The 72,089-nt window shown below is 34.1% G+C and overlaps 2 protein-coding genes across 3 annotated transcripts; one reads left to right on the forward strand and one right to left on the reverse strand.

The window, feature by feature from the left end:
* Window positions 1-1,693: 1,693 nt before the first annotated feature.
* LOC106071399 (methylmalonyl-CoA mutase, mitochondrial-like) lies at window positions 1,694-24,875 on the forward strand. Its single transcript, XM_013231483.2, has 20 exons — window positions 1,694-1,846; window positions 10,283-10,369; window positions 10,736-10,861; window positions 13,147-13,278; window positions 13,423-13,529; window positions 14,516-14,699; window positions 15,278-15,412; window positions 15,544-15,661; window positions 16,344-16,423; window positions 16,815-16,946; window positions 19,506-19,682; window positions 20,025-20,108; window positions 20,632-20,737; window positions 21,460-21,596; window positions 21,948-22,073; window positions 22,169-22,270; window positions 22,390-22,530; window positions 23,791-23,918; window positions 24,150-24,238; window positions 24,374-24,875. Exons 2-20 carry the CDS (start codon window positions 10,313-10,315, stop codon window positions 24,460-24,462), a joined length of 2,250 nt encoding a protein of 749 aa, XP_013086937.1. The 5' UTR covers window positions 1,694-1,846; window positions 10,283-10,312; the 3' UTR covers window positions 24,463-24,875.
* A 3,133-nt stretch (window positions 24,876-28,008) lies between these two features.
* LOC106071400 (uncharacterized) lies at window positions 28,009-54,469 on the reverse strand. 2 transcript variants are annotated; one of them, XM_013231485.2, is made up of 19 exons: window positions 54,331-54,469; window positions 49,972-50,158; window positions 44,827-44,915; window positions 44,487-44,596; window positions 44,036-44,265; window positions 42,473-42,650; window positions 42,190-42,315; window positions 41,203-41,338; window positions 39,056-39,204; window positions 38,741-38,869; window positions 38,059-38,173; window positions 36,857-37,026; window positions 34,252-34,353; window positions 33,949-34,065; window positions 33,728-33,822; window positions 33,451-33,610; window positions 33,215-33,356; window positions 32,992-33,113; window positions 28,009-32,898 (listed from the first exon to the last, which is right to left on the reverse strand). In XM_013231485.2, the coding sequence occupies exons 1-19, from the start codon at window positions 54,350-54,352 to the stop codon at window positions 32,596-32,598; spliced, it is 2,682 nt and encodes an 893-aa protein (XP_013086939.2). In that variant the 5' UTR covers window positions 54,353-54,469; the 3' UTR covers window positions 28,009-32,595. The 2 variants fall into 2 exon arrangements, with proteins under 2 accessions (XP_013086939.2, XP_013086938.2); XM_013231484.2 differs by having other exon boundaries at window positions 54,135-54,465.
* Window positions 54,470-72,089: the final 17,620 nt, after the last annotated feature.

Below are 72,089 nucleotides of genomic sequence, written 5' to 3' on the forward strand. Positions count from 1 at the left end.
TCCAAGGTATTTAAAACTACTGATGTCAGCTTTTCATCTCTAATGCAGATGCCCCTTTTAAATCCCTGTTGGCTATTGGTCACAATTTGTGTTTTTCTGGCATACATTGACATACAATATATATTTCATTATCCTTTCAAGGAAGATATTGAAAAGAGTTGGTGAGAGTAGACAGCCTTGCAATACTCCAACTATGGTTTTAAACCAGTACACCGCACTAGTGGCCTCCATGTAGAGGTTACGAATTACTTTTTTTTGTTTTTATGTATTTTGTACTTTTCCATTGTCGCCCAGAGTGCCCCAAGCCATACTCTGTCGAAAGCTTTCTTGAAATCAATAATGACATGAAAAAGATTCTCTTGGTGTTGTAGATATTTCTCACAGAGTATTCTGAGGTTTAGTATTGTTCTGCTGTGCTGTGACCTAACCTACAAGACTTCCTTAATAAAGCTTGAAATAAAAAAAGCATATAACTTATTACATAATAATTTAAGTTTGAAGATCAAATTATTAAAGTACAACTGCCTTAAAGTTATTGTGATCTGTCACCTCTGCACTTTCCCCAGTGCTATTATTTGAATTTAAGATCAATGGCTGGGAGGTAACTCAATATGTATAATTAGTTTGAGAGTGGGAATGTTATTGTCCAGTTTATTCATTAATATGTTCATCAATATTTTAATCATTCCATTCTCAATTTTGGGACTCGGTTAATGTTCTAGCAACTCAAATATTTAAAGGCAGACCGAGGACGTTCTTAAAGTGTACATCTAATGTAGGCTACGTAGTATGCCTATGTCCTAATAATGTAGGCTATGTCTAATGTACATATACCTATGTGTGTCTACGTTCTAAAAGAGTAGCCTACGTAGGTCTGGAGGGGCGTTATAAAGCAGTCTTTCTAAATCAAGTCAAAAGTCTGTCGGAGAAAGTATAATGCGCAGGGTGAAAACATTAACAATTATGTGTTCCGGAAAGAGAGGCAGATAAAAAAAGTGAGAGGGACGTTAAATTTCATAGTAACAGATTCACACTTATTCAAGGGCTAAAAAGTACGTTAAAAGGGGTGGGGGGTCGTTAAAATGTAGTTGGTTTATTGAAATTTTAGGAGAGGTTCCGGCATAAAACGATTTATATTAAAAAAAAAAGCATTGGAACATCAATCATTCAATCGAGCTCATTTCACCAATCGTAAACAAACAACATTTAGTCACGTGATAATATTGATAAAACAACGGGGAAAAAAACATAGGCCTAAATAGCCAAATATTTAGGTCGATTTCGATCACGATGCCGCAGAGAGGACCAGGAAACAGTAGCCTTCTTCACATTCTCGCACTATGACGCATCTTACAGGAATGAGAAAAGGGGTCTGAGATAGGTTCATTGCCTAGCTGGGTCAGTCATATAGTCTCTTCCTTTTAAGTCCAATATCACAGTCGTCTCGTACAAAATATTTTTTTTACCAATAACAAGATATTTTCAGTTGATTGAGAGTTTTACAGCCCTAGCTAGAAAATTCGCAGTGATGACACTGCGATTCCCCCCCCCCCCCCCCAAAAAAAAAAAAAAATCAATTCCAATAATTTTTTGTTTTGACCATGATTAGACCTAGATCTATAATATAGGCCTAAAATACGTTTCGTCTTGACTAGAGTGCTGAGTTGATGTGCAAATGCAAGCGCACGTCTTTGACTAGACTAGAAGTTCTTTTTACAAGGAGTTAGTAATGAACTTGACCCATAGATGACTTGACCTCATTTCAGACCTAAAATCTAGAATCTAAATTCAGTTAGTCTTCAACTTCAAGAGTAATCAGTAATAACACTTTCGATAACTTGATAAGGTGACTAGAATATCAAAATAAATTACTAGATTTAGATGTCTAGGTCTATAGACTAGATTATCTATACTAGAATTCTATAGATCCTATTTTAAAAACTGTTTCTACTCTAGTCTAGATCTATCTAGGTCTAGATTGTTTAAATATAGATCTACTTTATTCTACTATTACTAATTACTAATAATAGTATACTAGACTTAGACCCTAGACTAGATCTATAAGTATAATATATATTACTAGATCTATATAGAAGTATATAGTATATTTAAAATTTAACTCTAAGTATATCTATATTTTAATTATTTATAATATTATTATTTATTATTATTAATATTAGATCTATATTATTTAATTATTATATAGACATAGAATAATGTCTATGACTATAATACTAATACATTAAATTAATGATTAATCATTAATACTGACTATAGACTAGTATAGTATAGTATAGTGAGTATAGTCTATTAGTGTCTTACTAGACTGTCAAGACCTAGCCTAGATATTTAATTCTAGATTTAGATCTACATTGGTAGATCTTATCTTATATAATACAGACGTTACTTCAAAAAAAGAAGATGATTATGTCCTACGCGTCATGCATTTAGCCATGCATATTAATTAACCAATGACTTAAATTCAGCCAAGTCACTGGTTTTCCTGGCTAGCTCAGGCAACCCATTCCATGCTCTAATAGCACTAGGGAAGAAGGAGTGTTTGTACAAATTTGTCCTAGCATATGGGACAAGGAATGTGCCTTTATCTTTCATTCTTTGTGTCTTTCAGAGTATTTTATTAAATTTTGTTTTTGTATTTGAAGATTATGATTCAGTGTTTTATGTATGATTGCTATTTTACTTTTGAGCCTTCTGTCCTGAAGGCTTTCTAAATTTAGTGATTTTACTAAAGGTGTTACTCTAGTCAAATGTGAATATTCGTTTGTTATGAATCTCACTACTCTATTTTGTGTCTGTTCCAGTTTTTTAATGTTTTCTTGAGTTGAGGGGTCCCAAACGGAGGATGCATATTCTATTATTGGCCTAACCAAGGTTAAATAACATTTTAGTTTTATGTTCTTATTTGATTTATAGAAATTTCTTTTAATAAATCCTAATGCTTTGTTTGATTTTTTTGTCGTTTCATCAATATGTGGATTCCATGACAGTTTTTCATTTATTATAACACCTAGGTATTTTGTGTTTTTAGTCTGTGTTACTGGTTTGCCATGAATAAGATAAGTGGAATTAATTTGTTTTAGTTTTTTTGTTACTCTTAACAACTGACATTTTTCTGGGTGGAAAGACATGCTCCAATTTGATTCCCATTTCTGTAATTCATCTAATTCTCTTTGTAAAATATCTGTGTCTTGTGTTGTTTTTATTGTTCTATATATTATGCAATCGTCTCTGCAAATAATCTGACTTTTGTTCCTGAAGTAATGCAATTTGGTAAATCATTTATGTAAATTAAAAATAGTAGTGGACCCAAGACTGTTCCTTGAGGTACACCTGAGTTTACAGTTATCGGTGTTGATTTAGAGCCATTTATTATTACAGTTTGTTCTCTCCCTATCAGAAAATCTTTAATCCACTGGTGCAGTGGACCATTAATGCCGAAATATTTTAATTTTTTAAGCAAACTATGGTGGTGAACTTTGTCAAAAGCCTTAGAAAAATCTAGTAAGATAGCATCTATTTGTTCACTATTATCTAAACCTTTTGAAAAATCATCAATTAGTCCTATTAGTTGTGTTTCACATGATCTATATTTCCTAAAGCCATGTTGGTATGGTGTGAGGACATTATGTTTGTCTAAGTGGTTTATGATGTTGCTACTTATTATGTGTTCTAGGATTTTACATGTGATGCTGGTAAGTGATACTGGTCTGTAGTTTCCTGGGTCAGATTTTTCTCCTTTTTTAAATAGGGGGGTGACATTAGCTTCTTTCCAGTCCTTTGGTACTGGGTACTCTGCCCTGGTTAAGTGAAGCCTGAAAGAGTATTTTGAACACTGGGGCTAGCTCATTGCTTAGTTCTTTGAGTAATCTAGCTGGAATACCATCAGGTCCAGACGCTTTATTTGGTTTGGTGTTGGCTAATAGTTTTTGAATTCCATTTTCTTGTACTACTATATCTTCTATGTTGTTTACTTGGTTCAAATTCAGTAATATGTCTTTGTCTCCTGGGGCTGAGAATGCTGATGCAAAGTATTTGTTTAGGATGTTTGCTTAAGTTTCATTATCATTATGTATTATGTTATGTTCATCTTTTAATGGCGTTATGCCTCTTGTTTCCATTTTCTTAGACTTAATGTATGACCATAGGTTATCTTTAGATATTACATTGTTTATGTATTCACTCTGCAGCTGTCTGCTTACTTTTTGGGTTAAGTGTTTAATTTTTATATACTTTTTGTAAACTCTTTCTGCATTAGTTTCTTTAAATTTTCTATATAGGTTTTCCTTCTGTTTACAAAGCTTCTTTAGTCTATTATTAAACCAGCATTTATTTATTTTGTTTGATGTGTATTTAGTTGGTATATGATTTTCTATAATGCTTTTAAGATGGTTTTTAATGAAATTCCAGAGGTCATCGACTGGTTGGTTAATGTCTTTTTCTAATAAGAATGTTTGTTGAAAGTTTAATGCAGCTTGGTGTAGTTGTGTTAGGTTACATTTATTCCAGAGTAAGATTTTTCTTTTGGGTTTTGTATTGGCTACTGCTTTTATCTGACTGTGTATTTTAATGATCTCTTGGTCTGATAGACCAGGGATAATTTCATAATCAACTACTAATCCAGGTCTGTTGGTTAAGAAGAGATCTAATGTGTTGTTTAATCTAGTTGGCTTTTTAATGATTTGATCTAAACTTAGGTTGTGTAAAGTTTCTATGAAAAGCTCATTTATGTCCTTAAGGTTTTGGTGTTTATCTATGGTTAGTGTTTTCCAATTTATATCAGGTAGGTTGAAATCACCCATAATCAAAAAAACTGCATTTTTATTTGTCTCTTTAAGTGTAGTAATCTGATTACATAGTTCCTGCATGTATTCTAAACTAGAATTTGGTGGTCTGTAAATACTGCCTATTATTAGGGATGTTGAGGTGGTATTAATTTTACAAAATGTTGATTCTATATTTTTTGAGTTAGGTAAGGTAATTTCTTCTGCTATAAGAGTGTTTTTTATTGCTAAAAGAACTCCTCCATGATTATCAGCCCTATCTTTTCTAAAAATTTCATAATTACTATTTCTGCATTATAAATTTCAGGATGTGTAGCCAAGTTTCTGTTCCTGCAATTATGTCTGGTTTCTCACATTCTAATAAAATTTCTAAGTCTGCTGTTTTGTTCCTAATGCTTTGAAAATTTATTACTAAGGTTTTATGGTATTTTGGTATTACTTCTTTAGTAGGTTGATCTAGATTCTCAATAATTTAATTATCATTCATGATTCACGATTCAGATTTGCACTATATGATAGTATATGATAGTATGAGTATAATTTGTGACTAATTTTAGCAATAATTATATTAATTTATCAATTAGACAATACAATTCAATGAGTCTGTAAATGAGGTCATGACATCTTTATGATCTTATACCTTTTAAGATACATACGTTACTCAAATACGTCAATATTGAATAGCATATTTTATTATATTTATCTAGTAGTAGATCTACAAATCTTTCTATCTAGCTGCAATCTAGCAATCTATCTAATCTATCTATCTGATATCTGTCTGTCTATCTATCTGTTTATCTATACAGAATGCCTGAGAAAGCAACTAAGAATACTTGAACGCTTTCTCCAAATCTGCTTGCGCTCCATCGTAGACATACAATGTCCTTGCGAACGCCAGTAGGGAGCGACATTACAGAGGGACTTCTTATGGTCTGACAGTTATGCTGTGCAGGGCACATATCCCGTATGGGGGATGAACGTATGCCAAAAGCAGTCTTTTTTTTTTTGGTGAGCTAAAAGGTTGTCAACGTAACAGAGATGCCCCATAGAAACACTTAATAAACCATCTTAGTCATCAACTTGCCTAAGCTGACAGAAGATAGCACCTGGTTGCATGCGGCTTCAGAACGAGACAGCTGTAGGTGACTCACAAAGGCCGTGGGATATACAGTAGAGACCAAAAGAAAAGCCGCTGCCAAGGACAGATGCAGATGGCGAAAAGAAAATGGTTATGCTTGTCCTGGATGTGGCATAATATGCAGGTCACAGCTGGGGCTGTGCGGCCATGGGAAAGACTGCATTCCTCATTAATCTTCAGACTCGAAGACAAGCCTTATTATTATTAATTATATTTTATATTTATATATGTATATTATATAGATTGATCTATTATAATATATCATTTATAATATAATAAACATTATGACTGTATGTAGATTCTATTTCTTTGTATATATAGTATTTTAGTAATATAGTGATCTAGACTTTTATATTATTATAATTTATATGTAGATCTTAAATGAATAGTAATCTATATAGATCTATATTCTAGTAAATAGTATTATTAAATGCATTTTTGAGGTCCTGTAAATAAACACCTTTCCTTGTTGAGACAAGATAGGATTTCCCCTGCAATGGTAAAACTTCATGTTGAACTTGAATTGAAAGATCTGAAACAAGAGCTCCGATGACGAGGATTGAGATTTATCGAAAAGAAGGAAGGAGAAGAAAATCTCTTGCAACCTAACCCTGATTTAGTAAAACTAGGATCAGGACACCTGCCAATTTGAAATAGAGCTTGATGAATATGTTGTTATCAAATCAAGGCTGCCGCTGCACAAGCAGTTATAACAGAGTTGCTTGGGGTTGTAGTGCTATCTGTGACTGTGTCATTGGCAAGAGGTACAAGTGTGGCTTTCAAAATAAGAAATGTGACAATGATTGCTGCAACAATCTTAATAAGTACTGCCTAGAAAAGAAAGAGACAATTAAGATACAAGTGAAGAGATCTATAATGTCACTGAAGTCTACTGATGTGTCCAAGCCTTAGACCTCTGTCTATCTGCTTCATGGGCATACCTTCCTGATACAGCTGAAGATGACAAGAAGATACCTGCAAACTGCATAGCAGAGGAAATACCTTCAAACTGCATGGCTACCTTCCTGTAGGACTAACTCCTTTACAAGACATCCATCGAAAAGGTCGATGCTGGCATCAGTGACATCCCCATAATTGAAGACTAGGCAACTGGAGAAGGAGAAAGTGATGCCCACAAAGAAAAGTTCAGATGGTTTCAAGGGAAATATGCTCCCTGTCATCTGTCATTCCCACCAATGGCTATCCACCTGAACTGATAATCTTGCACGCTCATGAACCTGTAAAGCAAAAAATTAAAGTTAGTACAAAGGGTTGCTCTAGCTTGTGCACTGTTTGAGACTAGACTAAGAAGGAATGTTAACATTACACAACAGTGTGCTGTCCAAGTCTAGGAGCTTAATTAAGAAGAAGTTGTGCTAATGGTGGACGTGGTTAAATATGTTTTTGTGATGTCCTGTAAATAAACAATTTTTTCGTTAAGTTGCCTTCCTTAGATTCATTATAATATATATATATATATAGATATAGATATTAGATCTATATATAGATAATAAAACATAGAATCATAGTGGAGACTATTCTTATTCTTCTAGCCAGCTTTTTGCTGCTGAGCTGTGAGCTCTTTTGCAGACTGTGCCAAGGAAAAATAGTGTGCTGTTTTCTTCAGTTGTTCAGCACTGCCATACAGGGTGTTGGTTATGTTGGGCTGAGGTGGATTAGGAAGGGGCATTCAAAGAGGATATGGTTAACGGTTTCATAAGGGTGGGCGCAGTGTCTTCAAAGTGGGAGTTGTGTGGAATTTATTTTGTTCAGATGGTAACTTAACAGAGGTGTGTGTCCTGTTCTTAGACATAATCTGGAGACTGATGAATCAATATGGAATACGACAAAATTTACCAATATCATTAAACAGTTATACGATGACTCATTATCCCAAGTAATACACGCTAAGCTGACCAACCCATTTCAAATAAAAACAGGAGTAAGACAGGGATGTATGCTTTTGCCCTTGATATTTTTGCTGGTGATTGATTGGGTCATGAGACAGACAGTTTTAGATAATAAATGCGGCATACAATGGATACTAACACAACATTTAAAGGAACCTGGATTTTGCTGATGACATCTGCCTCCTCTCCCATACACAACGAAATGCTCAGACCAAACTCACCAGACTCTCAGAAATAGCAAAAAAGACTGGACTTCTAATCAATAAAAAGAAAACAGAAGTTATGAGGATCAACAACAGACAAGAGAACCCAATCATGCTACAGGGAGAGAACATCCTTGATATGAACCACTTCACCTATCTAGGAAGTAGAGTTAATAAAGACGGCGGAGCTGATGATGATATACTAATTCAGATAAATAAAGCTAGGTTTGCCTTTTCAACTCTTCAAGCAATCTGGCACTCTAAGGCACTATCTCTACACAAGATACAAATCCATAATACAAATGTTAAGTCTGTCCTATATGGTTCAGAAACTTGGAGAGTCACTAAAACAAATATGGAAAAGCTCCAAACCTTTGTTAACAGATGCCTATGCCGGATATTAGGAATTAGGTGGCCAGAAAAGATAACTACTGTCAATTTGTGGGAGAGAACTAGACAAAAGCCCATAGCCCAAGACATCGCAAAATGAAAATAGAGCTGGATAGGACACACCCTGCGAAAACCAGCTACTGGTACCAATGTTGCAAGGCAGGCACTTGATTGGAACCCACAAGGAAAGAGGAAAGTGGGCAGACCCAAGCAAACTTGGACGAGGTCAGTCATCAGTGAAGCTGAGGGTACTGGAATGACATGGGAGCAGATGAAGAAAGCTGCTCAGAACTGAGTTCAGTGGAGAGGTGTGGTTGCAACCCTATGCTCCCCTGGGAGTGCACAGGATTAAAGGATGGAAGGTGTGTCCTGTTCTTAGTTGGAAGATTGTAGATTGCTCTATTCGGGGGAGGAAGTTAGTACTGTCCTGTTTGTTAGGCATAGTCATTTCTTTGTACATGGCTCTGCCTGTGTTTCCTGATGCCCATTGGTTGAGTGGAGACTATAAATGACTATATAATATTAGAGTCTAGATAGATCTGTTTTGTTTGTAAAATGTATGTAAACATGTTTCGAATGTTTCTACATCTTAGCACAAAAAAAACTCCTGCACTGGACATAGGACCTTGGGGGATAACAGTAGGGAGGGTTCAAACCCGGGACCTTTGATACCACCAAATGACAGTTCAGAGCGCGTATCACATGACTAAGCAGCCATCTAGATTTAACTCTTCGAGTCTAGGTTTATTATTACAGAAATGGGAATCAAATTGGAGCATGTCTTTCCACCCAGAAAAATGTCAGTTGTTAAGAGTAACAAAAAAACTAAAACAAATTAATTCCACTTATCTTATTCATGGCAAACCAGTAACACAGACTAAAAACGCAAAATACCTAGGTGTTATAATAAATGAAAAACTGTCATGGAATCCACATATTGATGAAACGACAAAAAAATCAAACAAAGCATTAGGATTTATTAAAAGAAATTTCTATAAATCAAATAATAACATAAAACTAAAATGTTATTTAACCTTGGTTAGGCCAATAATGCATCTTCCGTTTGGGACCCCTCAACTCAAGAAAACATTAAGAAACTGGAACAGACACAAAATAGAGCAGTGAGATTCATAACAAACGAATATTCACATTTGACTAGAGTAACACCTTTAGTAAAATCACTAAATTTAGAAAGCCTTCAGGACAGAAGGCTCAAAAGTAAAGTAGCAATCATACATAAAACACTGAATCATAATCTTCAAATACAAAAACAAAATTTAATAAAATACTCTGAAAGACACAAAGATAAAGGCACATTCCTCGTCCCATATGCTAGGACAAATTTGTACAAATACTCCTTCTTCCCTAGTGCTATTAGAGCATGGAATGGGTTGCCTGAGCTAGCCAGGAAAACCAGTGACTTGGCAGAATTTAAGCTATTGGTTAATATGCAAGACTAAATGCATGACGCGTAGGACATAATCATCTTCTTTTTTGAAGTAACGTCTGTATTATATAAGATAAGATAAGATATAAGTTTATAATCTAATCTAGATCTAAACTAAAAAAAAAGTAGTATATCCTATGACTATGTATACTAGATTAACAAATCTAAATCAATCATATGCTGGTATTCATAAAATCTAGATTAGATATATATATATATATATATATATATATATATATATATATATATATATATATATGTAGATCTTGAATTTTGGCTCCCATTAATTATGATTATAAGTTCGCTTGGCTTGACATTTATTTAGTAGATTCTGTGTAGACTGTTCTAGACTAGTAGATTTAAGACTTAAAATATTTTCCTTGATTATTTAGATACAAGATAGTAGATAGAACAGATCTAGAATGACATCTTGGTGCCAACTAGGCATTCGTCAAAAGCTAAACATACTAAATATCAAGGTAATTTTGATCTCTTTTGTAGGCATAAAGGTGTTGTTTTTAGTAAAAATATATTTTTTTGAATAATGAAAATTTGATAAAATTATGAATTCATTGAAATTGCTGATTACTGATTAATCCCTTATTAAATCTTTTACACTAAGCTGCTTTAAACTTGCAACATTTATTTCTAGCAGATAAAGCAGAAAATATAAAATAGCATAAACTTGTAAGCACATCTAACTCTTGGGCTCTTTTGTGATATGTATAACATAATGGTGTTTGGAGAACTTAATAGTGACAGTCATCTCATTGGTCAAAGAAAATAGAAATTAAAAAAATATCTAATGATTATATATTATTTTAATATTTTAAAAATTCTTTTAGACTCATGTTCCTGCAATTGCTAGATTAGTATCTAAAGTTCCAATTGATGAAGACTGGAAAAAAGGAGCTGCAAAGGAACTGAAAGGACATGATGTTGAAAAAACACTTATCTGGAAGACAGCTGAGGTAAGGAAAATAGAATTTAAATATCAATGATTATTGACATTCCTAGTTCTAATTTCTTTGTCCTTAATCTTCTTCAACTCCGCCATAGGACATTCTCAAGCCCAGCTGAGAAAGGAGGAGGCTTTGGCATAGAGCTAGCTACCTTCCATGTAGAAAAATCACTAGCTACAGAAACAGCAAATCAACAGAAATTACGGACCTGGGAGAAGATGGACCTCCAGCTGGAAGACTTATGACGCATGTCGGTGAAAGCCTGAGCCATCTGGAGGCTGACAGGACCACCACCATCATTGGTACATGGAATGTCCGGACCATGTATGAGACTGGGAAGACAGCTCAAGTGGCAGCTGGAGATGGATAGGTCACACCCTCCTGAAGCAGGCATCCAACATAACAAGGCAAGCACTAATCTGGAACCCCCAAGGAAAGAGGAAGAGGGGACAGCCCAGGAATACATGGTGCCGCAATTTGGAAGCAGATGAGCACGACACATGGACAGTTGAAGAGACTCTCCTAGAACCAAAATGCCTGGAGGAAGCTGATTGGTGGTCTGTGACTCAGACAAGACCACAGGCAGAGATGAGTTGAGATAATCTTCTCCACAAGTTATAAAGTTGGCTGTCTTACAAAAATAATTTGTATGTAGATTCAATAATAACCACTTAAATTTCTTCTAATAGCTGGATATGACTAAAATACTAATTAGAGTTAAAGCTACCACTTGAACACTTAGATTGATAACTTTACTGGTCTTAAAGAGGGCACAGGCGGAAATCTTGTGTCTTAAAGAGTGCACAGGCGCAAATCTTGTGTTAATTATCTTTTTTTACTTTAATAGTAATAATAATAATAATCTTTATTATCCAGATGGAAATTTGTCTTACAATTTGTGCATTACACCAAACAAAACATGATAAATATAGAAAACTATAGCATTTTCTAAAGATTTAAAATTATTATTTGTTGAAAAGTTAAATTGGGTATTCATTTTTAATAAAGATTCGAGCTAAATTATTCTTGTGAAATTAAAATAACTTTTATTGTCAATTAGAAATTTAATGTTGGGGTTAGGTTTAGGCAGAGGGCTCATAAATACTTTTAGGAAGCTAGAGTTAATTAGGGTTAAGGGAATTTTTGAAAAAGTGTTTACTAGCATTAGGAATTTAAGAATAGATTTATGCTTAAGATTAGGGATTTAGTGTATATCTTACAGGGAGAGTATATATTTATTACATTTTAATCACTATTGATCTTTTTTATGGTAGAAAATAGTTGCAATGTATTGATTATCTAAGCTTCCCTTGACTTCCCTTCTCCAACACTCTATCATCATGCTCATGAAATTGGAAAGCTCAGAGAACCAGTTCTATATTTAAGATGACTCCAGTCACCAAATAAAGCAGCTCTTCATACAGTTGGTTGTGTAAAAGGAAATTCCTGGACCAGTATCTCCATTGGGCCTCTTGATAAAGTATGCAGCTGCGAAAATTGTGATCAGCATTCTTTGCTTACATTCCATAGGCGCATGATTTCAGAAATTTTCTTTGTTAAGATCATGTGCTACTCATTCTGCTTGACCCTGACCAGATTAGAAAATTATATTTAAATACCATTTTTTGGTATTGAGCTTTGAAACGCTCTTCAGTTCCTAAAATTGGGGAATCATTTTTTTTTTACAAAGCTTATATCAACTCACTATGTCTCTCTGTATGGTAAACACATTTCTCCCATACCCAATCTCAGATCAAACAAATTTCGCACAATCATTTTTTTCACCTGACAACGAAAGAATCAATAAAAAAATAATTAAACAATGTTACTTAACTATTGGTAATTATTTATTTTGTTTGGTATCTTGAACAAGAGAAAGAAATCGAATGACACGTGGTGGTATAAGTTGAATTAGTCCCCTTGAAGACTCTTGAGCACTGAGTGAAATTTTTTTAAGCCTTTAAAAAATGATCACATAAACATTCACCAAGATACCACCTTCTTCCCTCCCCCTTTCCCAACTGGTCCAGACAAGTAATTGAGAAAGCTAAAAGCTGAACAAAAATGATTGGTAAATATATTTCTAATCGCACAGATTCATTATGTCTAGTTAGTTTATACATATAATTACACAACTGATCCAAACTAATTGATACAATTACACCTAATATGAGTTGTTGTTTTTTTTTAACATAATTTTTTGTTTTCTTGTTTTAAATTATTCACTAAATGTTGGTGTTATCTTTCATAGACATTAATGTAAATTGGGTTCACATAATTAAATGTATTTGTAGGGTATAAATATCAAACCAGTCTATACAAAAGCTGACACTGTAAATGTTGCTCATGAAATCCCAGGGAAATTTCCCTACACACGAGGAGTGTATTCAACCATGTACACTCACAGACCCTGGACCATTAGGCAGGTATGTTAACAGACTAGCTAAAGCTTTCATTTTTAAGCCAATGAATTTCATAAACTAACTCATTCAAACATACATAATGTGTTTCTTAAGATTGTTTGTACTCCATTGTAACTGAATCCTTTCTTGCTTTTTTGTGTTCAAAAGTACGCAGGATTTAGTACTGTGGAGGAAAGTAACAAATTTTATCGAGACAATATTAAAGCTGGACAGCAAGGATTGAGTGTTGCCTTTGACTTGCCCACACATAGAGGGTCAGTTGTCTCACAGAATGAATAAGTAACTTAAGTAAATTTAAAAAAATTGTTTAGTAACAATATTTGTATGTTTGAAGCAGTATACAATCATAATGTTTGTAAAATTTTAAAATCTATCTAAAAAGAGATCTGAGCGCAGTGGCTGAGTGGTTAAGCACTCGGCTTCTGAACCTGAGGTCCTGGGTTCAAATCTTGGTGAAGACTGGAATTTAGAATTTCTGGATTTTTAGGGCATCCCCTAGTCCACCCAACTCAAATGGGTATCTGACTTTAGTGAGGGAAAGTAAAGGCGATTGGTCGTTGTTCTGGCCACATGACACCCAGCTTGTTAACCGTTGGCCATAGAAACAGATGAACTTAACATCATCTGCCCCATAGCTTGCAAGGTCTGAAAGGGAAACTTTACTTTTTTTAAAAAAAAGAGATCATTATTGAATGTATGGTGTAACCTTTATTGTCACTATAAAGTTTGAAGTAAAAGAAAGTAAAGTTATCTGTTGAAACCTAATGATTTAAAGGGCAGATAGTGAAAAGCTCATCTGTTTCTATGGCCTGTAATCAAAGGGGTGTCACATAGTCAGTTGAATGACCAGCTGGCTTGACTTCACCCAACTAAGTTCAGAGACCCATCAGAGTTGACTGGACTAGAGATTTTTTTTTAAAGAAATGTTTTTATAAGCTTAAATTTGGTGCAGCATTATTCATATTTTGTAATGATAAAATTTAAAAAATCATAATGATGGGAGAATGAATGATTTCAAAATGTTTGTTCATTTAATGTTAGTGTTTATAAATATATATAATTTTAATCTATAACATGTATGTTTCATTAATTGGACACACTACTTATGTTTATGCCTTATGTTTATACACTATTACACTATACACTATATACACTATACACTATTAATCAAGTTTGCATAGACTAAATTAAAGTACCCAAATGAAATAGCACTAAGGCTATATTTATTTTAAATCTCTAGGTATGATTCTGATAACCCACGTGTGGTGGGGGATGTTGGGATGGCAGGAGTTGCCATTGACTCAGTAGAGGATACCAAACTGTTATTTGATGGTATTCCTCTCAAAGATATCTCCACATCAATGACTATGAATGGTGCAGTACTTCCAATATTAGCCATGTATATTGTCACTGGAGAAGAACAGGTCTGTATGATGTCACAATGTGACAATTAGTCTCTAATAAATTATTTGTTAAATGTACTGTACTTAAACAATAGGGAAAGTCATATTGTTACTCTTAGAGATTAAGTACAAGACTTACCACTAATTAATAAATTATCAATAATCATTATTATCCTGGAGGAAATTTGTTTGACACTAGTGTTTTACACATAACAAAATATTACATTGTTGCAAATAAAATATTTATTCATGCAACTTACTGGAACATTACAATTGGAGTCAAGTTGACTTTCAAGCAATAATTTAATTACCTCAAGAATAAAAGAGTTTTGCTGTCTGTTTTGTGGGCAGTGTCTTGTATTTCTCTTCAGAATGTTTGTCTCTGAGGTCAAAGTGGATCTAGCTTGATGGCAATGATGTTACTAGCAGCATTTAGATGTTTATTTAATGCATATTAATTTTTTAATCTATAAGAACTAATACTAATTGAATGGACTCATTTATCATTCTTTATAAGTTAAATTACCAAATATGACAATCTAATATGATAGTACAACAGATGTAAGGTACTTGACTTTTTCAAACATCTTTTATTTTAGGGTGCCAAACAATCAGAGTTGGCAGGAACAATTCAAAATGATATTTTAAAGGAGTTCATGGTCAGAAACACTTACATCTATCCACCAGAACCCTCAATGAGAATCATTGGAGATATTTTTGAGTACACTTCGAAAGTAAGTGAAGAAAAACTATGTCAGATAACTTCCAAGTTTAGATACTGAATGTAGTTTGATACTCATGAAATGCACTGCTAGAAACATATGTTGAACTACATTGATGACCCTTGCTCTGTGTTTCTGAACAGTTCATGCCAAAGTTTAATTCTATCTCAATCTCTGGTTACCACATCCAAGAAGCTGGAGCTGATGCTATTTTAGAGTTAGCCTTTACATTGGCAGATGGCTTAGAATATGTGAGACAAGGTTTGTATTACATAAATGTTACTGATCATATTGTCTTCACAAAGCATTGAGAAAATATTCCTTAGTATTCAACAAATTTCTCAACTGACTTTATATCTGCACTTAAGTAAAACTCATAGAGATATAAAATCAGGATGATTGATGGGAAAGTTCCTAAAATTTAACCAGAGTCATTTTTGCTTGAAAATTAGAAACAACTTTTATTATGCATTTTGAGAGAGATGTTGCCATGCCAAGAAAGCACAATTCTAACACCTGCCTTGACCATTTACAAAGCTACAAGTGCAAAAAGAAAAAAAGCAGTCTTCAAGTACTTTCTTTAAATTTGCAATATAAATGTCCTTGCATGCATATTTTTATGTTTGCAGAATAGCATAAATACTATGATTTTCAACATTTTTGTTTTCAAATACTTAGTACAACTGTGTTCTATAACAATATTCAATTTAAAATAATAGATAATTTAATATATAATTTAAAGATATTCAGTGACTCTTAATTTGGGTTACAGCACACTTGTGCAGAATATTTCCTAAAATTGTTTTAATGTCTATTCACATATTTGCAGGAATTAGTATTGCCTGTGAAAATGCACACACCCCATCCCCATCTACTTACCTACCTGCCTACCTATGAGCACACAGTTAATCAACAGATAATTTGAATTTATTTGTATGCATAGGTGTGAACAGAGGTTTGAATGTTGATGCATTTGCTCCAAGGCTCTCTTTCTTTTGGGGCGTAGGCATGAACTTTTACATGGTAAGTAGATACACTTAGCCAAAAAGAAAATGTTTTTTTCTCGTGTAAACCTTGTTGTAGATCAGTTGAACTCTTTTGACTTTTATTTTGTAGATACTGAATTTGATAATAGTGTTGGTTATAGTACTGATGTTAACATTGATAATGATTCTATTGTTTTTGTTAGTTTTTTTACTAGTTATTCTAATGTGGATTTTAGTGTCAATTTATTGTTGATGTTAGTTTTTTACTGGTGATGCTAATGTGGATTTAGTGTCAATGTATTACAGTATTGTTGATGTTAGTTTTTAACTGGTGATGCTAATGTGGATTATAGTGTCGATCTCAATGTTAGAATTAATGTTAAAGTTAGTGTTGCTCCTTAATAAGTTGATGCCATTTGTATCCTCAGGAAATAGCCAAGATGAGAGCTGGCAGAAAATTGTGGGCTACACTCATCAAAGAGAAATTCAATGCTAAAAATTCTAAATCTTTATTGCTCAGGGCTCACTCTCAGACTTCTGGGTGGTCACTGACAGAACAGGTAAATCGTTTTTTCTAGATAATTATTTTCCTTGTAAAACTGGGGGAAAAAAATGAATTTTGTTATAAAAAAATAAAATTAAAAATGTCTATTTAATAAGACATTCAATTTTCATCATATTTTATGTATGTAACCCAAGACCTCTGTTTCAATCCAGTATTATAAAGATATTTTTAAAAAATATTTTGCTAGCCTTTTATTATTTCCTATAGAGGCAATACAGTTATTGTCATAATAGAGATCTATCTGTATCTCTTTATGATCTAGTCATTAGCTAAGGGTTGAAGTTCAAAAGTCTAGTTAATACTTTTTTTTTAACAAGTTGTAACTAATAGATTCAAATTAGAGTTGCTTGTAATGAGTGATTTAAATTATGATTGATGCAAACAAAAACCATACAAATCTGTGAAGATGTAAAAGGTTTTTGATAATTACTATTTGGTCTGAATACTTTGCGCTCTCACACTTGTGGGTAAAGACATCAAAGAATCGATGACATTTGAAAGGCATTTTAGTTTTTAATTTATAAACGCATATTACTAGTTACATTTCCATAACATTTTGTAAGCATCAGTAGCTGAAAAATACAGATTTTGCACTGAGGATTCTTGCATTTTTAAATAACATTGTACTTGGAAGCTGTTTTCAAGAAACAACTTTTAAATAAATACAATTAAAACTGAATCATTTGAAATTTGTTTTGTGAAAAGTTGTCAAAGATGATGCATTCTTTTCTTTAAAACTGGCCTTTTTTGTTATGCTCACTAAACAGAGTATATCAGACTTAGCCAGAGTTGCTATAAAAGTACATTGATCTTCAGCATCCTTTGAACTTAGTATGATAAAAACCACTAGGGACATTCTATGTTTCAAATGTGGGTTCAAACCATCAGAGGTCAAGTCATCACACTCTGATCTCATTGAAATTTGATTAGTGACAGATTCTACAATAAAAATCTGAAGAGGCAAAAAAAGTGAGGGAACTGAGAATATTAATTTTAGAGCTGATTAACACCCTTACAGATTTTACTTTTGAATTGTCCATCATTTCACCTTTACACTACTCTATTTAAACATCTATCATGTCTTGATCCACTACTCTGTTAAACATCCATCATGTCTTGATCCACTACTCTGTTAAACATCCATCATGTCTTGATCCACTACTCTGTTAAACATCTATCATGTCTTGATCCACTACTCTGTTAAACATCAATCATGTCTTGATCCACTACTCTGTTAAACATCTATCTTGTCTTGATCCACTACTCTGTTAAACATCAATCATGTCTTGATCCACTACTCTGTTAAACATCCATCATGTCTTGATCCACTACTCTGTTAAACATCTATCATGTCTGGCTCCTTCCTTCATCATCCATATCAAGTGTTGTCAAATTATTTGTAACAATTCTACAACTCTTGGTCGACATAAGCTCTGCATTGTGACAGTTTCAGCTGAATTCTAATTGGCCAACTTCACTAGGCCTCTTCTTTTTCTAAAGAAATAGATAAGCTTGATATGTTTCATTATGTACAACTCTAGCAAATGGTTTTACTTTCTCAAGGAAAAACATGAAGGGAAAGTGTTTTTTTTCTATTAAAAACAGTATAATGGCAGAGAAAACACTGCTCCTCAAAGAAATGAAGACAACTTTAGGCTATTTTCAAATCTGAGTGATTTTGTTACGCTGAACATACATACATGCACAAGGTAAAATCACTCTGTGAAGATATGCTTTGTATTGAGATAAGCAAATAAAGAAATCTGAGAAAGAGAGAGGTTCAGAGAAAAGTGGTAGAGGATGTGATAGAAACAAACAAATAAGGCACTAATGTATGACCTTAAAAGCTCTACTTTCATCTGCCAACGAAGATGATTTTAACCAATCAATCAGCATATTATATTTTTGTAAAGTCAATTAAATATCTTTCATTATCTATTATACTTTGGCTTTGGGCCTCAAGTTATGTGATTTTAAGGGGATGTTCTTTGTATGTGTATATTTGTTTTCAATCCCTCTATCATGCAATGCTATACTTTGAAATTCTTAATTATGAACTTAAAAACCATGATAAATTTGAAAAAAAAAACAATCTTGAGATTGGCCATAAGTCCTGTTTTCAAGTGATGATATTAACAAAAAGTTTGATTCACTAAATACAAGTATCTGTTGGAACAGCTTGTTATAAGTTTGTAGCTCATTGATTTCTGTTAAGATACGCATTAAGTTCCATTAAAAGAATTCAGAGACATTACAAGTTTATAAAAAAAAAATTAAAAATTCATGTTATATAATAGACTGTCAAACCAGGATATATATTTAAATCTCTGGTATTTTGAGAATACTCAAAAGAAATATCATCCATGAGACACAGAACTCTGAGTGTTCAATGGTACACTTTTTAAAGAGTTAAAAGATGCTCTATATAAATCAATTTAAAAAAAAAGGGGGCTTAAAAAAATGAAAGAAAAGTTTGAAAATACTGATGTTGGCTTTTTTTAAAGACAGCATAGTGAAAGCTAGATAAAACTCTCTGATTATCTCATTGTATTAGGATCCCTACAACAATATTGTGAGGACAACCATTGAGGCCATGGCAGCTGTTTTTGGAGGTACTCAGTCACTACACACCAACTCTTTTGATGAAGCTCTAGCTTTACCCACAGTATTCAGTGCACGTATTGCTAGAAACACTCAGATTATCCTTCAGGAGGAGTCAGGAATACCAAAGGTCAGTTTTCAGTTATTTAATCATCTTAAAATTACTAGAAAAATTTATCTGAATCTTTTTTCTCTATGTAGAAACTGGATACAACAATATTTTGTTAAAATAAGTTGTGATTTTGATTGGCAAATTAGTTGATAGTCAAATTAGGATAATAATCAGAAACTTGCTCAAGAGGTTATCTTTTATGTTTACCATCTAAGGAGTTGTAATATCAACAACACTTACCACTCTCTTCTTTCTATTCAATCTGTAATTCTAAAACAAACCAACTTTGTTAGTGAGAGCATTAACAAATATCTTTTCCTAAATGACTTTGAAAACAATCAACTTTGTTCTTGAGAACAGGTGGCTGATCCTTGGGGAGGCTCCTACATGATGGAAAGTTTGACTGATGAGATCTATGAAGGAGCTTTGGCTGTCATCAATGAAGTAAGACATTCAATGCACTTTGAAATTTTGCTCAGTCTTGTTCTGATTATAGGACATGGGTTTGTTATTCTTTTAGTGATCTAATTACATAAGGGATATTAATATCTTCTAAAGAACAAAAAAACTCCTATTTATGTTTGTACAGATTCTCTTGAGTAACCACTAAATATGCCAACAATATGAAGTATTTTCATCAAATAAAACAATATTTTTTTTTTGCTTAATTCTGTATAGAAAATAATTATTTCATATGCTTTAATGTAGAAAATTATGACTTTCAGATAAAAAATAAAATAATGACTTTCAGATACAAAATGATGCCTAAGTATATGGAAAGTATCTAAAAACTATGTCAAGACCTTATATTAAGTCATCACTTCTGTTATTCTTCAAGTACTTTGGAGCTCTAAAGAGATTCTTTTCCTTAACAATTTTTTAATGCACACATTTATAGGTGTTTTTAGTCTGCTTTATGTTCCTACTACTTTCAAGAAAGAGAATGTTAAACTTGTTTTATCCTCAGATAGAGCAGATGGGAGGAATGGCTAAAGCTGTTGCTTCTGGTATGCCCAAGTTGAAAATTGAAGAGTGTGCAGCAAGAAGACAGGCTAAAATTGATACTGGAGCGGGTAAGTGTTTGAATTCAAGTTATATCTGGTGAGGTGCAGTGGCTGAGTGGTAAAGCGCTTGGCTTCCAGAGGGGTCCTCTGTTCGAATCCTGGTGAAGACTAGGATTTTTAATTTCTGGATCTTTAGGGCACCTCTAAGTCCACTCAGCCCTAATGGGTACTTAACATTAATTGGGAAATGTAAAGGTCGTTGTGCTGGCCACATGACATTGTTGTTAAACATGGGCCTCAGAAACAAATGACCTTTACATCATCTGCCCTGCAAGGTCTGAAAGGGAAACTATATAATATGTGACTTGTGAATGGAATATTAGTTCCCACTGTTGTTCCTTAAAAGGACTTACTAATAAACATTAAAGAATATTCAAAACAGTTCTTTATATAATAACAATGGTTTATTCTCAAAAGCAAAAGTTGTCCTGTTTTTGTAGTAGGAAATTCATCTCTAACATGTTTACAATCCTAAGGTCGCTTCCTCAAACAGTTGAATCATCAATTTCTGGCTTATACACAACATCTGGATCTACTGGCTTTTAAATAGCCTAATCTATTTGGTATCGTTACCTTACAATAAAACAAAAATTTAGAAAATTTGAATTATTTTCTTATTAGGTAACAGTTTTTTTCAACACTTCAATGTAATGTTATTATCCTGTGTTATTATCCTGTGATAGTATCATAAGTACAAATGTAAATAATGAGTATCTGTCCTTGTGTTGTAGAGGTTATTGTGGGTGTCAACAAGTACAAGTTACCCACGCAAGAGAAATTGGATGTGCTCAGTATAGACAACTCAGTTGTTAGAGAAAAGCAGTGTGCCAGACTGGCCAAGGTCAAGGCTAGCAGAGATTCTCAGAAGGTGCCATTTCCTTATATATATATATATATATATATATATATATATATATATATATATATATATATATATATATATATATATATATATATATATATATATATATATATATATATATATATATATATATATATATATATATAGTTTCCTTATAAATATAGTTCTTTTATTCAACATTTAAATTTAAAAAGTCAAGAGAATTGTGGTGTAAAAAAAAAAAAAAAAAATTTTGAATAGAATTTTAATTCTTTAAAATAATGACCAAATTATCTTTATCCATCCACAGTGAGATTAAGACAAAATACATTTTTAAAGTGAGTTATTATTGAACATTGATTGTGAAACTCCCTTTAGGTGAAGGCGGCATTAGATGCCATAACAAAGTGCTGTGAGAGTCATCAGGGCAATTTGCTGGCTCTAAGTATTGATGCAGCAAGGAGTCGTGCCACAGTTGGTGAAATTTCTGATGCTATGGAAAAAGTAAATCCTTTTTTTTTTATAATTCATATAATTGAGTTTATCTTAAAATTTCAATATGCTATGATATTATTATTTTTTTTATTGATGTTCTGCAGGTATTTGGCAGGCATGTGGCCAGTGGTCATATGGTGAGCGGAGCTTACAAGAGTGAGTTTTCTGAAACTCAGGAGCTACAGGCAGTAGCTGATAGAGTAAAGGTGAATGTCACTTATGTATACAGATCTACATATATTTAGAGAAATACTATACTTCTGTTGTCTTTTGGTTTAAAAAAATAAAAGCTTTTCATTGAATGAAGTTCTATATACACTTTCAGAATTTTATTGATCTTGAAGGCCGTCGACCCCGTATTCTGGTAGCAAAAGTAGGACAAGATGGGCATGATAGAGGAGGCAAAGTGATAGCGACGGGATTTGCAGATTTAGGATTTGATGTGGACATTGGTCCTCTGTTTTCAGTAAGTAGTAGGTTATGAGGTTCAGTGGTCCCTGGTTTGAATCCTTGTGAAAACTGGGTGCCTCTGAGTCCAACCAGTTCTAATGTGTACTTGACATGAGTTGGGGAAAAGTAAAGGCAGTTGGTTGTTGTGGCAACATGACACCCTCATTAAATGTGTGCCATAGAAACAGATGACTTTTATAAAATCTGGCCCATAGATCGCAAGGTCTGGATTTTATTAGTAGGCTATGTCAACTTATAATTTAAGCAACTCTTTGAGGTTAGTGGACTGTGATTGAATCATGTTTTGAATTTCAAACAAGTTTGGTGGCAAATTGGATTTGAGATGTGAATTACATCAACTACAAAAAAAAGTATAAATCAATGGGAGACAAGAAAATGGGGTGGCAATAAAGGCTAGCTTCAGAATTGCTTATAATGAGTAGAGAAGTGATTTTCCCTCAGACTTGATTCTCCAAGCCTTTTGCTTTCTGAATCTAAACCTCCCCTGCCCTGTAGCTAAACCCAAACATGTCTGAATAGAATACAATAATTTTCTAGCTAGACAATGAGATGCTGAAATGTAGACAGAACCCTGTCACAGTCTTGGTTGACATTGCCTGTTATATGTTCATCTCAGGTTAAGAGGGTGAAGAGACACGTGAAACTCCTGATATAGAAACAGGATGTAAAAATGACTTAATTGACTTTTAGTTCAGTTGGTAGTATCTTTGGGTCCGGTGCGGACAGTAGTAACTTAGAGAGTCGAGTAGTAACTTTGAGTTAAGTAGTATCTTTTGAGCAGTTGAAGCCAGTAGTCTTTTGAGAGTACACATATTTTGATAGTTTTTCTCTGGACCTAGAGAGTCAAGTAGTAACTTTGAAGTTTATTGTTACCTGCTGTGATGCTGATGTGATTTAATTAGATTAAGTATATTGAATATGTTTAATACTGCTGTTATTCAGACGTAACTATATTTCTATGAATTGGATCATTTTTGTAACATGAAGTGTGCAACATATCGTTTTATTAAATAATTGTTATATCTTGTCTGCCAAAATTGGATTCATTCAATCTATACCATTTGTGTTGGTTACCTGTCAAGTGGGACTCCAGGAAGCACAAACCCAGCATTCCACAACAATCACATTCTTCAACATTACACTATTTGGCCTTTTAACATAACATTCTTAAGAAAGTTTTTTTTTTACATATTGATCCAGTTCTTTTTGTTGACTTGCTCCCAGCATAAACTCTCTTTGTTTTTTGTGTCTTTAGACTCCTAAAGAAGCTGCACAGCAAGCTATTGATGCTGATGTTCATGTGGTTGGAGTTAGTACCCTTGCTGCTGGCCACAAAACTTTAATTCCACAACTTATTGTAGAACTGAAACAAATGGGCAGGCCGTAAGTCTTCTTATTGTTGGTGTATGTTAGTACAAGCTTACAGGTTTAGTGTTATTTTCACTTTGTATACAATCACATTGCTGAGCAATAGAACTGCTAACTTGTGATATGTTACTTATAAATCTCTCTTTAAGAACAAAACCTTCCTTTCCTTGTAAGTACACCAAAAGCCTAATGTTCTAACTCTTCTGTTGACCAAACGCCTAATGTTCTAACTCTTCTGTTGACCAGGGACATTGTTGTAGTTGCTGGAGGTGTTATTCCTCCCCAGGACTATGATGACCTCTTCAAGTCTGGATGCTCTGCTGTATTTGGACCAGGTTTGTTTTAGAACCATTATTTCTAGTAGCAGCTCTAATCATATTCCTTACGCAAATTGGAAGAACATCAAATTTTGTATTTAAACCCAAACAAAATTCAGCTATGAATTATAATAGTTGACTTTTCTTTTGTAGGCACACGCATTCCTGATGCTGCATTGAAAGTATTGAATCTAATAGAGTCCAACTTGTCAACAAAAGCCAAAAAGAAATCAGCTCAATAAAAATGGGACATGAAAATATTCTTGTTTATAAACAGATGTTTTTTGCGGGTTGAGTGTTTATAATAACAATGTTATAAAAGAATGACATTGTTCAGAAAACTTATTTTTCTATTGAGAACCTGAAGTTTGTTGAAACATTAAGGTTACGTTGTGTTGTTACATACTGATCTTGAAAAGTGTGATGATTATTAAAAGAATTCACAAACTATTGATGAAATGTATCATCATTGGAAATGTGCATGCATCAAAAGAGTCTATATCCAAGACTTAAGAACTCTCTGCAGTGATTCCATGTTGCGACTCAAGTCATGGATGTGATGAATAGTTCATTTTTTTCTGTTAAGTGCTGCTTATGCATTTTGTTTGTAAATATATTATTTTTAAAATGTTGAAATAAAGGTATGAAAAATTTATAGACTTGTTTAAACCTTTAAGTAATGAAAAATAATTTGACAGCTAGGGTCCACATGGCGACCTTTCGCAAATATACCACATAAACATAAAAGCAGGTGGCCAAATCGAAAATTTAAATGCTTTTTTGCTGAATGAAAGATACATGACGTAAAAAAATATTTTTAAGCTTAATATGCACCCAAAAGCATACTTCCTGCTACGTACTGGAATTACATAGCTAGGTTAAAATTAACATTGGTAAGTTTCTGTATTTGACTTGGACCAAAAATTGTGCAATTTTCATCATTTACTAATCAGAAATATCATGTAGATACCATTGCTTCTATAACTGTTGGTGGACACATAAATGGTTGATATATTTTTTTTTGTCTGGATAATATTCTGAAGAAAAGTCATGTCTCATCAAGAGTAGGCTAAAAACTAAAATGACCAATAAGGAACTTTTTTTTAAACGAGTACTATCATCATCACCATATGTCCATGTACTTTTGTGGTAGGGATGTTGTGACAGTTCACCGAACCGAATCCCTCCACTTTTCCTGATCATCATATGTTCTTAGCAGGATATCAAGAGAGAGGCCAGTCCATTATTTTACGTTGTCCAGCCAGCTTTTTCTTTGGACGATGCTTTCATGTTCTATACTTTACCTTGAAGGATAACTTTTTACAGTGAGTCATTTCTTACAATATGACCAACCAACTCAGCTGCTACCCAGAATTTATCTGTAGCATTTGCTCTCAAAGGCTTGAATTGTTTCTGCCTCAGCATTCAGTGTCCAACTTGTTTTAACTATGTAAGAGTATAGAGATCTCTAGGGAAGAATACAGTTTTAATTTGACTTGTAAGCTTGTTACTCCTCCAGATTGTCCACCATTGGCTCATGAATGCAGATGCCAAGCTTAGGCAGGCTTTTATCTCTTTATGTTTGACTGTAGGTATTTAAATGAGTCAATTTTTTATGTTTGACTAGGTATTTAAATGAGTCAACTTCTAATGTTTGACCATTCAACTGTATGCAACATCTTGTACTATCTCTACTACAAAATAGTATTTTGCTTTCTTCAGCACTTATTTCCTTGCCAACTGTAGCTGCATTAACCAGCTTTGAAGTAAGATCTTTTTACTTGGCCTGAGTACTATAAGTTAAATTAAAATTTAGCAAAAAGCAAGTATAAATCTGCTGTTCTATAAATACATCTTTCACATATATATAGAGAGAGACAAAGACACCACTGCTTATTAGGTTTCACTATTGATCTTGTATGTGCTAAAATTAGCATGTCTTTTAATGAATTTTTAAAATATGATATCAGAATTCTATCTCTAAGTAATAGATTCAACATATACATCATATGATTTTAGAATTCTTTCTCTAAGGGGTGGCCAACTTTAGGATCCATGCACCACATACAATTTTATAAGTTTCAATCCAAAGTGTGTTCATTTTTACATATTTGGTCAGAAATACCCACATTTGTGTATAGAAGAGGAGGTGATAAAAAAAAACTTAAATATTTCTTAGTAATTTATAAACACTTTGCAGTTTTTAATTTAAAAAAAAACAAAAAACATACAGGCAATAAGTAAATATATATATATATATATAAATATATTGTTACGAATGAACAGTGACAGGTAGAGGTCACTATGTGTGACCCCGGCGAGATGACACAGCACCGAGTGTTATCTGGAATCTATGCGTATAAACAAAGACAGGATGTGACGTGCCTCACGTGTTGTTCCAGGGGACGAACAGATTTACGAAGGGGGGCATTGTGACAAATGAACAGTGACAGTATGTGTCCTCTGGAATCGACATGTATAAACAACGTCAGGATGTGATGTTTCCTCCCATGTTGTTCCAGAGGATACTAGAAGTGTTTTTGCAATAATGGACAAACGATTAGGGACTGTATATAAACCAGAGAGTTCATGTGAAAAGGGTGAGGACAGTCATCGTTACTGTGGTCTACTGTGCGAGACAGTAGAAGAGAGTGGACTTGAGCCGTTACAGTCGATACAGTCGATGTAAGACGTATACGCTACATGTTACAGTGACGAATTGTTATAGTTATTATTCAATAAAGTTAGATAAAACTGAAAGTTTAGTCGTCAAGTTCTTTGCTGTGTTTTTATTTGTGTGCCTACTAGTACATTTAGCCAGAAGATTCAGAAATACGTAACAATATATATATATATATATATATATATATATATATATATATATATATATATATATATTTATTTATTTATTTATGATGATTAGAGATGAAAACAGGGACGCTTGTGATGTGATTAGTGTAGCTATAATCCTTTCGTTGAGGTTATTTGGCTAAGTTATATATATAACCCTAGCTCCAGACATTTTTTTCAATTTGCTTTCCTCAAATTTGTAATAGAGTTAATTTCATTACCTCAGTTTGTTTTTGATCATTTTCATGAATGCTCACATTAGTATCTGACAGGCCTAAGCAAAACGACACTTCCGGTAACTCTACCAGTCATTGACAGCTTAATTTACCTCTAACTTAATTTATTTAATTGATGATTGCCTTGACATGACTTTGCTTCCTCAAATATGTCTATCTTGTTTTTCCTTAGAGTGACTTACCGCCAATAAAGTCTTTAAAAATGTTGAAATTATCACCATTTTTTTCTATTAAAGAAAAGCTTAACCAAAGTTAACGAAAAGAAAGAATATTCATAACACTTAACTGATCTTTGATTTTTGGTCTGATTAGTTTTATAAACATATCTGTCCACTTGGGTGTCTTAATAGCTAGTAAATTAAATTCCTGTGAAACTTTTTATTTTTTTCTAAAAATTGGTTATTATCACTTTTGAGAACAGGCATGCTTTTTATTGATTCTTTTCTTGGGGTGAAATAGGCCACTTTGAATTGTGCAATGCGTCACCCGTGCTCTAAGTTATAGGGTCAACATTTACTTCATATGATTTTAGAATTCTCTTATAGGATTAACATATACTTAGTATATGATAATCAAAAAATACAATCTTTAAAGTGGCCTCAAAGCTGGATACTACACAGAGCTTCCACTTTTTAAATCCAGCCTTGTTAATGAATTTAAAAAAATTACATTTCTGAAGATAGTATGCAACAAATACAAGAGTTACCATTTATAATCTTTATTCAAATAAAACATGCATTTAAAAAGGTGAAACAGCATTCTCTTGCAGGAGTTCTATGACAACAAAATTGTAAAGAACAAATAAGAAAAAAACTTTTGTTAAAATGTCCAAGTATTTTAAGCATACACAAATACAAGAAGCTTAAACTCTCTTGTAAAAACATAAATGTCTGTCTAGAGAGCTAAAAAAAAAATATTTTTTTTCTAGAACACAAAATAAATGGGAGGAAGGGGGGGGGGGTCAATGTGAAAACAAGAAAAAGATGTAATCCTGTTCTGAACTAATTAAAATTGTGACACAGTGGGTGTAGAAATCACATTTTAAAAAAAGTCTAGAAAACATTAAAAAAAGATACTTGGATTAAAATCAAGATTTAACTCAAAATAAAACGGAGCATTATTGTTCTGTGGAACATAGAGATCTACTTGTCAGCTGTTTTGGAGTTCAATCTAGTTCAAAGAAAGAAATGCTTTGTTTTGCTTGGTTTAACCCAGAAAGACTTGTAACAAAGCTATTTCTCACAGCTTTGAATATTTTCATTTGCTTTTAAACCAAAAACTCCTGCTATTTGCTATTTACAATTTGAAATTACCTGACATAATTGTATGGAGTTATTAAAAAGTATTTCATTGATTGGTTGACTTAAGGTTATGCTGCCCATCAATATATGAAAACAAAGTAACTTATGTTTAGATTTTCTCCCACCCCCTGCCCAACCATCCCCTTCCCTGCTGGAGCAGATGTATTCTATTTACAATAATGTGGGTCTACAACAGTTTCATAAGGAAATAAAATCAACCTGTACAATAAAAAGTAGGGGGAACTACTCTCATTTCAGAGAGGCTGTCTCACACAATTTTACTAAGAAGAAATAAATACTTGCACACCCCACCAGGAGCACAGAGGGAAAAGCAAAAATTCTAAAAGGTCTTGATTTAGTGGTGAAGAGAAATACATAACTTTCTTTTTCATTCAGTCTTTGCATTGGTTCCAAAGGAAGATAATGACTTTAAAAGCTGTTTTTGAATCAATGTTTTGAGCTTTGCCCTCCTGAACAAGTTGGGGTGCATGTTATTAGATAATCATTCACTATCTACTCCAGGCAGTCTTTTCAAAGTTCTTATGGACTTAATATGCTTATTACAGCAAGGCACAAAACTACTTTATAAAGTTAAAAACATGTGTCTACCAGACTTGACCAACAACATACATAAACAAATAAAATCATTATCTTTCTTCATATGGTCACAATGTCAAGGCAATGCCTTTGTTTATTTGCAGCACAAATAAAATCTTTATTCGATTCACTAATAAGTATATTTCTATAATACAAGTTGCCTACTTCTGTAGTGAAGAAAAACATAGTCGGCAAAAAAAAAATGCCAATGGATCACAATTAGACTTAGCAATGCTGAATTCTGGGAAGACCACATTTTTTTTTTAAATTTTACATTTCACAAAGTGTATCACCACTGGACAGCCCTCCAGATACATCAGACCACTGGACAGCACTCCAGATACATCAGACCACTGGACAGCACTCCAGATACATCAGACCACTGGACAGCCCTCCAGATACATCAGACCACTGGACAGCCCTCCAGATACATCAGACCACTGGACAGCACTCCAGATACATCAGACCACTGGACAGCACTCCAGATACATCAGACCACTGGACAGCCCTCCAGATACATCAGACCTAATTTGTTCAAAGTCTGAGTAGTAACTGTGCACCATGTAGCTGGTTCAGTTGTTGCTTTGTTCTGAAGTTTCAAATGAAATTTAAACATCCTGAAGACATAATCAGATTGTCAAGGGAAAAAAACCAAACCAACAGATAAATACTTAGTTGTGAGTAACAAGTCAAGCAACTGGTTGTAAATACATAATACACATTTCATGAAGATTTCAATACATCTGATCCAAATACATTTCCAGTGATTGATTGTTTCAATGGAATGTATCTTCACTTCCAATGGCTGCTGGAGGGGTTACGACATATGTTTCCCTTATGAGAGATTTCAATATGAACTGGGGCACTTAGTGAATGGCATTTGTGAGTCTGGAAATATTCAAAAAGAAACAATGACTTGGGTGTTGAATTCACTCCTGTTAGCAGAGAGATAATAGAATGTAATACTTAGCATAACATACAATCAACATGAGGGTCTGTGGTAGCATGATATACTGCAATGGACACAATAGTAGCACCAGATAACTCTTGGTGGGTAGCACAGAATCAGGTGATATAAAAGTCTTAGGGATGAAAATTAAGAAATTATAATAATACAAAATAAAGCTCTGTAACAGAATTCCTGTGATTGTCACATTGTAAAATTAAAATAATCGTGGTTTGAAAAAAAAATAAAAAAAATACAAGCCTGTTAAAAAAAATAATTATGCTTTATGCTCTGCTCACAACCCCCATTATCTCCCCTTCTTCTAGTGTTAATGGGAATGTTGCCACTTTGTCAGCGCTGTAGACTTATTTGAAAACACATTAGCACCTCAGGTGGTGTGTGGGGACATTGACCAACATTACAATACTCAATGTTAGCCTGACCTTTGGTAAATCATGAACAGCTCGAGTTAAAAAGAAAAGCAAGAATGGCCCATGAATAAAAGACTACCCATACTTACACTTTCCTTGGTGGAGCTGGCACTATAGACTGATAGACTTAGAACAACAAGAAGGTCCTATTATTAAACCATCTGTAAATCTTTCAGCATGTATGTATAAAGAAAGCTTCACTCAGTGACACTGTCAATAAAGTCAACACTCAAAGACGTGCTGCATGTCAAGAGTGCAGAAAAATGAGTGTCTGAGTGAGTGTGTGCCAGAGTGAGTATGTCAGAGTGAGTATGTTAGAGTGAGTATGTCTGAGTAATGGTGTGTCAGAGTGATCTTCATGACCATTAAACTTTGTATTCTATACAAAAATAAATAAAAACAACTCAGTCTTATACAGAAACATTTGCTATGAACAATATCTACATACAAATACTAGACTTATAATCAGTGATTTTTATATACATATAATAGTGTGCCTTTATTAATAAACTGGTTAAATAGGAGTGAACAAATTTTACAAAAGTATTTAGCAGTACAATGTTCCAAAGTAAAAACTTGAAATGATCTTATTTCTTAGTGTGTGTAAAAGAAAAACATCTTGGAATTCTGAGACAGAAGGCTACTCTTGAGATCTCAGATGTCCAAGAGGCTCCCTGACATAAGATAAAAGCTGGTGTTTCAATATTATATTAATTAAATGGTAAAAGAATAGGCTGTAACATTAGATTATGGCTGACACAGTTAAGCATACAGTCAAACATGACAAATCTTTACACCCAGTCCATGAAAAACAATATCACATTGACTATACATTTTGATTACTGTACTAGTTCACATGATTCTATGCTTGGTACCCATTACAGTGAAGAAAAGTCACCTTTAATGTAGGTTAATTCATCACATTTACCACAGAAATGTTTAATACAAAAAGAATACACTTAAAATATTAAAAAAAAAACAACAACCAAAAAAAAAAAACAAATCATGTGTTGTAAAATAAAACAACATTACCTGATTCACACATGAAATCAAAAATAAAATCTTAAATACTGGCAATAGTGTAAAGTAATAGTGCAAATCTTATGTAGTTTCAGATCATATTCCATTAAACTCAAAAAGAATTTTCCCCTAATGTCAGATCCATGCACACACAACCTTTATATAAATCAGAAAACCTAATCAAATTAATTTCTGAATAATGTAATTATAGTTTATGTCATGTATCTTTGAATGCTTCAACATGAAGTTTCTAAGTCTTTAGGTTTACACAGCACAAAAGTTAAAAAAAAATAGAATCCCTCGTTGTCATTAAAAATATTAAATAGAACACCATTTATAAATCTTTCATCTTAAAAAAACAAACAAATAACAAAACAGTAACATTTCAGAAGAGTCATCATTAGCATGGCATCTTCCAAACAACACTACAGTTTGTAATAGTCCCACCACTACAAGATTGCTGCTAAATCAGTGCAAGTAAAAGAAGCTCTACTACAAAGTTTCCTACCAAGTCACTTCAAATCATTAAAGTAATTTTACTGAATAATCCCTCAGGGTTCTGGCAGATAGTCTTAACTTCAAATCATGTCTCAAGGGTTAACCAAAGTGTTCTTTCTCTATAATATAGAAGAGCTTCTCTCGATTCCTCTGTTTAATTGTGCAATAGAAATAAAACATAACCAATTGTGTTTCTTTACTGATGTATTCAAAATAATGTTCTGTTGTTTGACAATGACAAAAGATGCCAAGCTGAAATAGGTTGTTTTTTTTTAACCTTCTAAGAAACCTTTTAACAAACCTCCATTCATAGTTATTAAAAGTTATGCTTGAACCTAGATATAATAAAGTAAGAATAAGACAATTATTATCTCATAACATTAGTTTAGTTTATATGCTCAATTCAAAAAGTTTCACTATAAATAATGAGACTAAACAATGTTCTGCAGGTTGTCACAGTTAATCTGATTGTGAAATTAAAACAATGTAAAACAACTTAGTGAGGGTGAATAAAAGTTTGCAGGCTGCGGAGTTTAGCAATCCATGCCGCATTCTTTTTTGTGGGTGACAGGCTTACTGACTCACTAGCGGAGGCACTGGTTTCTGCTTCTTCACTTTCTGGGTCCTCTGGAATGGACCCTGTTTGATGGAGACGACTCTTCCTTGGGCTGTCCACTTGGTTTTGGCAATGCTGAAGCAGACCTGTGATCACCCTGGACACTGCCAAGCCAATCTCTTCAGCAGAGGTCTGCGGGTCATTAAGACATTTCCAGTCTCGCTCATTAACCCCAGGAGGCATCTGTGTACAAAACAAAATGGTGAGAGTCAAATGTTTGATGAAATGAAATTTAAGTTGAACAAAATATTAAAGGTCAAGTTTGTGAACAGCTACCTGATACATCTTGTCTGAAATTTTGACATCCCCAACGGTAGCTCCATTAGAGCAGCAGACAGGAACAACTATGTGGTCACTCCAAACAAACTCTTCCACTTCATGGGCTGAATGAGTACCACCTACACAGGCACAATGTCAGAGTAAAGTTAGAATAAAGGAGACGTCACTTTTAACATAAACATCTTAAAGTTGGTAAAAATGAACTTGAAAATTAATTTACCTTCAATAAGTAAACAAATCTGGAAGCATCTTCCGGCAATGGCCTCTCTTTCCCACAGACTGTTGCCACAAAATAAAGTTTTTCCAAAGTCTTTCAGGGCAAAGGTACCATCAGCCCCTTGATTGTAATGTTCTTTAACATTCTGATGAATAGATTATTTATTAGCGCTTGTCAAAATAAGAAATGTGAAACTGAACCAAAAAACAAACAAACTACAAAACAAATTTTGTCATTACCTGTGCTTCCATTTCAGGCAGTATGTGCCACACGTTGGAATCTGATCCTTGCTGTTCTTTATCTTCATTGAAAACTTTAGCCACCAGCTCACTTGTACCATAGCACCCACCAGTGACTACAAAAAGATTGTCAAGTTTGGCCAAGTGTCGCCCAATAGACCTGAGAAATGATGACCAAAAAGTGAGCAACTACATTTGTGTACAGAAGATGAAAAAAAAAAAAAGAACATATAATAAAACAAAATTATTTTAAAACCTATTTAACATGTGGTCTTACTTGCAAACATCTTCTGATCTTGTGCTCAGAATTTTGGAGGTGCCAGTAACATAAACACATTCTTTAACTTGAAGTGATTTTTTCACATAGTGTACCTGAGAAGAGAAAGAGCTATGGTGTAAAATGTGTCTGATTGTGTTATTTTATTCAAACAGAAGAAAAAATGTAACATTTTTTTGTTGCTGAAGTTTTATAAAATGAACATGTCATCACAGACTTACAGCTAGAGCAATGTTAGCCTCTTGACTGTCTGTTTCAAGGCAGTTTTTAGCCGTCGGATCCAACCCTCTTTCAACCTGCATGAGAAGTGCTTGACGAAAACCTTCTTTTTTAGCGTCCTGCAAGGAGGAGTTAAACATTTATGACTTATGTAATAGGTATTAAACAAAAATCTTGAAGTAATAACATAACATTATAAAGTTACTACCAAAGTTACTACTACATTGTTTATAATCTTATATATCAATTTGTAAAATGTTTACTACTGGAGAAAAGCAAGAAAGAAAAGTGACCAAAGTACTCACTATAAGTCTCTTGGTTCTGATCAACATTTTCAACCAGCTTGGGAAACGAAACTCATCATATAAAACAGGCAATAAGAGTTTTCTATGTTCACAGTAGAATACCTGGGAAGCAGTATAAACAATGTGTCACTAAGATGTTCCTACAGAATATTTCATCCTAGCCCATGCAGGACAATGGACTAATGGAGGAAGGTAGTGGGCAGTGTTTGAACCCAGGACAATCAAGATGACAGTCCAGAGTGCATACCACACAACTAGGCAGCCATCAGCCATAGAATAATATAATGTGTTAGAGTGTATGTCAGTAAATCATTCAAAAGCTTTCATACAGCTACAAATAGTGTTGGCATAAAAAAAATGAAGCAAAATAATTGCTGTGATAAATGTGTAAGGCTATTTTTTTTTTTTAAATATCAGTGTCTCATCAATAAAACAGGCAAGTGAGGATCTTTTCTCAAAAGGGGGGGGGGAGGGGGTGCGCAAACAAATTTATTTGTAAATCAAGGATCAAAACAAAAAACTCATTTTCATTCTAGTTATCCATCCATCTTTGAATATGAACCAAAAGTTGAATGCCAATGATGATAATCGTATAAGAGAAAGAAAAACCAATGCTAAAGGTATTTGTTCATTTCTTTCACAACAGTCAAGACTTAAATGACTATTTGGACAAGTTCCTGCTAACCTCTAGTTCACCCCAATGCAATAAACAGATTAGGATGAGCAAGTCTATACCATGGTTCATACAACTTTTGTGAAAATGAATTCCAGACATTTTCCAGACTTTTTCCAGACATTTATCTTATGTTTTCCAGACTTACTAACAGTAAAAAGGATGGCTACCTGAGCATGCCGTATGCGCTCTGGACTGCTGTATTCGTGGTCTTGGGTTCAAACCCTGCCAATAACTAACCCCTGCAGTCCTGTGGGAGGTTTGGACTAGGGTGTAATAATAATTTTCTATTATATGAAACAAGGGGGGAAAATGCCACTAATCTTGTAGCACTTAGACTTGGGCAATTTAATATATATAGTAGGCCTATATAGTTTAATAGGCCTAACTTAGTTGTAAAATCTTATTCTAAATCTCATAATAAGTCCAATAGTTTTATAATTTTTATATAGATATTTAGTGGCTTAAACATTAGATACTAGTTAAAAAGTAAAGACTTATTTAGACTAGCCTAGGTTAGAGGGCCTACCTCTAATAGGCCTATAATTCTATTGGAGGAGATAAATAAAGATCTAGAGTTATAGTAACTGTATTGAAATTTAAATTTAATTTGTAATAGTGGCTTACTTATGTCTAATTCACAATAGGCATTTGCCCATGTCAATATTGACTTGTTTTTTTGTTTTTTTTTAACAGGGTAAAAATTGATAATATTGATATCTAGATCTAAATCTATATCATAACTATACTAGATTATAATTATAGATCTATATGTTAAGTATGCTAGATAGTAAATCTAAATCTAGACTTAGATCAAGACTAAATCAAGTAGTAGACCTATTAGACTGAAGACCTATATTCTACATTGACTAGATTTGGGGGGAGGGGGGTAATCGTGCATAGATCGAGACTAAATCTAGTAGTAGACCTAGTAATGTAAGTCATTCTAAAGGCCTAGTCTTTTAGTTTAGACTCAAGTGCGCATAGACAGCTGCCAAATAATTTACCTGAAAAACTAGGGGCCTTCGATGGGAAGTTTTACCAATCTTATAGGCATATTTTATGTTGACTAGATATATTATAATATAATGTTTTCTTTATTTAATGGGGGAGGGGGGGGGGGTAATCGCGCATAGATGGAGACTAACTCTAGGCTAGTAGAAAACCTAGATCTATTAAGAAGTGGCGCATTGATCAAGACTAAATCTAGTAATCTAGTAGACCTAGAACAGATCTAGACTATAGTAATGAAAGTCCCGCATAGATCGAGACTAAATCTAGTACTACTAGTAGTAGACCTAGTAATCTATCTAAGTGGCGAATAGATCGAGACTTTTAAATCTAGTAGCAGACCTAGATCTAGTAAGTAATTCTTGTGGTCTAGTCTTTTAGTTTAGACTCTAGATCTATATATAAAGTGTTTACGTCATTGACGAGATATATTTGTTTTCTTTATTTAAAAAGGAAGGGGGAGTTTCGCGCATGCATAAATAAATCTATCTAGGCCAAAAACTTCCTGACCTTTGGTAGCCTTACTGAAATTTGATCGACCTTCTAGATAATATAGACTAACAGCAGTCATAATAAACTAGTTACTAGTCTAGGGCAGTCTAGGACTAGATCTATTACTAAATTTGATTTAAGTCTACAGTACACCGTCTAGAAAATGGCTCTCTTTTCACCGACAGGCCGTGATTGCGCGTGCTTTCCCTATAACAATAGATCTAGTAGGCCTAATGGAAGCCTAGCATTTTACTGGTTACGGCGCCTGAATGACATCCGATTAATTTTTTTTTCTTTCAAATTCCAGACTTTTTCCAGACATTTTTAAGACTTAAATCTGAATTTTGAAATTCCAGACTTTTTCCAGACCGCGTACGAACCCTGTATTAAAACATTCATTTCAAAATGTTATTTTTAATTTCTCTCTACCTGTTGAAGGCAAAGCTTAGACTGAGTAAAAGCTTTTGAAAGTATAATAATGACAAGTGCAGCCTTGTCCACTGCTTCCTGGAACACTTGGACTTGTTTGGGTGTGATGTACAGGCCAGTATTCACAGCAATGTTTTTAGATGTCTCTTTCTTCAGTGCTATCAGATCAACTAGACACACAAAAACAATGGCACCAATGAATATAACAACAAAAAAAATTCAAATGTAATTAAAAAATCTCATGGAAAGAACTTCAAAAGGAAGCCTTGAAATTGACAATTGTGTAGTGTCTATGGACTACTGACACTGTTAAAACATTCCCCAAAACATCCTTATGCTGTCAAATGATCCATAGTCGGGGAAAATCCCCAACAGATGTCTGCAATAGAGACTTCAGGACACTGGCTATCAGTGAAAGTAGGGGAGAGGACATTGCCCAAGAATGGACAGCATAGGGACTGTGTGTCTGTGTACAACCCTAACAGAGGTGAGACAGGAGAAAGAAGAAATAGAAAGCTTCTCAATCTGATAGCCCTAAAATTGATTCTTTCTCCAACTGTAGCCAAGTTTGCTACTCCTAATTAGGCCTACTATGTCACAACAGATTCTGCCCTGACCTAAGGAGAAAATATTAACACCAATTATTCATCTAGACGCATCCATTGTTTTTCAATATACTTAAGGCTATATCTTGCTCTAAGTTCAGTAATTACAACATAAATAAATAAGTTTTGATTGATCATGATAGACCATCAGTGATTTAGAACAGTTTAAGTATAAAGAAGATTATCTTCAATTCTGATGTATATTTTAAAAATGCAAAGTAAAGTAGACAAGAAAGGATTACATTTTATTACACTCTATAAAACTTATAAACTCAGCAAGTAGAAGACACTTCTAACAAATTTAAAGCTTAAAAAATTATCCTACACTAAAATAACCAAGTCCTGAACAGGAAAGTGAAATACAAAATGAATACAACTATCGAAATGAGGAAAATAATTACGGAGAGAAAGAGTTAAACATATTTGTTTTGGCCTAAACTATATATTTTTTTTTCAATACTTGGACAAAGTAGAAAGACCATTGTTCTCTTAAAAAAAAACAACTATTCCTTGTTATGTAGCCTTGATATTTTTAGTGGGTTTTACACAAATATTCAGGTTTAATAATCAAATAGCTGAAACTACACAAAAGCTTACCAACTTGACTTGACCTAATTTTATCAGCATCACCCAAAGACAAAGGCTCTCCCTGAACAGCAGACACCCAGGAGTTGTGCCCTGCTTCTTCTAACCAGCCTCGTAATTCAAAAGCCTAGAAAATAGAGCAAAATATGTGGATGACATTCTAGTTGATTCATTATGTTGGCTAATATTTTACTAAAGAGATGCTTTACAAATCAGTGCTAGGGGTAAGAAAATATGACATTGAAGTTCTTCAAGTTTTCTTGACAAATTTTTATTGTTGTTAATTTTTTGAAGGAAAAAATAGTGAACTTCAAAATTAAGCAACATATAATTAGACTAGTAAATGCCTCAGTATTTCTGGCAGATGAATTCTACAATTCAAAACAAATTGAAAGCATACTCTGAAAAGAAACCTTTTTTTAATATCAAGGAAAAAATGTGACAATTACATATTTATGTCCAATGTTTATTATTATTCACAAACTGTTATTATTATTATTATAATATTATTATTACTATTCATATCTCAAAATCAATCCAAACATGAGTAGAGTTTTGACTGAAGGCATTTGTTAGAAAGAATCATTGAAATGAAATGGCTAAAACTAAGAAAAAAAATTAAATAAGTTCACAGATTTTCTAAAGAATATTTTAGACAGTGTGACCTAGAAATGGCTAAGTATTTTCTACTTACAAAGTTAGCTTGATCAGGATGAACACAAATGACAATTTTAGGTCCTGACATTTCCTCTGTATCATGAGAAGTAATAACTGGAGTAGCATTGGCAGGCAGGCGACCAGCAAATGTTTTCAACAAGGTTTTCTAGAGGAAAACAAATTGAGTCGATGATTTAAACCCAGTATTATTATATAATGTAAAAAAATATGGTCAGCTTAACAAAAGAATTTCAAAGTAAAGGCTACCATTCTAGTAAGTGCAGGTTTAAACATAGAAGTCTGCCCTGATTTCATAGTTTTCTTAATAAAAGAATTTTAAAGGAAAGGCTACCATTCTAGTAAGTGCAGGCTTAGACATAGAAGTCTGCCCTGATTTCATAGTTTTCAGTCGATGTTCAATCTCTTTAGCAACAAACTCAATATACTGGTGATCCCAGAGGCGAATATCTCTTGCGTCTGCGCCTTTCCCACCTGCCAATTCTGAAATAGGAAAAAACATCAATTCATTACATACAAATGTAAATACTATAACATTTGTCAATTGACTTTAAAATATATGTTTAACTTTTTTACAGAAGGCCAAACATTACCACACATTGGATAGAGGTCTTTAGTCAATGTGCAAAAAAAAAACAACAACCCACAAAGCAAACCCCTATCCAGAGTCAAAAGCAAGCAGTTCGGACTTAAGCTAATCACTTATAGTAAATAGACAATATGACTAGCCATTCTGCTGAGTGAAAAGATCTTGAAATCTGTTATCAACATATATATATATATATATATATATATATATATATATATATATATATATATATATATATATATATATAATATACAACCTTTTATGTTTCATTCATTAGAATTATGTCCAATTGCATCAAAATGTAATGGCTAAATGAAAAGCTCTTACTTTAATATTAAACTAGCATTCAACAACGGCTACAACCATTGATTTGTTTTGTGGGCATGTAGTGTTTATTTTGACCCTCCCCCCTTTTTTTTTAAATCCACTTCCTATTTTTTTTATATTGCATCCTTTGCGTTTTTCCACTCTCCCACATAATTTTCTAGCAAGAACCACCCTTCCTTATTTTCAGTTCCAATGTAACAGCCTGGATTTCATTGCTTCTTACTTATTGGCTAGTAAATTTTAGTATCTGTTAAGCTCCAATGGAATGGCTTCCTTTATTTTGTCCCTCCTCCACATATCTACTTTTGTCTGGGGAATTCTAGTATCACAATTCTCCCCCCTACCCAGTTGTGGATATGTTTATTTGGCACATTGTTTGGAATACATGCTAAACTGTTGTCTCATGGTCCCGGACTCAAACCCTGTCCGCTACCATGCCCCACCATCGTCTTTCAGGAGTTTTTGGGCTAAGCTGTATTAATTGTTAATTCTGAAGGAACATCTAAAACATGTCAAACAATTTTAGGCCATGTTGTGCCAATTAAGGACTTTGTATTCCTCTACCCACCCAAGCCTATATGGGATGCTGGATAATACACATCATAATAAAAACCTGCATGGAGACAGACTGTGCGTGCTGGGACAACCCTCGCTGAGAACAAAAGAATTGAAGTGGCCTTAATCAAGAGGGAAAAAAAGAAAGATGCCATGTCCGCTAGCCCTGAATCAGAGGCATACACATATATGAATTGTGGCAAAGTCTGCCGCTCTAGAATTGGCTTGATTAGCCACACCAGATTCTGCCCCGTCTCAAGATTAAACCAAAACCAGAGACTCATCTGGGCGCATCCATTGCCTTTCAAGACAAAAGGAGCCATATAAAAATCCGCCTACCCCCCAAAAAAGTCCTAAATACAATAGAAATATTTAAAAAGCTCTACATTCCTTTTTTGGCTGTAACAGATTTTAAAAAGATATTTAGTTATTCCTAGTGTAGACCTATGTAAAGCAAAGACTTTGAGAAATTTAACATTACTTTGAAAAAATTAAAATACCCCAGGCTCCCCCTTCCAGAAAAGCACTAAACAAAAAAAGTTTAGTTCTTGTTTAATAGGTTCTCATATTTAAGTTTGTTGGATTTATAGTTTGCTTGGATCTAGATCTGATTGTAAAAATTGTACTTCAGATGCTTAGAACTTAATACAGGTATTAAGCAGTCTCGAAAAAAATAAAACTATGGTCAATTTGTTTTTTGCATTGTTTATTTGGACTGCGTTCTAATCTACACGGTAAGTGATAACAAGTTAAATTGTCATATTTTTTTCAGCCACCACAAGTGGGAGAATTGGTGATGAGTGTGTCAGGACTTTTGCACTTACAACGTAGATTTGAATTTCTTAAGAATTATATTTTGTTCTCACATTCTCATTGGTCTTAGTTGAACTTGTTGGATGAAATAACAGCTTCAACAAGCTCTTGTACCTAAATTTATAAGATAAAATATCTTATTGTACAAGAAACATTGTTTATCTTTTACAGGGAATTGGGTTCAATGGCTAAATTACCTTTTTCAATTTGCTCCTGAGTTTTCCACCTGATAAACTGTGTTGTTGCAAACTGAATAGCAAGACACCGAGGTGGCCACTCTTCAAGGAAACTGATGGGTAAAATAGGTTTACCCAAAACATCTGCCAGTTTGACCTTTTAGTGAGACAGATACAAATGATGATAAAGTGAAAAGCAATTTTAAAAAATGAATAACCCAAAATTATTTCTAAAAGCTTGACTTCTAGTGTAAGAGCTTGTCTTTTTGTATGCTCTTAGTAGAGTCAACACAAGTGTTACAAAGTCAGCCCTGAGAGCTTTCTCAAGGAGTGTGAAATTAACATTTACGGCTGGGGAACACTAGCTCTCCATCACTCCTCATGACTTGAAGCTATGAGTATAGGAGTTTAAAGACATAAGGTAAGAAGAGAGTCATCAGCAAAAAAAGCAGATCTCAAACAAAAACAAAAAGCAGAGAAAAGAAGCAGGCATATCTGCAGCAGACCAAACCTACCAAACATACCAAGTATTGGGGCAGCTTTTTAAAGCTTGAACTTCATAGCAATCTTCCAGTTCATGGAAAATGAGAAATGTGCTCATCTTCAACTATGAAGTAGGAGCTATACATATATATATATTTATATATATTTATTTTTCAAGGGAAAAAAATTCCATGAGGAAAATACTTATAAAATTTTCTAATGAAATTATTTGTTATAAGATGTTTATAAGTATTAAAAAAAAGAAATGGACCTTTAATTATTTTTTTAAATCAGAAAGTAATTTATTATATTTCTTAAGGTTTCCCAAATTTTAGACAATAATTAACTTTAGACTGGTTTAAAAACAATGTATAAATAAACCAGATGTTTTAATATTCCAACTTTGTAAGTTTCACGGGCAGTTAACACACACACACAAGAAATAGTCTATGTTTTCTCTTTATATATTTATATCACTGTTTCTTGTACTACACTGACATAATAATATTTGTTTGTAAATAATACCTCTCTATTAGTCCACTGTGTTTCTCCATAACGAGGTGTTACCAATGGAATAAATACTTGACAATTACTGACAGCATAGTTAAGAGAGTCTTGCCAATCTATCCCTGACTTAATTTCATGAACATCCTGTAAACATCAACAATATTCTTAATAAAATAATAAATATAACAACAAAAATAATTTTTGAGTTAAGAGAAAAAAGAAAAGATGTGTTGAAATTTTAAATACTTTTGTAAAAATTATTTTCTCCCAAACAAAAATGTACAAGAACTAATGATCTGACCAGGTAAACAGAGAAGCCAATTTCTGTTAACTTTCTTTTCAGATTGACAGCATGTTCTGCAGCTTCAGCCCTGACATAGCTGATCAACAACTGTTTGCTATCTTGTTGTACAGGGGTCCTGACAGCAGTCTCGTCTGTTGGCTTTCTGTCTATGTCTTTGCTGGAGGTGAAAGATAACCTGAAAATACAGAAAAACAAAACTGAATAATACTATTATCTGAATGCAGGCAGGACATTGTGGGTGGGTGTATGTGAATATGAAAGAAATGATTGGGTGTTGGTCTGTATTTTGATATTGAATGATGTAATATATGTACAAGAACTAAGATGCTCTTGTTAGAAGGATGGATTGCCATGTGTTGTGTATAAAAGAGGGAGACTGTTTAAAAAACAAAAATTGTTTCATGAAAGAGGAATTCAAGTTTTTATTCAACTATGTGTATGACCAGTTAATAAATATGTGTGACCAGTAAATAAATATGTGTGACCAGTAAATAAATATGTGTGACCAGTTAATAAATATGTGTGACCAGTTAATAAATATGTGTGTGACCAGTTAATAAATATGTCGTGACCAGTTAATAAATATGTCGTGACCAATTAATAAATATGTCGTGACCAATTAATAAATATGTCGTGACCAGTTAATAAATATGTCGTGACCAATTAATAAATATGTCGTGACCAATTAATAAATATGTCGTGACCAATTAATAAATATGTCGTGACCAATTAATAAATATGTCGTGACCAATTAATAAATATGTCGTGACCAGTTAATAAATATGTGTGTAACCAGTTAATAAATATGTCGTGACCAGTTAATAAATATGTCGTGACCAATTAATAAATATGTCGTGACCAATTAATAAATATGTGTGACCAGTTAATAAATATGTGTGACCAGTTAATAAATATGTGTGACCAGTTAATAAATATGTGTGACCAGTTAATAAATATGTCGTGACCAGTTAATAAATATGTGTGTAACCAGTTAATAAATATGTGTGTAACCAGTTAATAAATATGTGTGACCAGTAAATAAATATGTGTGACCAGTTAATAAATATGTCGTGACCAATTAATAAATATGTGTGACCAGTTAATAAATATGTCGTGACCAGTTAATAAATATGTGTGTAACCAGTTAATAAATATGTCGTGACCAGTTAATAAATATGTCGTGACCAATTAATAAATATGTCGTGACCAATTAATAAATATGTGTGACCAGTTAATAAATATGTGTGACCAGTTAATAAATATGTGTGACCAGTTAATAAATATGTGTGACCAGTTAATAAATACGTGTGTGACCAGTTAATAAATATGTGTGACCAGTTAATAAATATGTGTGACCAGTTAATAAATTGTGTGACCAGTTAATAAATATGTCTTCAAGGTGTGGTTGGATTAGCAATCTGGGGTAATATTTCACAGACTTTAACAACCCTAGTCTTTTCTCACTTAAAATTTTCAAGGGTGATCCCTAATTAGAATACCACGAACTATTTAGGAATCATGGTATGTTAGATTATAAACAACTTAATATAGTATCCCTACCTTAATGTCTTGGCTCTGGCTTGTTCTACTACAGATTCAAATGACTTGCGTTTCAGTTGAGTATGAGTGTCCCCAGAGTCCCAGGACACATGATCACTCACGAAAATTCTTATTTCATGTTTTCTAAGTATGTGGTGTACATTAAAGCGTGTCTCCATGGCAACTGGAATCAGTGAGCCATCAGGGTGAAGAAAATGAAACTTACTTGTGGAGGCTGCCACTTGTGAACACTGAAAACAAATATACAAAAAAATCAAAACATTGTCCATGTAAAAACAACAAATACTATTATTTGTACAAATTAATTCTTGATAAAATAAATAAAAACTTTTGTAAAAAGATATTAACAGAATATTAAAATGATTGAATTACTGGCTTGAAATCAATTTTTTCTAAGAACATTGTTAATTAAATTCAAACAAAAATAAATAATAAAGAGTTTCCTACTAACACTGGATATAACAGTATCTCTAACATCAACCAGCGTAGAACAAAAGGTACTAAATATGTGTCCATAGATTTCTGTGTCATCATGATTTTTGACAAATAATTTTGGTAAGTCTTAAAAAAAAAGAAATTTCAGCAACAATTATAATATCGTATAAGAAAAACAAAAGATAATAAATACATTGTAATAGTGTACAAATAAACCGAATTTCAAAGATTAGGCTGTACATTTTACATACATATAACTTATAGGATGAGCTCAAAACATTAACAATGTGCATAAAAACAAATCTCTGCTAGTATAGACAACAACAAGTAATATAATGAAATTGACCAGTACTAACCATAACTGTTGCGTATTAATATGGTGTTATTGAAATCACAAATCTGGGAACATAGAATATCCTTTTCTTGAGCATATTGTATTTCATATCTGAGAAAAGAAAGGAATAAAATAACTCTTGTGGAGCTAACAAATTAAAAAACATAGTTTTATTTCCTTTCAAAATATAAATCTTGTTAGTGTTTATTTAATTCTGAAAACAAGATATTTTGTATTACTTAGAAAAAAGAAACTGTGTTAATTTTTACAACAAAAAGCAAACATTGTGTGTGTGAAAGGGATGTTTTAAACTATTAAACAGTTTACATTAAATAGACCAGATACATTTATTAAAAGTGCTTGCATAGATAGATATATTTCATTTTACTGGAATCCAATACCACACAATAAAAAAATTCAAAATATAGTCATTTAATTATTTGTAATGGTTGATGGCTCAACCAAGACAAAGATCTACTCACTTTCCAAAAAAAGTGAATAAAAAATAATCTTTAGAATTATAAGTCCTTTTATTTCTTCAAAGTTGTGACTAAATTTGTGTTTTGTAAACTACTACCCTAATACTGTTTAAATACAAAAATTGTTTCAGGAAAGAGGGTTTCAAGTGTCTTCCAGGTGTGGTTGGATTAGCAATCTGGGGAAACTTGTTAACTTTAAAAACAATTTACGTTCTTTGATTGCCCATTCCTCATGCCCAAGTTACTAAGTTTGGAGAACCTTCCAGAATCATGTAGCACAATGTCAGATTAACTTTCATTCTAGTCCACATGTATGGTAACATGTACATCAATCTTTACAATATCATTAGCATACATTGTAATATTTTTGTAAAACCATGAAATCAAACATTGGCAAGCAGTTATAATGCTTTAAAAAAATATATAAACGAGTTTTATTATGAGCTCATCACTAAATGCAAGGCACTGTGAAAAAAACATTAGCTTAAAAAAATAGAAAAAAAAAATCTTTCCAAGAATGCCATGTACTTCTCAAGGGTAAAAATGACTTGGAGGTGATGTAATACTTATACACGTTGATTTTTTTTTCCTAAAAAAGAATAAAGAAATTGTTTTTTTGGCTTGAAAAGTTAAAAAGAGTCATTTGTTTCGTCTATTTCAGGTTAGGTTTTATATAGCAGCAATAAAGTCTTGATAAAACTAAAGACTAGGATATCATATGTTAGGGAAGTTTTGTTCCCTCAGAAGTATTTAGTTGATAGTGATGACAGAGACAGTTATATCATATGTTAGGAAAGATTTGTTCCCTCAGAAGTATTTAGTTGATAGTGATGACAGAGACAGTTATATCATATGTGAGGGAAGTTTTGTTCCCTCAGAAGTATTTAGTTGATAGTGATGACAGAGACAGTTATATCATATGTTAGGGAAGTTTTGTTCCCTCAGAAGTATTTAGTTGATAGTGATGGCAGAGACAGAGACAGTAATATCATATGTTAGGAAAGTTTTGTTCCCTCAGAAGTATTTAGTTGATAGTGATGACAGAGACAATTTCCCTTCGTATTTACCTATTAAATCCTTAGGAATTGATGTCGCTTGATTGTCTCATTACATCACTGTGTTCAACTGTTAGAGGTGTAGTTATTACCTCCATTTTGAACATAGCCCATTCAAGACACAGTACAGAGTTATCAACAATATATAGCAGAAAGTAAGGCGTATGAATGTATGTATGTCCCGAATAATAATCGAAACCGTTTGACAAATCTTGATAAAACTTGGTATAAATGTTATTTAGACCATGGCGGAGACTGTAGTGTATGTTTAATGTCCCTCCCACAACTGGAGGTACCTAATTGTATCTCTATTAAAGGACAAAACTTTTTAACAAATTGGGTAAATCCGTTTTCACAGCATTTTATATATGATATGAATAGGTCCTATTAACGGGTAAACCTATTTTTTCACTCTACTTTTATTTTTGTAGCAAAATAAAAAATGGGATGGGAACATTCTCCATGTTTTACATAGATCTAAATTCAATCCAGTAGATCAGTAATACCCAAACTAAGGCCCCAGTTCGTGAGTCATATCCGGCTAGTATATATATATATTAGGGGTGCACCGGATAGTCCCTCCGGCTCCGGCTTCTGCCGAATATCCGGCATTTTTTACTATCCGGTGCTATTCGGCTCCGGTCGGATATCACTACCGGATAGTAAACCGTATAGTAAAAAATACACCTATTTAATATGCATAAAGTGGACCTCGTTCCATTAATGTCTGTTGTAGAATGTATTAATGTTTATATTAAAACAAAATAATGTGCTTAAAAATAGAGCCATTATGAATATGCACCAAACATCGTTTATTATAAAGACAAGGCGTGTTAATAACTTAATAATATCAGGTGACAGAGCCTCGCTCGGATGAATAATTTGTGAAGGAAGGATATATACCCGAAGTCCTTTTGGAAATATTGTTGTAATTACGAAAATGAACGATCGGGTAAAGACTCAATCCGAAGAGTAGCTTTTTCGTTCTGTCAGTTCTCAATGTAATAGTACATGGCGATTTCAATAGAAAGTCACCCCAACAGTAGGCCTATAGAAAACCACAGCTCACGTCTTAACGTTTTACATTGCTTCTTTCACGTAAAACTATTGGGCTATTGTTGTAATTACGAAAATGAACGATCAGATAAAGACTACTAATCTGAAGAGTTGCTTTAGTGTTCTGTTAGTTCTAAATGTAATTGCACATGGCGATTAAATATAAAGTCTCTTAAGTCCTCCTATAGTCTAGACCAACCACAGCTCACATCCGTCTTATAGTTTTACAATCCATCTTTTGCGTATAACTATTGTAGGCCTACTATTATTGGCTTGGGAGAAAGTCTTTGCTTCTCAGATGGTTACGTTCAGACATTTAATTATGGAATTAGTATACATTCATTATGGCTTTAGTACGAAACATCAAGTGACGCAAATCTCTACGTTATAGGGTAAAATAGGCACTTTGTGACAAAGTAAAATGGCAAATTTTTTCTTAATAGACTTAAATCATTGCATTAGTTTTCTAAAGAAACGTTTCCGTGGGGCACCTCTGTTATGCCGAAAAATATGTTCGTCCCCCATACCGGATACGTGCCCTGCCCAGCCTGACTGTGGGACTATAAGAAGTTCGCAAGTAAGGCGCAGAGAAGCTGTGTTATAACCATTTCCTTTGTTTTGGTACAGGACAGTAGACACCGAAGCATGAACACATGGTAATAATTCACCAGCAAAATAATAATAATAATAAGGCTTGTCTTCGAGTCCGAAAATTAATGAGGATTGCAGCTGTGACCTACATATTTTGCCACATACAGGGCAAGCATAACCATTGTCCGCGGACCCCAAGTCAGATACGATGGACGTAAGCACTCTCTAGAGGTCACACGAGGGAACTATGTTTGTTTACTTAGTAGTTAATCTTAATTGGGGTGGGGGGGTGGACTGGACTTAAAGCAAAACATCTACACGGGTATCCGGACAAAGAGTTTGCTTATTTGGAGAAAAATCTTAATCACGTGGTTGGTCTAGAGGCCACACCTTTTCAAGTGTGCTACGTTACTTGAACATAAATCTCAATTAGTAAGCTGGACTAAAGATCACACGCACCTAAACGAGTGACATTTAGCTACACAGAACACAAACCGCGAGATTATATAGCCCAGTAAGCCAGTAACTAATTATTTTGTAGAAGACACGAACAGGGCTATCTTTAAATGGAGAGCTAAACACCCCCTACTCTTTATTTTATTTCTTTGGTCATTGACACCCAATTTATTGATAGACATTGACCATTTTTAAGCCAGAATGAAAAAAACGCAACTTGCTAACAAAGGATATTACACTGTCAATAAATATTAACGTTAAATAATTTTTCTAACGTGTTAACTTGAATATTACTCCTGCAGTTAAGTGTCTTGATTCGATAACAATATTCTTAATAATTTGTGACAGTCAATTAACTCCTTGTTATTATTTTTTTTTTACTTAAGATGCGTACTTAGCTACTGTGTATCAGGCGAGGACGACTTTTACACACCTGACATTCATAGGATTACTAACGTTCCCTTTTGTAACAGTTACTGAAACCACGAATAAAATAATTAATAAGTATTAATTAAGAAAGATGTTTCAAACATACGATCTTTGCATTTAATGTTTCTTACGTACGTTCTTTGCACTTTAAAATAAAACAAAGATGTGCATGTTTGCGTGTGTGTATTTTTGCCTTGTATTAAAACCTTTAGAAAGAAAGCTAATTTCATTATTTAATTCTTTTGACTTAATAAATAATGGAAAACCTTACAGTAAATTTTTAAATCGCATAAAATAAATTGAACAATAGTACCGCAGTTAGATCTAGCAAACAAAGAAACAATATGCTGGAGTGTAAAAAAAAACAACAAAAAAAAAAACCTTGACCTCTAACTAGTGGACGGGCATAATGTATCTATATGCTTGACTGACCATGCCAATGTGTTGTCTTTTTTGACTGACACCCAACTCTATTGCGTGCGTATGCTCAAGGAAAAAACAATGCTTGATGGTTAACACAAACAACTATACACACTACTCTAGGACTACATGTGTAGACTCACTAGGTATATCTGACCAGGTTGTTGCTCTGAAATGCATGAACACATACATCCGACCACTATATAAGGCAGATTGCACTTTAATTATCAGAGATTTACATTAGTAATTAGTTAAATATATACTAACATTATTTACATTGACCTTCCTACACATCCTTTACAGTTGGTGGTATCGTACATACAGACACACTCATGCTATACAGATTTTTAGAAATACTGTTAAGTTTGAATAAATCAATCAGTAACAGAGTTTAAAACAAAAAGGTATATAAAAGGAAAAAAAAATAAAACCAACCAATATAGGTATGTTATTTAACAGTTTCGTAAAATGTTCAGCAACACAAGCTATTAACAAGACACTTAGGTATCCGCTCCGGCCGAATATCAAATTTTACTATCCGGTCATATCCGGCTCCGGCCGGATATCAAAAAGTACTATCCGGTGCACCCCTAATATATATATATATATGCAAGAAACAAATGCTTTCCATAAAAGCCAGAAAAAGTTTAAAGCAGCAAGAAAAAATAGGCCGAAAATAACCTTGCTTTTGAATAAAATATAAATCTCTGAGGTACAACTTGACTAAGCTGATGTCTCAGCATGACCCGTAGTGTAGGCAATCGAAGATCCTGCCACTGCTGAACTGGAATGATGACAACGCCCAGACAAGTGTCTTCTGAAGCTGGCAGTCCATGATGAATGAGGCTAACATTCACCATTTCAACTTCTAAAGGAAGAAAAATAGGGAAACAAAAGAAAATATTGACAGTAATTTCCAAATGAGACACTAGAATTTAATGCAAATAATTTTTTAAAGAATCAGAATGAAAAGCAAACACAAGACTATTACACTGACAAATTTTTAAATTAATCAGCTAAAATTAAAACGATTCATGAAAACCCACTGCCTCCATGTATAATTTTATTATGTAAATCTTGAATTGAATGGACTTTTAAAAAAATTAAATGTAGTTTAATAATAGGTTTGCAATAATTTTTAAAAAATTAATGGCATTAAAAAAATTGGAATTAACTGAGCATAGTCTCTTTTGTAATGTACTTATGTTGATAAACCTAAACAGTTCCTAAAATCTAACAATTCTAAAAGTAAGCAAGTAAATTGATCAATAATAAAACAAGAGAAGTATTTATTGATATTACTTTTAAGAAAAGCTGACAATGCTTTAGATTTATAATTTAAACATTAAGCCACACAGCATGAGACTTTTCCTTCACAAGGGTAAATTTAGAAGAGAGAATTCAGAAGATATTTGAACAAAAACAATATTGTTATATATTTTTTTAAATTTGTACAAAATTTCCAAAACAGTACTATTAAAAATTATTTTGTTTAGATTTTGTACAAAGTTGTATTATCATTAAAAGAATATAGAGTTTAATTTTTTTTTTTAATTTAAGTATAATTTAAAAGTCTTAAAAGATCATGTTTTCTAAATTATTATTTGTTATCAATTTCTTTTTTTTTTTTAATTAAATCTTAAATAAGTTAGCCAAAAGATACAAGTGGACACCTCATGATACAATTTCTTTTAAAAGAAATCTTCAATGAAAAATATTTTCCCATTCTTCTAGAATTGTTTGTTTCCTCCAGCAATCCTGCAGTAAAACATGCAAGTGTACAGTGAGAAGAGAACAGAGTTAAGAGTTTAAAAGTATTAAACATTCCAGTATGCAACATTCTGACACCTCACCAAATCCTGTGAAAATAAGCTTGAAGGAAAGTTATTAATATGCCACTGAAGATTGATAATGCAGATGGAGTTAATGTTTATTCCGATTATAGAGAAATATTTATTTATTTATTATACTGTTAATTTTAATTTTGCACAGAAGAAAATTAGCAGAATAAAAACAAATATTTACATAGAGTTTATTTATAACAATTTATGTGTATAATTAGTTTTTCAAACAATAAATAAATCAAGGATACTTTTTCTTATCCAACAAAACCTAACAGTTTGAGTAATCAATAAAAGGAGAAATTTGGTCAAATTGTAACCCCTTAAAAAAAATCAATATTTCTCAGACATAATGTGCTTTTTTTTTCAAGCTGCAAACATAATGAAATAAACATTTTCCATTGTATAGAAAGTATTAGATGATCACAACAAGTATTTATATAAGTCAGAGTTGGGCAACTCAAATATCAATGTCAGACACTGTGACACACCTTTGATTGGTATAAAATTATTTTTTTTTTTACAAATAGTCTCTGTCAGGTTCAAATTTAATAAAATAATATCAAAATATTGAACAAAAAAAAGAGATTATTATGATATCCATGTATATTATTAATAAAAAAACTATTTATTAAATAATAAACATATAAATTTATTGAAAATCAACTGAAATGTAAAAAAAAAAGTTTTTGATTCTTTTTATTTTAATATCATGTAGTATATTTTGAGAAAAATCTTTGCACCCATATAGTTAAAAATGTATAATCTGTTTGTTTTACTTGCATCTACTAGCACTATTTGACTCACTAAAACAGAAACAAAATGGCAAAGATAAGTTTGCTCAACTCTGTTTATTAACAAGCTGAGATATTAATTTAAATAAAATATATCATAAATTTAGAAGAATGAAATATCCTTTGACCACAGATATTATCACACAATACAAAAAAATTAAAGATTCAGAAATGCAACATTAGCAAATGCAGATGGTATATGTAGGTGATGGTGTAATTTTATAAGCCTATAAAAATAGAAGTATTCCATTAACTGGTGTACAGACATATAATTTAGATATGTCATTTGTATTATGAAAGCTTTGATAATTAAATGCATAACTTTATCTTTTAAGTGCTTGTGCCAAGAGCTAAAATATTCTAGAAGTACAATATAATATAGTCTAAGTCTAGATCAATGTCAAGAAGTTTAAAGGCCATATATACAAAAATGATACTAATTTTTTCATGTACTTGCATTTTTAATATATTTTGGAATTAATGCTAAGTATGTTTGCTTAAAATGTATGGTTGATACAATGTTTTTCAAAATGCTTGACTGGGTGTAGGGGTGGAGTAATAACATGCTGACAAGGGAGCACAACCCATGAGAGAGACAACTGAGACTGCAATTTGTACTTCATGGGACAAAGTAACGTTTGTATACTTGCAACGAATTAATAAATCTATATTTGAATATTAATCAAGTAATATGACATTTTTTGGCTATTCAAAAATTCCTATGAAAAAAAATGAATTGATTTAATTAAGAGACATTCTTCCTCTCCTAAGTAGAGCTTTTTTCCCAAGAGAAGTTTGAAACAAGATTGAATCAAAATGATCATTTCTTTTTATAAGACAATTCTACTAGACAAAATGACAGGGGTAAAATCTCTTGACTGTATTGTTCTGCTTATGATTTCAACATGACAACAAAAGGTCATCAATAAGACCTTTAGTTTAACTCAAAGTTGATCAAACACAATCAGACCCATTAGAAATGTGCATGTATGCAAACTCAATGTATATCCAATGATGCTGACATTTTAGCATCAACCTTTAGTATCATCTGAGCCTTTTTTATTTGATTTTACTAGACCTGTGTATTTCTTTTTTCACTCTACTAGGATAAAAAGAATGCTCTAGACACCAGGATGCTGACAATGCAGGAAAATGCTTGTCACTTGGACTCCATTCCAAACCCAGCTAGGAAAGTTTACAACAATCCCCCATAACCCTATCTGAGAAAAAAAAAGGGGGGCTGGGTGGGACGCAAAACTTTTTTTTTTTTCATCTATGGGGCATAATAGTTAAAGGTTAAAGAAACACTGAATTAATAAGATCTGAATTAATTAGAAATAATAATAAAAAAAGATATATTGTTAATAGTCAATAAATCTAGATCTAGCTCTATCTATTACACTTTAAATGAGAAAATTATTTTAAAAATGTATTTCTAGAATTAAAGAGAAAAGTGAAATGGAATTTAATTTTAAAAACTTAACAATTGTTTTAATAAAAACAAGCTATAATTAAAAATGTAATTAATATGTAGGCAAGTCTATTTTAGAAATCTAGATTAAATAAAGAGTAGTTAGACTCTCTAGAGAGGTTTAATTGAAAGCAGAGAACTAGTAGAATATTAGATTGTGACTGTCTAGATCTAGAATTTAGTCTAAGATTTAGCAAAGTTAAGTCATCATGCTAAAATGTTATTTATATTGTGACAGATCTAGATTTTACATATAAATCTAGATCTAATCTAAATCCAGCCAGAATTAACATAGTCTAGAATTTAGATTAATAAGATTAAAATTGATTTTAAAAAATAATTGAATTTTCGCTAATAATTATATAACTATTTTTAGTTAAACTAAAGTGTCTAAAGTCTAAACACACTGACATTTCAACAAGATAAGATTACAAGATCTAGACTCTAATATCTATATTGTAAGTCACTATCATACTAATATTATATAATTTAATATTAATAATACTTGATCTATATAGTGCAATATAGTCTATAGTACTCTATAGTAATAGAATAGTGTCAATTATACTATAGCTAGACTAGATCTAGTCTAGTCTTATTAAATAGATCTAGATCTCCTGAATTCTACTGATCGACTGATCTAGAGTAGTAGAGTCTAGATCTCTTTATTAGTCAGGTGTTGCTATTTTTTAAAATATAAATCTAGATCTAAGAATGCTTCTCTAACTGAAACTTTACTTTTATGTCTTCTTTGAGCTGTTGAATGGTTTATCCCCATCACTGACAGTGACTCTGAACAGACGGAACCCTGACGCTCACTGTGGTTGGCAATGTGTTTGTACAGAATTGAGGGACTGTCTAATGTCATGACATTTTGTTGACTCTTCATATTCAACACATCTGCACTTGCTTATTTGTTACTTCTCTTTGTTACCTTTAGCTTGCATTAAAGACATATTCCTTTAAACATTAATGCGAAAATGTTGCTGTCAGTAGATCTTTATGGGTCCACCCCCAAGTTCTCTTCTCTCTACACCACCATAATGTTTACAAAATTGTGCAAAACTTGAGTCACTTCCGGAAGAGAAAAATCACCTGTTACTGGTTTACCGTACCCATCCCATCCTCAGCTTTGATCACAGAAAGACTAGACACAAGACTAGTACTTGAGTAAACACATCAGCATTTAAAATAAAATGTTTTAAAATAATTAGCCCTCTGTAGATAAATCATTCAGCATTTTTAGTTTGCACTCAAATCTATCTAAATGTGGATTTATACAGATTGGATTTTCATTTGTTCCAACATTTTAATACATTTAAAATTTAGGTCTATGATTAATGATATCTGATAATTAGTGATAATAGATCTAGACATCTAGTAGGCCTACTAGACTACGCCTATAACAAAGTAAATTTTGATATACAGTCTCTCAAATCGTGTCGTCAGTGAAATCTGTTACAGTTATAGCCTAAAAAACAATGTTGAGCCTATTTAATATTTCTTTTTTTTTTTTTTTTGGGGGGGGGGGGTAGGCGGGTTTGTATTATTACGTTATTATCAAACATCCCATTTAGGCTTGGATTTGTATTAGTTTGCTTTTATTGGCTGTTTTGAATGTTAACCATTTATTTATTTATTTTATTTCCCACTAGTTTACTGGATGGCCCTATTATAGGCGGCCTAGGGCAGTACGGCAATTTATAAATAGATTTACTTACGCATCATATTTGATTTCTGTCACTGGAGAAGCCAAATATAGAAGTATGATTTTTTTGTTTCATAATCCATTTGTCACGTTCTCACGGAAGCAGTCACTGCATGTAAGGCCTTGAGTCTCTGTGTATCAATTCTATGTCTGCACTGAGATACCGGGGGGCCGGTACATAAAACTTAAATGCATTTACTATTTCTCTACTTCTTCTGCGTTCTCATTATTATGTTAGAGCAGTGTGTCTCAAACTTTTTCTATAACGGAACACTTCACACATTCTGAAAATTGAGCGGAACCCCCCCCCCCCTTTTTTTTTAGGTTGGATTATTTCCTAATTGTTTGAATTAAAAAAAATAGTCGTATTCAAAATTAATATTAGGCCTATTATTTAATTCAAGTATAAAATTATGTAAATAAACAATTACAGATATAAGCCTTACAAAAAGTAAGGTTTGATCACTTTGACAGTATTGAGTCCTTGAAGAGCAGATCAACTTGGTATCATGCACGATATTGATATGCTGAGTTCCACTATCTGGTGTGTCAAGCCTGTTACTAGACCTTGTCTTTTCTTTCAGCATAATAAGAAAATGATGTTCGCACAAATAATAATAATAAAGCTTGTCTTCGAGTCCGAAGATTAATGAGATATGCAGAATTTCGCATGGATACGCAGCCCCGGCTGTGACCTACATATTTTGCCACATCCAGGGCAAGTATAACTATTGTTCGCCGGTGGTCGATTAAGATTTTATTTTCGCCGTCTGCGTCTGTACTCGGCAGCGGATTTTCTTTTGGTCTCAAATGTGTATCCCGCGGCCTTTGTGAGTGACCTCCAGCTGTGTCGTTCTAAAGCCGCATGCAACCAGGTGCTCTCGTCTATGTCAGCTCAGGCAAGTTGGCGCCTAAGCTGGTCTTTAGAGCGTTTCCAAGGGGCACCTCTGTTACGTCGACCACCTTTTAGCTCACCAAAAAAGACTGCTTTTCGCACACTTTCGTCCCCCCCATACGGGATAGTGTTTCCCCCAGCGTAACTGTCGGACCATAAGAAGTCCGTCTATACTGCCCATACCGGCGTTCGCAAGGACATCGCTGTTTGTAGTCTGTGTTCAAGCAGTTCGCACAAATAGATTGTAGGGAACGGATGTAATATTAATTAATATACTTTGTTTTAGAATATGGTTGTATTCTTTTTTTATTCCAGACAAACGCGACCAGAAATCATTTAATGGTTGATCTTTGTATCTTTGTTTCAAATTAGAGTCAAATCTAAAGCAGTTCAAAGTTCATAGTGATGTCACCATAGAAGTTTTCTTTTTCAGAGAAGAGCTAATCAAATCCATTTTTCTTCTCTTTATTTGATGTGGAGTTAATTCACGTATAGGCCTACTAATTAATTACTCCAATAGATCGTGGGACACCTAGTCAGGCCACGCGGAACACTAGTGTTCCACAGAACACAGTTTGAGAAACACTGTGTTAGAACGATCAGAGGACTAGTAGGCTACAACATCTAAGATGAACTGCGCAGTAGATTGGTTCCATATCAGGCAGCTCTCCTCTTCTTAAAGGTTTGTTCTTCTACATATGTGTTTAGGGGCGTGTGTCTTGTTCGGGCCTCTCTATGGAGAAAGCAAATTTTGAAAGGCATTGTCAGCATTTTCTGGTGACACTCCACAAGTTTAAATTTCACAAGCCCCAACATATGTTGTCTTATTCTGTTTTGTCCGGTTCCGATGTGAAAAATTATACGTTGATCGTATCGGGACAGTTGAATTCTATAATGAGATTCTTAATAGCTAGCTAGCTAGCTAAGCTAACAACTAACTTTCTCGGTCGCATGGTCTGCGCGCTGGGCTGTCTTTCGGTCGTCTCGATGGTCCGGGTTCATATTCTTCTCGCTGCCATCCCTCGTCGTCATGCGGGAGGTTCTGATTAGGATTTATACTGTCTTTAACTCTGAACTGAAAGAACATCCAAAACATGTAAAACATTTTACAAATATATGAGCCCTATATACATTAAAGGTGTGGCTGTGTGTGTGCTTGCTTGGTCACGCGCCGGACTGTAGTCGCCTTAGTTCCATGTTAGAAATCTGACATCTTGCCAGAGGTTTCTGAATGTAGGCCTACATTAGAAACTCACAAGTTAGATTTACTTTTCTAAAAATGTCAACTAAAATACTTTTTCTTAGTTTTGGAAACAATACGTAGGCCTAATTAGAGGGAGTGTCTGGATAAGAGGACAACACAAATAAAAAATCTTCTCCACCTCCTCCCCCAATCATATTATTTTTTTGAAAGAGAGAAACTAAAGGAACAAAAATTATGGTCTCAGATCTGACACAGTTGACATACATGCAACTCTTACTCGCCTATTAAAAAATGACTTAAAGGCAAACCTGTGCCTTCACTGTTAGACGATATGGAGTTAATCTAGTACTAAGTAGGCCTACTAAGTAGGGATAATATTTACAACAGTGGCCACCTAGGACCTCATCCTTATGGGAAGCCTCTACACTCTCAAAGTAAATACTTCTTTTTAATTTTAAATATTTAATAGCCTATACAACAACAACAAAAAAAAAAAAAGGAAATGATATTAAATTGACAAGTTATCTATATTACTTTCTTTAAAAACATGATATTTAAAATTCTATATACTTAATATTACACATTTGAGACTAAAAGGAAAATCCGCTGCCGAGGACAGACTTGGACGGCGAAATGAAAATCTAAACCGACCACCGGCAGACAATGCCTGCGCTAGTTGTGGCAAAATATGTAGGTCGCAGCTGGGGCTGCGTAGCCACGGGAAATACTGCATTCCTCATTAATCTTCGGATTCGGCGACAAGCTTTATTATTATTATACTTAATATTATAAAGTGAATATTTATAAAATTATTCGAAAGAGCGTAGCGGTCACCACAAAAATCCTACCCAGGGCCTCCACTTCCTTAAATCCGGCCCTGCTGTTTCTTCCGAAAGTGACGATAGTTTATAACTTCCGGGTCATGGAACACGCGAAGGAAGGCTCACGGGAAGAGTGTAACGCCAAACAGTGACATTGTTTGGGAGATGTTCACGCTAAATAAAACACTGTCCAGGACGCTAAACTGAACATCACTGTTGCCAACTAAATCAAACAAAAATTGATCAAAAATGTATTTGAATGATATCTCAATGTATAACAGTTTTTTGTTCTTTTCTTTAGTACTTCCAGGTAGTTGCCCGTTAATTTTTTAAAACAACCTTTAGGCCTAAGTCATAGAGTGAAAGTACTACAAACTGAAGAGCTTAGAAAATTTGATCTGCAATGCTAAAAAACAGTGAATAAAAGTGAGTGATTCATGAAATTCCATTTCTAGATGTAGAATCTAGACGTAATCTATATTAGATTTGCGTAAAAATATTGACCAATTCAAATGATAGGCATTTAAATGTAGACTTACAAGACGAGGCGCACAATTTCCCTGAACATTAATTTACTAAACTCTTGAAACATAATTTATTAAACTCTTGAAACATATAAGGCCTTACATTCAGAAATTCCAGAATGCGATAGTCCTTTCAAGAACGTGATAGTTATTTCAAAGTCGATGTTGGATCTCGACCTAGATTTAGTCTCTACCCAAATTTTTTCATTTTTTAATAATGTTTTTTTTACTTTGAAAAATGATAACTTTCAAACTAGAGTTTTCCGATGCGGCCAGATTCTTTTCTTAGCGACTGTTAAATTTCTAGGAAAATCGTTAGAAGCATGTTTGAGATCATCTGTTCAGGTTCCTGGATCCAATAGAGGTATTGTAAAAACAACAACAACAACAAAAAACGCAGTTACTCCCATATCTATCAAAACTGCAAGATTTATCTCCCTTTTTCCTATATAAGACAATTAATAAGTTACCATTATTATTTAACTAATTGGTTAATTTTTTGATTGGTGTAAATACGCCATAAGAGTATAAATATTTGTGCAAAGTCACATCTCGATTCCAGAATGGGAAGTGGAAGAAATAACGTGTACAAGATTAGCACCAGACAGAGCGAGTAGTTGCAAGTTTTGCACAAATACGGGAGTATTCAATTTTCATTACAAATGCCATAATCTATTTTTTTTTCTGTAACTTAACTCAACGTCTAAAAACATTTAACTTGAGATGTCATGGGAGTAAACAAAAGAGGAGGGGTGTGAAGGAGAGTTTGTGCTGTCACTTGTCAGTTCCGATGATTGACAGGGCCATCATCAGATCTCCGTATCAATGGTCCCTTAGCCCTTTTGCATTAAATGTATATTTGAGTAAATGATATAGAATGACTTACTACTAGTGTTCTGATTATAGTCAGGGCCGGCCTTTAATAATTGTGGGCTCTAGGCAAAGTGAATTTGGTGGCCCCTAATGAAATAGAAAAAATAAACAGCGAAAAAATAAATGACACAATTTATTTCCAACCTAGTGCACTACAACTAAAACAAGTTTCTCTTGTTCTCTAAAAAAAAATATTTTGATTCCTGCGCGAGGCCCCCCTCCCCCACCAATTGGAGGCCCTAGGCGGCTGCGTAAGGCCGGCCCTGTTATAATATAATGGTGTATAAGTAGATAAATTGACTACGTAAGAATCAATATTTTTCGTCTTTTTGGCTACTTTACGCTAAATTCCTAATCGTACGTTGGGTCAGTTGGAAGTGTGGTGGCTTCCAAACCAAAGGTCTCATTGTTCGAATCTCGGTGAAGACAGGGATTTTGAATTTCGGGATTTTTACGACGCTCTAGTGGCTACCTGACATTAGTTGGGGAAAGAGGCCGTTGGTCGTTGTGCTGGCCACATGACACTTTCGTTGACCGTCGGCCAAAGAAACAGATGACCTTTACATCATTTTCCCCACAGAACGCACGGCCTGAAGGGAGGGGGGGGGGGGCATTTACACGAGGGTTGAACGTCCCTAGTTATTAAAAACTAAATAATAGATCTCTTTGTGGTACAGCCTAACTTAGTCGAAACAGGGGGGACGGCTTAAGATACTTTTCTATATCGATGCCTTCTAAAAAATAAATAATTGAACACAATCTAATTACTTCATACACGCGGATCGTGTCCCTAATGAGATGACTCCTGTACTCCACAGGCTTGACACGCCACTGCTGTCTCAATATTTGTGTTTCAAACGAGTTCCCCAGGCGTCAAAACTGTTCATCACGAATAGGCTTCTAGGATTTAGTCTGTCAAAATAGGTGTCAGACCCCCCCCCCCTCCAACATATACTCTTTTCCTCTGTACACACTACAGCATGTGATAAAGATACAAGTTTGTGTTGTAGAGAATGATAACAGAGGCGGAGGATGGCACTCGTGGGCTCGGGTTCAATGATATGATGGTGTGGCCTCTCCCCCCCCCCTCCCCAAGAAACTGAAAGGTTAAGGGTGACTAAAAACAAACCGAGTCCTACAATATGTATTAGTAGCCTATATTAAAAAAACATTTTATTGAAGGCCAATGTGTGGGGGCCCTGGAGGCTTAACCTCTTTGGAGGCATCTGCATTTTGACATTCGACATCATGACATGAGATAATGGCGAAATATTTAATACTTACTTTGAAAAAAATAGTTTCGAACAATCATTAAGCCCCCCCCCCCTTCAAGTGGGGGCCCGGGGGATTTTCAAAATCTCCCCCACTCCTCCACCCTAGCAGAAGGGAGTGACAGAGAACAAAACCATACGAGAAAACAGGAAACAAAGTCAAAAGTCTGTGGTTATAATTAAGAGTTACATAAGGTATCTGTAATACAAAGAAATCTTTTATCAAGTTAACAAGTCATGCATGAAAGGCCACTACTCTTCATATTTACATAAAACTAAAGCCCTTAAGAACACATAATACGATGACGTCAAGAACAATGGGTACATCAACAAATACCATACTCGTGGACACAACGAACTACTTCAAACTCCAAATACAAGAACAGACCAGCCAAGTATGCATTTGAGCAAATGACCGGTGGGCCGGTACCAAATGGAGCACATTGAATTCAATCCTGTAAACGTGATGGACTCTCGCCTTACGTTTTAAAACAGATCCTTAGGAAGTAGGCAGGTAGTACATGACTGTATTCAAATGAAGGTCTTGAGTGTACAGCAGATGTTTTGAACAATGGAGATGTCATTGAATCTCTACAGATAGAAATAAAAGTCGCTACATAAACGCGTTTTTACATACGCTTGTTTTGTTTTCGTTGCATTATTAAACTTTCAACATTATAAGGACAGGTAGCATTAGAAGCACATAAAGTGTCTAGTAGTTTGTGGCTCACTCTTAGGATAATGTCAGGGTGATTTTGACAGCCACTCCAATCCTGCTATGGATGTCTGAAAGGGCGAAGCAGAAAGCCCAGATAATGATTGTCCATTTGTAATTATAAAAGACACTTTGTAGTTTTAATAAAATGATCTAAGAACTATGTAGCTAGTTCCATTTCAGTATAGTGCTACAATGAAACATGAGTTTATTATATTAATTCTCTGGCACTGTCAGGATCGAGAATTCGTTAATAGAAAAAGAAAAAACTCATAATTTCATAGACAGCGTACACTTAGGAATTTTCTAATTATGTAGCCAATTGACAGCAGTGGCGTGAACTTCTTAGGTATCATGGGGGTATCAAGATGTCCTCTAGATCAGCTGTCATTGTTATTATAAAATAATGAGCACTGATTTTGTGAAGTCATTGGTTTAGTCCCCATATTTTTTTAAAATCAGTTTTCTATGTAAAGTTCTAAACTAATCACACATGCCAGGATGGAGGTCTCACCTCGTTTCAGGTAACTATGGTAATCAACATTCTTCTTGTTCCGTGTCATGTCAATGTGAAGGTAGAGCTTGGAATAGTCTGTAATTAGCCAGCGTTTGGCTTGAACTGCCTTGAACACACCGGAAGTTGGGCAAACCAGGGGTGATTAAATCGATCTCTGATTATATCGAATTTATCAAGCTTTCCTGTGAGGAATCCCCAAAATAAAGAGGACATTTTACGAATAAATCTGTATATGTGTTAATGCAGGGGCGGACTGGGTATCAAAATCGGTCCGGGCATTACCATATAAAACCCGGCCCACAAATGGCATGTCATATATTTTCGGTGGGGGGGGGGGGGTAAACGCAGCACGGTGTGCATGAATAAAGGTGAGAATTTGTGTACTGAATGGAAGTGATGTTAAAAAGGGAAAGCCGGGAGAAATTGACAGGAAGAGAAATGAAATGTTCGTATTTACATAACTTGTTGTAATATTAAAGTATTTATAGAGTAATAACCTGAGAGTCTATTATTATTTCAAAGAGTCTTGTGTCGTAACAAGTGGTAAATATATATATATATATATATATATATATATATATATATATATATATATATATATATATATATATATATATATATATATATATATATATAATATTAGTGTGTGTATATGTAATTAATCTTCATTACATTCTTATCTCTCATTCTTTTAAACGTTTTTTCTACTCTAGAATACTCTCTTCCTATAATTAGTGAAAGGTAGTACACACCGCCAAGGGACAGCTACAATTAGGAAGTCTGGGGGAGCGCCGAAAGCTCCCCCAGTGGGAGCATTATTTCCGTTATTTTAAGCTTTAAAAAATGCATATTCTGAGGTATATACAGTGCAATTAGCCTGCTACTCTTCCGATAAAAAAATAAAAAATAAATCTTCTATTCACTGGAGTCCAGCGACTGGTAGAAAATGGTAAAATGCTTTAGTTTTGTATTGGAAAAGTTTGATAACGCATCGAAAACTGGATGTATGCTTTCGTAGGCTTACATAATGTATTCTATTTATATATCCACATGTATGTAGTCTGAAAACTATAAACACTACAATAGCAGCCTTAATGAGTTTCAAACTTTTTGGTATTACTTATAGATTACAGACGTTTCTTCAAAAAAATAAAATAATTAGGTCCTACGCATTTCATGTCAATCTAGTCATGCATGTTGATCTGTGACTTAAAATATGCCAAATCATTGGTTTTCCTGCCTGACAACCCATTCCTTTAAAGCGGTATCACCACAAATACAAAACTAGGGGTCTATCGAGCCGTCATCCTGCTCTACATTGCTCTATGCCTCAGAAACATGGATAGTGTACAGTTAACATGCAAAGAAACTGAATCACTTCCACATGACATGTCTGTGAAAAATACTGAATGTCAAATGGCAAGATAAAATGCCAGATACTGAAGACCTTCAAAGAGCGGGTCTACAAAGCATCCACACACCCTGATGCAGTCTCAGCTGCGATCGGCAGGACACGTATGCAGAATGGAAGACCACCGCATCCCTAAACGACTTGTATGGCCAACTAAGCGAAGGAAAGCACTCTTAAGGTGGTCAAAGAAAATGCTTCAGGGACACCTTCAAAGCTTCTCTGAAGGCGTTCAGCATAGACCCATCCACCTGGGAGACAGAGGCACATGACAGAGCATCATGACGTCGCGCTGTGAAAACCGGCGCACAGGTTGCTGAGGAAAAGAGAACAAAGCAGGCAGAAGAAAAAACGCCAGAGAAGAAAAGCAAGGCCAATGACACTAGCTCCAGCTGGAACAACCTGCCTAGTGTGCGGCCGAACATTCCGGGCTCACATAGGTCTCACCAGCCACACGAGGAGACATAAAACCCCAGTGCAAAGCCCTCAGCCCCCTGGATGACAAAGTGGTCATAATCGAACTACGATGGACGAACTATATATATTCTTTTAAAAGATAAGAGAAAGCAGAACGGTTAAAGAGGTACTTCTAAATGTGAAAAGCTCTTGCTTCGTCCTAGTAAGGCTAGTACATTCTCAAAATCGAGATTTGAATATATTATTTAAAATATAAATGATTCTAAATCTCCTTTCATTAAATATCGGATGTGACAGCGCTATATAATAGTATATAAATTATTGTAATTATTGTAATAATTTTCATCATCAATGACTTCATACTAAGCATAAGTTTGCCGTTGATCACAGTAGTATGCAATTGATTTAGATCTAGATTTATGTTTTAATTAAATAATATATATTTTTTGTAAGCCTTAAGTGTAGTATTTTTGATCTATGTTATTACAAAAAAAAAAAAAACAAAAAAAAAAAAACAAGAAGAAACTTACTTTTTCTTTTCAAATCGCAGATAGTAGAACTTAATACCCATATTGAGCTATGAATAAGTTGGGTGGTTTGCAATTTCGCGGCTGTGTGTATGTGTTTTGTTAAAGCGCTAATTGTCTCCCCTTTTGCCGCATTATATCAATGTTTTCTAACTTATCCTCTCCCATCCCTCTTTTTCGTTAACTTTCATGGAACCATCAAAAAACGGGTGAGGGAAGGAGGAAAACAAAATAGGAGTGCCATCAAAGGCCCATGCCGACCAGCAAAATGATCAGGCCAAACACAATCTCGAAGACATCGAAGTAGTGTTGAAGGCCATGCCGCTCGTGCATAGCAAAAAGTACGGTCTAACGTTTTACAAATGATAATACGTACAGTGTATAGTGTAATTCTTAAAATTATATTCTTGTTGAATTTCAAACAAAATTAATTGTAATAATAAAAAAAAAAAAAAAAAAAAAAAAAAAAACAAGAAAAAAACAACAAGAAAACCTGTTCGGGCCTTTGTGTCTTGCTGCTGTCACTTTTTTTTAAAGTTGTCTGCATTGAATTTTTTTTCTTTGGTGGCTACCAGACCGGCCCATTTGGTACCGGCCCACCGGGCATTTGCCCGTTTGCCCATGTAGCCAGTCCGCCCCTGTGTTAATGTGTAATTATGTATATGTGTAAAAGTGTAAATATGTGTTAATATTTATACATGCAAATTAATATGTGTATATATGTTTACAGGGAATCGTAACATAGATTTTCTGTGAATTAGTTTTAAATTACCCAGTGCGTGTACGTGGATTTTAGTCAGTTTCATTTCTATATGTTTACAATATGTACATTGATTACAGTGAAATGTTCTACATATAATATAAAGTATCAAAACTTTCAAAACACAGTGTAACGTTTGGAGCCTTTTGATAAAATTTCAAAAAAAAATAAATATTTCTAGCAATATAAAACAATTTTAAAGTGTTGAAACATATCCGGGTAACTAGCCACCGTCCATTTTTTAAAAAGTTGTACGCAATTGCAAAAAAATGCAAACTTTCTGCGTAGGGACATCATCTGCAAGATATCCTTTGACTCTTATCAACTTCGTTTCCAGGTTCGGGATTTGCGAGATTTCCATACATCCAACAATGTATTCATGTTGCAAACTGTATCAGTTCTGTCGCATTCCTTTCGGTGTTATCAATGGAGTTGCATGCTTTCAGAAAACAATAAATCCAAATATTGAGAATGAGAAGTGCTTGGGATGCTGTAGTTATATCTCTAGATCTAAATATATCTTAGATATTCAATAAATGAAGATCTTTTTAATTCAAATACAGAACTTTAATTCAAAACTTGGAATCACAATAATATACAGTATGTACAGAAATAAACCTGTATCAGATACATATCTTCTTTCATGGTTCAATGACAAAATATATTCAGATTAATACATTAATACTAGATCTAATAAAATCTAAGACTTGTCTCTTCAAGTTACAACTCAAAACTAAAATACGTCTTATCTCTATGAAAATTTCCTCCACAACTAAATTCTCTAAATCCTTCTCTACCCAATCGTTTTCTTCGCCCCTTTCCAGACGCTTGCTTTAACCAATCCAATCCTACCCCGCCAGATGTTACGCTGTCACCGGATGTGTGACGTGATGAGTTTCTCCAGCTGGAGCACGTGGGTTTTTCCAAACTCCCGCTGGGACAAATTTTACTAAGTTTTTATTATCCTAGCTTATGTTTATTTAAATTGATACGTGACAGCAACGGTGTGTGGTCATGATAAAGAGTCGCACGATGAGAATCTGCAAAGATTTCTAGATGCTTCTAGAAAGTATGGGATCACATTTAACGATGTAGGCCTTCGATAGCCTATTGGGATACGAAATTTCTAAAGCCTACTCAAACCAGACCCTGAAAGATTCCAGGCTTTAAGAAACCTTCCTCCTCCTCATGATATGCGTTCACAAAAACGAATCGTGGGCATGTTGGCGTACTACTTGCAGTGGATCCCAAATGTTTCTAACAAAATACATTTTTTGGCAAATAATACGTCATTCCCTCTTTCTGAAACAGTAAATGCGGCCCTTAACGAATTAAAGCAGGAGCTGGAGAAAGCTGCCATCTTCACCATCTTAACTGCCATCTTAACTGGAGACTCATCCCCTTCTTGCTTTACTTCATTTTCCCCTTGTTGTATTTTGATGTTGGGAGTAGCCATTGGTTCTACAGGCACAAGGTCAGTAGGCACCTGCGTGATAGGACTTGTCGCCAGCTCAAAGTCTTCATGTTCCATATAGTGGAAAAATAGAGTGCAAGCTAATAGTAGGATTTGAAATGTGTACACATTGCCAGCATTATATATTCTCTGTGTAACTTTGTATGAAACAATCATGAGCGTTATTGAGTGTGTGTGTGTGTGTGTGTTTCTATGGTGAAGGTGGGAAGAGTTTAGCGATTGGTTGTGAATGATGCAACTTAGGTGACATTGTCGTCATAGGTCTTAGTTAGAAAAGACGACTCCAGAACGTGAGACTGAAAGGTTGTGTTAATTATAGTTGAGTTAGATTTTGTTAAGAAATATTATTACTTTAGTTTACTACATTTAATTCATTTTATCACTAATTTATTTTGTTTATATTAAAAATAAAGAGTTATTTAGTTTTTTCCCAAAAGGAAGTTATTCAAGTTATTGGAAGTTTTATTAGTTAAGAGTTAAGATACATTACACCTACAACGGTTTAGTTGTCTACCAGCAGCTCGGCGCTACAAGTTAACAACGGATAACAACATTGAGCATTGGAGATTTTTACGATAAACTAAGCAATGTCAAGGACGCAAAGATGAATTTCAATTTTGCCAACTTAATCAAAGCTACAAACGGAAGTTGACTCTGCACGTAGAGCAAAATCAAACCAACCTAAACCTTTAAAAACAAGAGATCTTATCAGCACTTCCTTTAGTTTCTACACCGGAGACACCAAATAGCTAGCTATTTATAGTTTTTACCCCATTAATGAGAATCTCCGGTACTAAATGTGTTTACAAGTTTAAAAAAAACTGAAAAGTGAAAAACTTGATACTACACGTTCAATGGAAACAAAAGTATCACGTGTTCAGCAATGCGGAAGAAAGACAACTTCTAAACGAACCAGGAAGAATAAAAGCGATGAGCTCCCGTTGTTTTACAGTTTGAAATGCTCTATGACTCTAAAAACTGAAATAACCGAAGCACAATGCAAAACAAACATCGTCTTACTGTATAATTTACAACACTCTAAAGAACAGTGAAATAATCTGGTTTAAGCTGACACGGTGACCTTAATGGATCAAGTCAAGTACCTCTTTCAGACATAACTATCCATAGGAGCAGATGATGTGAAAGTCAAACCTGTTTCTATTATATCTTCTACGTCGACGAGAGTGTCATGTGGCTATCACAAAGACCAACCGCTTTTTCCCAATTGATGATAGGTACCCATTAAAGTTGTTGGAATCCAAGCGGTTCATAATTCCGCCACTACGCCCCCAGCTGGGGCCCAAAACATTTTTAAAAAATGTTTATAGCGTAAAAGGAAATCAGTGATTTAAGCTACACGTTGTAGGACACATTAACAAAAAAAAAAGTTATTATAAATATATATATATATATATAAAATAGAAAGCCTCCTTTACACAACATATAGAGCCATTAGTTGATGAATGGTTGAGTTAAAAAAAAAGATTTTTTTAACTCCACTCAATCCCTTCCCAGAAAAAAATCTAGTGTTAGCTAATGTATAGATCTACTAGACTTTATACTATAACCGAAGACAGAGCCCGTTCAAGATAAATATTTTCTAGTTCTCTAGCCAAATTCAAATTTTTTAAACTCTTTAAAAAAATTCGCATATAACGGTCAAACTATAGTTTTCCCAGTGTGGCCAACGAGATAGTAGTGTCCATCTGTCATAAATACATGTGTCCCTCTGTCATAACTACATGTGTCCATCTATCATAAATACATATGTCCATCTGTCATAAATACACGTGTCCCTCAGTCCAGAAAAGTCTAGCCATCACTGTACATGATCGTGCTCTGCAACAAATTCTAAAGAAGATGTTGTGGGGGGGGGGGGTTGCCATTCTTCCTTATTACAAAAAAATCAGCCTTGTAAGTTTTATCTTCTTCCTTCTCCTTGTTGACTATAAATATCTATAAATATCTATAAATATCTTTAAATATCTATAAGTTTTTCCTTTTAACTTTTATGTTCCCAAACACACGATTGTGGAAATTCCCAATATTTAAAAAAATCTAGATCTGATTTTGACACTCGTCTCTTCAATGTCCATCTTGTTATCAAACAAATGTCCATGAAAGCTCTTGCAACAGGGACACAAGTATTTCCTCATGCGAACGTTCACTAGTTATTTGTCTCTGTGACAAGAAACTCAAGGACAGTGGTTCCAATCTTTTTCGGCCTTGGGGTCAAAGTCATTAAAGACTGGCATGTCATGTGTAGCATAACCTCAAACAATTGTCGAATCCAGTCGCCTCAACTCTTAGAGGTTCCATTACGATCTGTTTTTGGAGAGGCCGGATAGCACTGCTTCAAGGGGAGGATTTTGGCCCGCAAGACGTAAACTGGTCATCACCGCTATAAGACAAACAGGTCTAGTGACACATTCTGACACAATTTAGCCTATGTGTTTGAAAGGTCTCAAGACAGTCACGTGAATCAAAGAAGGAGAGCACTTTTGGACCTCACATTTTCATGTAAACCTGAGTGAGTGTATAGGAGGAGGGGGGTATTGAGGCAGCATTGATGACTTTCATCTTTTTGACGTGTATAGCACAAAAAAATTCTAGGCGGCACCCTATCCATTTAAAGAACAGTGTTCTGTCTTAATGTTCCAGACAAATGCAATGTGCATTTAAACTTCGAACACCACAAGCAATAAATAACTCATAACTAGCACTATAGTGCTTTAATCTTTGTCTGCTTGGTGGCTATATACATTTTTCGCCTTTGGTCACGGTTCGCATCTTCCTGCTAATTTTAACATTACAGCCAACAAATTTAGTTGTTTCCGATTCCTCTTCACAACAAATTGATCTTCTTCCATTTAATTTTTTTGTTTGGGCTGCCATGACCTAAATCATCAAACTAGTTTTTCATTGTCATATGTCCCTATAAATAACCGACCCTTTTCCAAGCCTTAGTAAGTTTCGTATTCCTTTCATTTTTACTTGTCAGTTATATAGAGACCAATTGTAATAGAAGGCCCGAACACTGACCTGCAACGTCGCAATCTGTGGGCAGTGGAGACCAATAGCTCGTTGCCATGTCAGAGGTCATTACAACGTGGCAACGAGCTATTGGTGTAAACTGCCCACAGGTTATGACGTTGCAGGTCAGTGTTTAGGCACACTCTAACGATTGGTCTCGGTTATATCACCCACATGAAGAGAGCGCCGCAGCAGAGGTTTTTCTTTTACTTTAAAATGTCAATGCCTGTTTCTGAATTCTTAGGTTTTTATCATCAACCAATTTGTTTTTCTCCTAAAATTAGAACAACATCTGAGAGTCTTTTTGACCTTCTGTTTCGTTCCCGCCATTTTCTAGCGAATCCTTCCGCCAATAAACCAACAGCCGCTGCTGACAAAGTGTTAATATAAGTCCCCATTAAGCATTGGAGTTATTTGTCTCCTCCCTCTAGAACTGCTTCAAATGGTTATAGCTAACAATGATTTGTCAAACAAAAGCCTCGTTCTGACTGCAGACTTCGTGTACCAACATGTTTCCCTTACAAGTTTCTCATGCTTTCATGATCAGACATTGAATCTGTTCGGCGGGAAGGGGGTGAATTGGATGAAGAACCGTTGACAGATGAGGTCAAAAGTGCCCTGCATTCCCACACATCTCGCTAATTACTGCCTTCATTAAGGTGGGCTAAGCCATCGCGGTAGGCGTTCACATCGAACTCTTGAACTGATATCCGTCTCAGTGATGGGTGCGCTTTTCGTATCTACTTTGGACGTCTTGAATGGAAGCTACCTTTCTTTTTATTGAGATATCGTTTGGATCATAGAGTTATGGCCCTTTGTTTAACGTTGTGGGCGGGACAGGCAATTAAAACAAAAGCCATTGACGGTGTTGAGAGAACTAAATATCTAATTATACACCATTTTATTTTTATCTAGTCTACATTTTTTATGGATATAGGAAGTGTGAATATATTATTTAGATATACTGCAAGGCTCTCGGTGCAAAGAATTTGCAAATTGAAGTTTCAATGCTACTTGAGTCTAATGAAATAACAAAGACAACAACGGACACCCGGTGAGAATTTGTCTGAAGTGAAGATCAATTAACGTAATACACATTTTAATAAAGAGAGAAGGCGAGTTCGTATATAATGTTATATCTACATACGTGTGATCCAGAAATATTCGGACAGTTTTTTTTTGAGAATATTTCCATTTTACGTTCATTGGGTGTCTTGAAACAAACGTTTTCTCTGCCGTTGAAAAAAAAAAAAAGATACCGAAAAAAAAAAACTAGAGAAGAAAGATATACTCAAGGTAAAATTAAGCTAATGTTAAGAAACTCTAAAATTTAGAGTTGATTCTGAAGTGATTTTTTTAGCATCCAGCCCCCACAAAAAAAAAAAAAAAAGAGAGAGACGCTATTAGTTTTGTGAGGTCAAAAAGATCTAAAAAAAAAAAAACAACACTTTTGAAAATCTGATTTCCTCATATTTTGTGAAATATGATTATAGCTTTTATATAGCACTACTTTCATTCTATGGTCCAATCACATTTGTGGACCAGTGGGGGGAGGGGTTTCTGGGAAAAGGTTTTTCACTGCTGCCTCTGCTCAACTCGGGTGTCGAACCTCGAGCCCCCTTCTTAGGTAGCCAAGCCAAGCCAAGTTCAAGCGTACTTAGCCTCTCGACCAGGCATCCCATGTAGCGTGCTAGAAGCAAGTGCAAGGATTATTTTTGCCACTAAAAGCAAAAGAGTTTTTAAATTTAGAAAATATTGTGCAAACAAATTTTTCAAACAAGTTCACCGTTTTGAAAGCTATACCAACAGACTCAAATTTATTATTAATAATAGTTACAGCTGGCTATGTCGCACATGTATTGCAGGTTACAGCTGGCTATGTCGCACATGTATTGCAGGTTACAGCTGGCTATGTCGCACATGTATTGCAGGTTACAGCTGGCTATGTCGCACATGTATTGCAGGTTACAGCTGGCTATGTCGCACATGTATTGCAGGTTACAGCTGGCTATGTCGCACATGTATTGCAGGTTACAGCTGGCTATGTCGCACATGTATTGCAGGTTACAGCTGGCTATGTCGCACATGTATTGCAGGTTACAGCTGGCTATGTCGCACATGTATTGCAGGTTACAGCTGGCTATGTCGCACATGTATTGCAGGTTACAGCTGGCTATGTCGCACATGTATTGCAGGTTACAGCTGGCTATGTCGCACATGTATTTCAGTTTTCAAAATGATTATTTAAAGCATGATTGCTTGCGATATTTCACACTCACAGCACAATGCTTGGCTTGTCGCCCACAGGGATTATTGTATGATTTTCTAAATGTAGACAAAGAGATGGACATATTGTTGGCAACTCTGGTGTATGTCATCTTCGGCCTCATCAAGGCATCCATATGGAAGAGCTCATAAAAGGATATTGGGGAGCAGAGAAAAAGAAAACATCCCTTCCAGTGGGATTCCGAAGTGTCGAGTACATTGCACTTAGTAATGTCGCACGCTTATGTGGCGCATTCCCGCGGTTAGTTTACATTGTAAGA

Source organism: Biomphalaria glabrata, chromosome 1, assembly GCF_947242115.1.
Source record: "Biomphalaria glabrata chromosome 1, xgBioGlab47.1, whole genome shotgun sequence".
Classification (NCBI taxonomy): Eukaryota; Metazoa; Mollusca; class Gastropoda; family Planorbidae; genus Biomphalaria; species Biomphalaria glabrata.

What these genes read in the sequence shown, in the direction of transcription:
- LOC106071399 (XM_013231483.2), top strand. Translation starts at nt 10,313, where the DNA reads ATGACATCTTGGTGCCAACTAGGCATTCGTCAAAAGCTAAACATACTA. An exon ending in TTTTTGAGTACACTTCGAAA is followed by an intron (nt 15,413 to 15,543) that starts GTAAGTGAAGAA and finishes GTTTCTGAACAG; the next exon opens with TTCATGCCAAAGTTTAATTC. An exon ending in CTCTGCTGTATTTGGACCAG is followed by an intron (nt 24,239 to 24,373) that starts GTTTGTTTTAGA and finishes TTTCTTTTGTAG; the next exon opens with GCACACGCATTCCTGATGCT.
- LOC106071400 (XM_013231484.2), bottom strand. Translation starts at nt 54,285, where the DNA reads ATGAAGAGTCAACAAAATGTCATGACATTAGACAGTCCCTCAATTCTG. An exon ending in ATATTTTATTCAAAAGCAAG is followed by an intron (nt 44,916 to 49,971) that starts GTTATTTTCGGC and finishes TTCTTTTCTCAG; the next exon opens with ATATGAAATACAATATGCTC. An exon ending in GAGATACTGTTATATCCAGT is followed by an intron (nt 44,266 to 44,486) that starts GTTAGTAGGAAA and finishes ATTTGTTTTCAG; the next exon opens with TGTTCACAAGTGGCAGCCTC.